Genomic DNA, 70,091 nt, shown 5'->3' with positions numbered 1-70,091 from the left:
ACTATCAGGGACGGACTTTGATTACTCTGATTTCCAGCAAACAAGCACCTCTACGTCCTTAGCACCATCCAGCCCTTCCAACTTTGTGACTGTTGATGCAGGGAGACCGGTTTTTGCTGCTGTTCAATCTTCCACGCAAGTTGGGTTGGTAGCCGAGGGTTTTAGTTATGAACCAGACAAGATCTGGCAGACTCAGCCTAATAATTCAATGTCTACTGTGAAACAAAGATTGAACTATGCTCTTAGGTACATCAAGGAGTCGCATAAAGACGGCGATGTTCTTGTTCAGGTTTGGGTCCCTGTCAAGAGAAGGGGAAAACAGGTCCTCACTACCTGTGGCCAGCCTTTCTTCTTAGATTCCAACTGCCAAAGGCTTATCAATTATCGGTCGGCCTCAACTAGGTACCAGTTCTTGGCCGATGAGGACTCTCATCAAGCCGTGGGGTTGCCCGGCCGGGTGTTTCTGTGGAAGTTGCCCGAGTGGTCACCGGACGTCCGATTCTTCAGCAGCTATGAGTACCCTCGTGTGAAGGATGCTCAGCAGTACGATGTTCGTGGCACGATAGCCCTGCCGGTTTTTGAGAAAGATAATCAATCTTGTTTAGGGGTTGTGGAGCTAGTGATGACCACACAAAAGGTCAATTACAGTTCTGATATTGAGAAGATTTGCAATGCTTTTCAGGCAAGTTCATAGTTTGATTCCTCCTGCTTTTTTTCCCCCACTTCTATTTTGCTCACCGTTCCTGTTTGTTATTGCAGGCAGTTGATCTTAGGACTTCTGAAGTTTTTAGCGTTCCACATTCAAAGGTGAGCTACAAAAACTCCTGAAAACAAATTGAATTTAGCATCGCATTAATACACATGTGTTCTTTGCCAGATGACTGGTGACTCTTACCGAGCTGCCTTATCGGAGATCCGGATGGTTTTGCAGACTGCTTGCAAGACCCACAGGTTGCCATTAGCTCAAACATGGATATCATGTCTCCAACAAGGCAAAAAGGGAAATTGGCATTCTGATGAAACCTTCATGGATTGTATTTCAACTGTTGATGATGCTTGCTATGTGCAAGATCCTAACATGAAGGAGTTTCAGCAAGCGTGCTCCGAGCACCACTTGTTTAGAGGCCAAGGCATCGTCGGTAAAGCATTTATGACAAATCAGCCTTGCTTCTCGCCGAATATAACAGACTTTAGCAAGATTGAATATCCATTATCGCACCATGCTAAGTTATTCAACTTGAGGGCTGCAGTTGCTATTCGGCTCCGATGTATTCATACTGGAGATGTAGACTTTGTGTTGGAGTTCTTTTTACCTGTCGATTGCATAGGAAGTGAAGTGCAGAAATTGATGCTTAGTTCTTTGTCCATCACAATACAACAAGTGAGCATAACGTTAAGGGTTGTGGCAACTAAAGAATTAGAGGAGGAGACTGTGTCCAAAAATAATGAGAAAAATGCCCCTTCAGTACTACTTTCTGATAAATCTGTTTCAGAGATTGATCCAAAACCACTTGTTGACGGGATGAAATCACAAGAAGGTTTGTCGAAATATCTTTTACCAACCTCAACACAAGGGAAGCCTGTGAAAAAGGAATTTGAGAGATTCAGAGTAACAACAACACACCCCTCAGATGCAATGATGCCTACTGAAAAAGTATTGCCGGAATTCACTCAGCTGTTTGATGATTCCCACAATGACTATACAGTTTCTTTTTCAGCTGAAACTAGTGTTCTGAATATGGAAAAGGCGACGGAGAAGAGGCGCACGAAGACTGAGAAAACTGTTAATCTGCAGGAGCTTCAGAAATATTTTGCTGGTAGCTTAAAGGATGCTGCCAAGAGCCTTGGAGGTAAGCATTATACCTTATGTGTTCTTCAATATGGGCATGTTGCATGTTATTCATATACTTGGATAAAGAAAAATTCTTGTGTTTGTTTTCAGTGTGTCCTACTACTCTGAAAAGAATATGTAGGCAGCATGGGATTAGTCGTTGGCCTTCGCGAAAGATCAAGAAAGTCGGTCATTCCTTGAAGAAACTACAAGTGGTGTTAGATTCTGTCCATGGTCCTGCAGGAGGCATTCAGTTCACTTCCCTGTATGAGAACTTCATTAAAACCACTTGGTCAGATAATAACCTAACAGTGGAGAACATATTTTCCCCCTCCAAGCAACATGATCACCCCGAGGCCTCGAACGTGAACGAAGTGGTAGAAGGTCGATTCACTTCACGCACCTCGGGGTCGAATTCTCTTTCCTCATCTTCGTGCAGTCAAAATTCTAGTTCAAGTCAGGGTTGTTCCATTGAACAAAAGCAGTGCACGCATGATGATCATGAACTTGCATTTGTAGAAGATACTTTAAGGGACAAGAATCAGAGTGGCATCCACAAGGAGGCTCAAAGCCACATAGAACTGCATCTCCCAACTGAACAAGCACCGGACTCTGTGGCTAGAACTGAAAGTCAGGAGTTACAAATTGATCATCATTCTTCAGGAAATAAGTCCCTTTGGCCATTTCATCGACGCGATTTGTTAAAGGTCAAAGCAATTTGTGGGGAAGAGAAAGTGATATTCAGATTACATCCTGCTTGGGGTTTCCTAGATTTAAAGCAAGAGATAATGCGGCGGTTCGGTATAGCTGATGCAACATCAGTGGATATCAAATACCTTGATGATGACTCTGAATGGATACTAATAACATGCGATGATGACCTTAAGGAGTGCATTGATGTGTACAAACTTACAAATGCTCATACCATCAAACTTTCTGCTCATCATGTCGCCCAATCAGCCACCAGATCATCATGGGGAAGCTCAGTGCTTTCTTGATCTTTGAAGGTTGGCCTCTCCGAACAGAAGAATAGGAGATGGTGTCTCTGAACCCTTCATTGGTTCCTCCAAAGAAAGGTGGAATATAAGATTCTTTCCATGAGCTAGCTTATGGTGGCTCTAAGCATTTCGTGGCTACGAAACTGGTTTCGGAAATGATTGTTCCTACTCCAGCCATCTTGAAACTAAACTTCGTGTAGTTTAGTTGTAAAGGTTTTTGATTATTCTTGTGTCTACCAGAATTGCTAATGCGCCAACACACTTCACACCAAATTTGGAGTTTGTAATCATGTATAGTTTTGCAAAGTTTGGTATATGCCACACTTTCTAGGCACGTCCAATGACTTTCTTCTGTTTTAACATTTGGATTTCTAGGTTTGTGTACAGAAGTACTTCCAGTTTGGCTTTATTTTGAAATTTCCAATATTTCAATTTACATGATCTTCTCTTGCTGTTCTTGAACATCTTCACGGCTCCAGTTCTTTGAGCTCTTTAAGTTCTTGGGATTCCAAAGTATCAAAATTTCGAACTTTTGTGAGTGTCTGAGCATTGAGTGTTGACTCGAGCTAGAGATATGGGGTCACCCTTAAATCGTGGTGAGTTGAGTTTAACCAAGATACTAACAATTCAATTGAGCTGGTTGATTCACTCGGACAAAATGGCTCCAAAAGTCGTCAGAAAAGATCCAGACAAAATGATAAAAGGATACCATTTAAGCTCTTGTATGGCAAGGTACAATTCCAAATAAACGAAGAAAATACAATGGAATCATGTTGAGAGCTAGGTTCATACTTAATCCTACAAATTCTTATAAACAATTGTATAGCAAAAAAATCCATTTATAACCTTCGCTTTGCAAATATCAAGGTCAACATGGATAGAAATTGAAGATTGATTCCAAGCTGCATTGACTAGAGCAAAATCTTTTCCAGTCGCCTTGCTCTTGTAGAATTGTAGCTACCTTGAGCACCATTCGGAGGTGTATGACTTGGAGTTCGCGGTGATCTCAGTTGCATCAGCCCAAGACATTGGTTTCAATCCCGGCTCAGTCACATTGGCTTAGACTTCTTTGGTTTTCTCTTTATCTCTGCAATTTGCTCAAGAATCTCGACCACTTCCTTCATGGATGGCCGGCCTTTTGGATCAACAGAAATGCAACTTAAGATAAGTTGCGCTGCCTGCTGAGCAGCTTTTAACGGATACTTCCGCCCCAACCTAGGATCCATCAGATCAATCAACTTGCGGCAATCCGCAAGCAATGGCCTAGCAAAATCTACCAAGATGTATTGAGCATTTGGGCGACTATCATCAAGTGCCCGCAAACCGGAGAGCAATTCTAGCAACACGACTCCAAATCCATAGACATCACTTTTAACATATAGATGTCCTGAACAATGAGATTTGTCTCATATACAAATTAATATAATATGACAAAGATTTGGGGTAAAAAAATCTATCAGCATCTAAATCATCATGAGTTTTGGAACCACAATACAAATTCTATTATATACTCAGAAAAGCTCGATTACTATTTCTCAAAATAATCCACACTAATGTAATGAACTGTGAAGAACCTGCAACAATGACAGAATGCCCCCAAATAATACAGTCATATGAATGCATTAGCAAGGTCACACACATTTTTAACAAATGTGAATGGCGGTTGGCATGATTTGTATAGAACCACATTCATTGATTTTAAAATAGTGCATTGAAATTGTCTCATTTAAGTGTAATAACCTACTTGACAAGTAGTTTAATTGACATGGCAAGAAAACAAAATGCTGGATACCTGTCGCGACATACTCCGGAGCTACATATCCCTGAGTGCCCATAACTCGCGTGGTAACATGTGATTGCCCTCCAATTGGCCCATTCTTTGCCAAACCAAAGTCAGAAAGCTTCGCATTGAAGTCCTGCACAAGTAAAAAACATTGGCCATTGGCATCTCTATTGAAGAGAATGCAGGCTCTGGATGATCAAACAAGCAGCCGGTGTACCGAGTCAAGAAGGATATTCGAGGCCTTAAAGTCTCTGTATATAACTTTTCTCTCAGATGCATGTAAAAATGCAAGACCACGAGCAGCACCAATTGCTATCTTCAGCCTGAGCTCCCATGGAAGTGGCTCAGAGGCTGTCCCTTCTGACAATTATCAAAGTATTCAATTCTTTTAAACTTGAGTCAATAATGAGATTAAACTTTAGAAAACAAATAACTGTCAAATGCAATATTTTTCAAATGAGGATATTTTTCAATTGGCACAGATTGACAAACAAATTTTACATTCTAAGTATCACTCTTGTGTCTAAAATTAAGATGATTTTCAATTATATCATAAGGCTTCTTTTCCAATCATCGCTAAAGTTAGTGCTAACAGATTTATAAGCTTACTCACTATATCATAATTTAGCGGCATCAAGTTGGTATAAACAATTTAAATTGGAGAGAGCAACAAATACAAACTTCGGAAAAGGTGATTCTCCAAGCTCCCTCTGGCCATGTACTCGTAAACAAGTAGAAGCTCCGTGTCCTCCCAACAATAGCCTAAGAGTTTAACAAGGTTGGGATGTGACAACCTTCCAAGAAAGTTCACTTCAGACTGCAATTTAAGAAGCATGACAGAGAAACCAAACTAAGTTCATCAGATGAACAAGAAACTTAGCAAAGTGAGCAGCAACCGAAAGAGATGGTATCAATCGACTACTTCAGATTGTTCATTTTAGCAATGAACAATATAAAGGATACTTAGTTTTCATTGACGAAGAGTTTATATTGAAAAACTTTCACATATTCCACAAATTAGCTTAATGTTTAAGACTTCTGGAAACATGCGACATATCATCATTTCCACTTGTTCAAAGGAATTAACAAAGTTAGAAGCGGCTTCTAGTTCACTTATTTTAGGAAGCAAAAAGGATCACACAGCTAACAAAGGTAATTTCCATTTCAGTTAGTGTTTATTTCAATGAAAAAAAAACTCACAAGAGAAGGAAGTCTATCATTTCTTTTAGTTTCTATTTCTAAATCCTCAAAAACTAACAAGATTTTAGTTAACCATATCTACAAAATGGATAAAGCAAGTGACCTGCCATTCCTCCAGCCCTTGTACACTCTCAGGATTCAGTTTCTTCACAGCTACAATGATCCCAACCCCACTCTTTGTTGGATTCAGTGTTTTCTTATCAACCCATCCCTTGTAGACCCGGCCAAATCCTCCTTCCCCGAGAACTGATTCGGGTTTGAAATTCCGAGTGGCACTCTTCAATTCAGCAAAGGTAAATATCCGGAGATTTGGAACCTCAAGGATCTGGCCTTCCAAACATACATCTTCAATATTCCTAATGCTGCTGCCTACCGACTGCCCCAAAGTAGTGCTAGACAATCTATCAGATACAGGAATGCTCTGGCTGCCGGTCTTCTCTGCAGATCGACCTGTGTTCCAAGAAAACAAGAAACAAAGATGAAACCATGATCATCGGTTAGCAAAAGGGCATTCTGATGTCTGAACATTCAACACTGTGAGCAAGAATAGATGAAGAAAATCGCACAAGTATCCAAGTCTTCTGTAACCTTTTTCACAGAAGATAACTTTCCATGTAGAATATATAATTTCTTGCTGATAAATCTTATTGTAACAAAACAAGAAAAAATAAACTGACATAAAGGTATAAAGCAGCTTTTGGGGATCAAGGAAAGTTTTCACCTTTCCAAGAAATAGACAACCCCTTAAACAAATTAGGGTTCCAAAGATGCAAACTTCAAAAGGTGGACATAGTTTACCTGCACCGGATGGTCTGGAATCATGAGGGCTCAAATGCTTGACAGGAGAACTAAGACAGCTGCCCATGATAAAAAAAGCAAAGAAGATCACCTTTGTCTATATTTGCTGTTCAACTGCCTGAATTTGTCTCTCCACTGACTTTCCTCTCTGCAAATGGAGATTACAGAAAACAAAGGAAGCAACAAGGTGAGGATAATGAAAGGGACGAACCAGACAAGTGTTTGTTTAACACTGACAACAACTAGAGATGTTCTTTGATTACCTTGTTTTTAGCTTCAGCTTTCACCTTCTCCTTCGCCTTCACCTTCACCCATTTTCACTTCCTCTCAATTTCACATCATTCAATGACTGTCAGACAGGTGAGACTCAGCTAGCTGGATGTCACAAAGCAAATGGCTGAGCACCTCAAGAATTTCTTAGTTCGTAGTTTATCATTTGGTCAACGGTCTTTTTTTTTCCGACTAAATCGTCAATATCAAAAGGACGTTGATCTCCTATAAAAATAACAAATTGTTATCCCCATTTATATTTTAAATTAGTTGGGTGTGTTATAATAATTATAAAATTATATTTATTATATAATTAAAATAACTGCAATTTCATAATTATTATAATATAAAAAAATAAGATAAATTATTCATAATCTCTGAAAAGAATTTAAATCATTTTTTATCTTAAACTATTATGAGTTTCATCCCATAATTAATTATAGACTACTGAACAAATTTCAATTTGATAAATTATATATCTTGTGATTCAATCTGAGTCAAATATTATGATATCAGGGTTTAGTATCCACGTTATAGTAACTACGAAACCACATTTACTATAACTGTGTAGCAACTAATAAATCATAACTTCTATAACTACGTGATAGCTCAATTGTAGCAGCTACGAAATCTTAACTACTACACAGTGATAGCAACTACGATTTCAAAAATTCTATAATGTGAATGTTAGATTCTAAATTTTGAAAGACTATAACTTTTATTTCGGGTTTAACGACTAGACATTCAATATATTTAATTGAAATCCGTTAAAAATTCTACAACTAGTTATAAGGTGGAACCTGTAATATCCCGATTTTATTTCAAAATTATCTCTTGATTTAGCGTTGTTGTAAAAGTTACTGGATAGCTTCTATAATGTGTAGCAGCTATCGAGTAATTTTTACATTGCTATACCATGTATATGTATGTAGATTGAGTTTAGGATTTAACTTAAGATTTAAAATTTATATGGTATAAAAATTACCAATATCTAATACAATATCTAAAAATTATCTAATAATTGCTACAACGTATATAGGGATATTTTATTTCATTTCTACTCTTAATTTTTTTCCCTTACTAAAAAATACTTTTTTTCTTTTTTTTTCTTTCCTTCTTAACAAAAAAAAAAAAAATCCTCCCTACTGCACTTAACTTTTTTTTTTGAAAGACTCTCTTTACTTATCTTTTAAAATCTCTTTACTTAAAATTTTTTAAATCTAAAAATCTCTTTACTTAAATATTTCTTTTAAAAAAAAACTCTACTAATCTCTTTACTTAAATTTTTTTTTAAAAAAAATCGCATTACTCTAAACTCACATTAAACACATCGTAACAGTTATTGATAGTGTCTATAGGTTATAACAATTATCAACTTGCTTCTACATATTGTACCAGCTATTAATAACTTCTATATGGTATAAATTTTAAATCGTAAACTTATCCTAAACATGCTATAACGGCTATTAAATAACTTCTACACTTTGTGATAGTTACCGAATAGTTTCTACGATAATATTAGTTCAAAGGATAATTTCAAAATAAAATTATAAGAGAGACACTCATTTAATTTTTTATTTTTGGGAAAAAAGAATGTCCAACTAATGTTTTTCTTAAGTTTAACTCAAATATTTTTCTACAAAATCATATTTTTTCAATGGAAGATGAGATGAAATTATTGGATAAGTAAGAGACAATATGATGTCTTTTTTTCCTTAAAATTTGATAAACTTAATATGTTTGTATAAATGATAAAAAATGCTTAAATTTATTTAACAGGGAAAAAGGAAACGACCCTAGGGTCGTTAAATTTATTTAACAGGGGAAAAGGAAATGACCCTAGGATCGTCTCATTCACCTAACGATATTTTTTTTTTAGAAAAAAGAAACTTAGAATTATCAGAAATTACTAAAGGTCACACATAAAATTCTAAAATTCCTAAAAGATGTACTAATATTTTATTATTTTCAAAATGCGTACCAAATTATAATTTTACCTCTCTACATGTATGGAACATTTCTTTATATGAAGTTATAGGCACATATCAATTTACACAAAATCTGAATTTTCTAAACATTTTAAGCAATGCTAAAAATCTTTTACGATAATAATAACAAAGGGCACATTTGGACTTCTAGGTATTATAGAAACCTACATGAGTTGAATGAGTCTGATCAGAGTTATCTAAGTCCATCAATAAGTTTTGACTAAAACCCATTAATGGACCTATACGACTTGGATTTATGAAATTTTATATTGATCAGATGGAAGTGTGGAGTGTGTAGAAGGTAGATATGGTGAGAAATCTTGATCCTAAGTTTTCTACACGAAGTTATTGTTGGATCGGGTCACACGTGGAGGGGGGGAGGGGGTGAATCACATAGTTTTCAAAAACTAGTTCTTTTTTATTTTAAAAACAAAATATACACAGCGGAGAATAAGCAAAACAAATGAAAATAGAAAATACCAGAGAAATACAATCAGTTTTACTTGGTTCGGAGCCTTCGGTGACTCCTACTCCGAGACCCAGGTCCCGCGGATCTATCGATGGATAATCCACTAAATACCTCTTCCGGGACCGCCGGAAGAGAGGATCGAGTACAATTAAAGAATAAGAAAGAGTGTAACATGTTACACTTTGCTTTATGCAACAATTAAGTACAGTATTAAAAATTTCGTTACCAGCACCCTCAAAGATGATCAAATCAAGCTCGGTGTTGGACAGCTTCTCAGCAGTAATCAGACGCAGCAGCATCGTAGTAAAGCAGCAGCAGGAAGCTGGAGCAATCGGAATGTAACGACCCGGCCTCTCGGCCCCTTGGGCGGCCCAACTGGCGACCCCATAGCGGTCCCTTTAGCGGCCTTTTCGCGGTCCCTTGGGTGCCTTCCCCAGGATTCGAATTCTACACTTCCAGGCTAAGTACTAGAGTTTATGAATCCTAGTAGCCAAGTGAGGCGCTCACTTGGCTACTAGGATTCATAAACTCTAGTACTTAGCCTGGAGCTCTAGAGTTCGAATCCTGGGGAATGCCGCTCACTTGGCTACCAGGATTCATAAATTCTAGTACTTAACATGGAGGTCTAGAATTCGAATCCTGGGAAAGGCAAAAATCCACTGGCCAGGGGTGGGAAGACCTAGTGAGTAACGGCACGGCCGAGGGTCGTCGGTCGACGACATAAGGGGTCGCCAATTTGGCCCGCCCAAGGGGCCGAGGGGCCGGGTCATTACACAGAACCTCAATTAGATGCGTAGAAGCTTGTATATGAGTTGTGTCTTGAATCATGCACAAACAGGGGTTATATAAGCTGTGGAAGGCGCCTTCAACCTCCTCCAAGCCGCCTCCACAAGCAAATATTGTTGATGCAATATCCCTTGGGTCAAGGTTGACCTGGTTGACTAAGCTTGAGCTGACTGAAGCTTGAGTCTTGATGTTTGGGTTTCAATGTTTGACAATACATGGAAACTGACAATACATGAAGATTGCAGGTATAATCGTTCATTTGGGGAGATTATTGGTACAATTCTCCTCTAATCAAGGTTGACCAGTTAGATGTGAAGAAGAGTCAAGTAGGTCAAGACTGACTGGATACTTGACTGAGAAGTCCTGGTGAGTGAAGCCAGGCAGTTGGAAAATCCTGGTGAGTGAAGTCAAGCAGATGGAAAGTCTTGGTGAGTAAAGCCAGGTAGATGGAAAGTCCTAATGAGTGAAGCTAGGTAGAAGTGAAATCCTGGTGAGTGAAGTCAGGTGAAAGACCTAGGGCTATAAATGAACCAAGCGTTCGTGAACAAGATTGGTGTTCGGCTTGGTAAGAGCTTGTTTATGTTCGTTCAATATACATAAGATTAATTAAACAAACAAGCTTGAACGGCTCGTTAAGCTAAATAAACAAGCTTGAACACATATGTGTTCAGCTCGTTAAAGTTCGTGAACAAAGTTCGTGAACAATGTTCGTGAACAACGTTCGTGAACAATGTTCATGAACCATATTTATTAATAAAACTCGTTTCAATATGCTAAATAAATAATAAAATAAATAAATAAATTTAAATTATCAATCTTAATAACCAATCAAACAATTAAAATTTCAAACAATCAAACAAGCTTGAATTGACAGCTTGATAACACCTAAACGAACCAAGGTTAAATCAAGCTCAACCCAAGCTTAAATTGAGAGCTTGATAACATTTAAACGAACCAAGATCAAGCTCATAAAAAATAAACCAAGTCAAGCTTGAACACTCATTTCAAAAGCTTGATTTAATTTAAGCTCGGCTCGGCTCGGCTTGTTTACAGCCCTAGAAAGACCTAGTGAATGAAGCTAGGCAGTATGAAAATCCTAGTGAGTGAAGCTAGGTGAAAGTCTTGGTGAGTGAAGCCAGGTAGATGGAAAGTCCTGGTGAGTGAAGTCAGACAGATGGGAAGTCCTAGTGAGTAAAGCTAGGCAGAAGGGAAGTCCTGGTGAGTGAAGCCAAGCACGTGGGAATCCAGGTGGGTCAAGGTTAACTAGACACCTGGTATTGAGAAGTCCAAGTAGGTCAAAGGGTTGACCGGATACTTGGCACGAGGAGAAAAGTCCAAGTGGGTCAAAGGGATTGACCAGACACTTGGTGAAAAAGTCCTAACAAGTCGAGGGTGACCGGATGCTAGGCATGATGTCCCAACATATCATGGTTGACCAGATGTTGGATTTTAGGAGATTGGGACTTGATTAGGGCAAATCAAGTTGGATCAATCAATCAACCGATCGATTGACTCATGCCCAATCGATCGGTTGATCGATTGGGTGAGGTGTCGCAACAAAATCTTCTCCCAATCGATCGTGGATCGATTGGGGAGAATTGGCGCGAGCACAGAGACCCTCCCAATCAATCACCCGATCGATTGGGAGCCTCCAATCGATCGAGTGATCGATTGAGAGACTGGAATCACGCGAGGGTTAGTGAATCAATCAGGAAATCGATTCAAACGAGTTTCAGAGAGCACAGAGGTGCTCTAGATCGATCAACCAATCAATCCAAAGCCTCCCCAATCGATTGAGAGCAATTCAATCGATTGGGATCCGACCGTTGACGTTGGATAAAGCCATTGCGAGTGTTTTCTTCAGCACTTCTTCACCCAATCCTTCTTTGATCTTCACAGCGCTTTCTTCACTACTCACCGCCAGTTCTTGAAGCTTTTTGGAGCAAGGTGTTTTTGCACTTCCAAGGTCAAGAGGCGTTCCAAACAAGAAGGGGAAGCTAGCTAGGGTTTACTGTGTAAAATCTTGTAAGGTTTACTTGTATTTTGCTTCTTCTTTTCTTCTTGTTGTTGTGTGAGTTTGTACGAGGTTTCTCCACCTCCGGGTGCGACCGAGAAGAAGTGTTTTATTAGTGGAGAGTGTGTCATGTGTGGATCCTTGGATTAGTCACCTCTTCTTGAGGTGGATACCAAGTAAATCCTTGTGTTAGCGTTGTATTTTTGTTTCTTGTACATTCCGCTACATATCATCACCATGAAACAAGCAACGACAAGCTATTCACACCCCCCCCCCTTTAGCTACATTTTGACCCTAACAAATATTATCCTCCTATCTTTGATGATGATAAAATCTATAAACTGCAAGTTTTATCCTCTAGAAGGCACCTTCAAAGCACTTCCAGGTGCCTTCCACTGCTTGAAGGCATCTCCAACTGCTGGTCTAATATAACAATCTTTCGAAGGTCATAACTTTTGAATCTGAACTTGGAATCAAGCTTTGTCAGTTGTCGCGCGTGCAGAATTCGAATGTCTACATTTTTCTCTACAATATAGAGTTAAAAAAAATATATTCATGAATATTTTATAAAGATTTATGAGTTAGATCCTGTCTTCCCAAGATCAAAATCTAGTCAAGGTCTCAATTTAGGTTTCTAAAATGAATCTAAATTGGACTGACGCCTACTATCCTCTCAAATGGGACACGTCCTCATCGAGTCACTCTCCTCCAATGACTTACCTTTACTTACCAGTTTGTCAATTGTCCGGTCTATAGACCCAACTAGACTTTCTGCCAGGTATCCGGTCAGCCCGTTGACCTATCTAGACTTTTTCCCAGATATCTGGTCGGTCCGTCGACTTATCTTGACTTCTTACCATATATTCGATCGGCCTGTCGATCTAGACTTCTTGCCAGATATCCGGTCGGCCCGTCGACCTATTTGGACTTCGCACCAGCTATCTTGTCCCACGGGCCTAGTTGGATTTTAGCCTGGTGTCTAATCCTTTGGGGTCGTTAATTTCTACACACTCGATAAAACAATTAGACAAACATCACATCTAACTTAAACATATTTGTCATACATTAAAACTAGATTATTAGTGCAACCAACACCAATAGTTATAAGTGTAGGTCCCTTACAGCCGACAAAAGGAGGGTGAATTGCCCTGCACGATAAAAACAAGAAATACCTTTCTCGATCTTATAGCTTGATTAAAATAAACACTATACAAAAAGAATTAAAAAGCTAATTAACAAAAAGAAAGAGACACGGAGATTTACTTGATTTGCAATCAGGGGATTGTTAATCCAAGACGTTGAAAACTCACTATCATATCTTCTTCTAGCGGAGAAGTCTCTTATAGCAGTTAAAGCACTAAATTATAAAGCTAAACAAAAAGAAGATCATTTACAAATGTTCTTTTAGCTACTGAGATCAAGGTTGTATTTATAGCCCTAATATGGGCGCCTAGAAGGGTTTCGGGCACTTGGGCATAGATAAAATTTTATCCACGTTGCAACGAATCACAACAGTTGGTGTTTCAATAAGATTTCTGGTCTAAGCGCTTGGACCAGGTCCGGGTACCTGAATCGAGCTAAACCAACCCTTAACCAGGGTGCGAGTCCGGGGCACCCTGGTTACCCCAGGGGTCCAGGCGCCTGAACCAAAGTCAACTCCGTGTTCACTTTCGGTTCGGGTCTTCTACTCTAGCTTCGCTCGCTTGGGTTATTTCGGTCATCTGAAATAAAGCTCATCCGAACTAATTTTCCGACCTCCTCGAGCAACCTTCCACTCTGGCTTCTTATCCCTCAGAAATGTTGCGCGCTTCCTTCTCGTCCGCCATCGTACTCTTCCACAGTGCCTCGTCCCTCTGACGCATCGAGCCAGTCGACTCTTTCTCTCGTGTCATCCTTCTCGCTAGTTGTGTGTTTCACTCGACTTCTTGTGCTTCTAAGTTACTGCACACTTAGACACAAGGATCAAATCACAACAGGACCTAACTTAACTTGGTTGATCATATCAAAACTACCACAGGGTACTTACAATAAGCCCTTGCTAATTTGTAAAAAGTCTGAAACTTATTAAACCTTTTAAGCAATGTTGGAAATCCTTTACGATGATAACGGAGGGCACATTTAGACTCCTGGGCTCTGCAGAAACCTATATGAGTTGGAATGAGCCTGATCGAACCCCATTGATGAACCTAGACGATATGAATTTCTAAAATTGTATAATGAGATGGAAGTGTGGAGTGTATAGAAGGGAGATATGGTGAGAAATCCTGGTCTCGAGTCTCCTTCATGAAGTTACAGACTTGTGCCAATTGGTACCAAGTTTGAAATTTTATAAATCTTCTAAACAATGCTAGGAATCTTTTATGATGATAACAGAGGGCACCCTTGAACTTTAGGGCATTGTAGAAACCTACAAGAGTTAGAATGAGTCTGATCAGAGCTCTCTAAATCCATCAATAGATTTTGGTCAGCCCTCTAAGTCCATCAAAGGATTTTGACCAAGACGGTGGCAAGACCCATTAATGGACCTAGATGACTTGGATTTATGAATTTTTGTAATGGATGGAAGTGTGAAGTGAGTAGAAGGTAGATTTAGTGAGAAATCTTGGTTCTAAGTCACCTTCATGAAGTTATAGGCCTATGTCAATTGACACAAAGTTTGAAATTTTCTAAACCTTCTGAACAATGCTGAGAATCTTTTACGATGATAACAAAGGACACTGTTGACTCCAAGGAACTATAGAAACCTACTTGGTGACCAGCACCATAGTGGTGTTGATCTTGGGAAACCAACACCACAGTGTGTGATCAGAACCAACACTGTGGTGTTGGTCTTCAAAAATCAGCACCATAGTTTGTGCTAATTGGAATGCGATCATAACTTTGGTTATGTATATTAGGATCAAGATTTGACACCATATATATCTTCTACATACTAACCTCTCCCATTTCATGGCAAAATTTTAAAAATCCAAATACCATAGATCCATCATTGGGTTTCGGTCAAAACTCATTGATGAACTTAGAGAGCTCTAATCAGACTCATTCCAACTCATGTAGGTTTCTACAGTGTTCATGAGATCAAATGTGCCTTTTGTTATCATCATAAAGGATTTTTAGCCTTGTTCAAAAAGTTAGAATTTTTCAAACTTTATGGAAATTGGCACATGTTTATAACTTTGTGTAGGAGACTCAAGATCAATATTTCTTACCATATCTATCTTCTACACACTCCACACTTCTATCTCATTATAAAATTTTAGAAATCTAAGTCGTCTAGGTTCATCAATGGATTTATGTCAAATCTCATTAATGGACTTAGAGACCTCTGATTAAGCTCATTCCAACTCATGTAGGTTTCTATAATACCTAGGAATCCAAATGTGTCCTCTATTATCATCGTAAAGTATTTCCAGCATTGCTCAAATGGTTTATAAAGTTTCAAACTTTATATAAATTGGCACAGGCCTATAATTTCGTGCAGGAAACACAGGATTAAGATTTCTCACCAAATCTACCTTCTACATATTTAACATTTTCATCTAATTATAAAATTTCAGAAATCCAAGTCGTCTAGGTCTATCAATGAGTTTCGATTAAAATCCATTAATGAACCTAGAGAGTTCCGATCAGGCTCATTCCAACTTCGATAGATTTATTAGGTGAACATGAGCCTAAATAAACTCTCTTTTACTATTTTAAAGTCTTCCTAATGGTGCTCAAAATGATTTAAAACTTTTAAAATATTGTGGTACTGATTTTTAGAGACCAGCACCACTGTAGTACTAGTCTTTAGAAACTAACATCATAGTGGTACTGTCAAATCAGTACCAAAATGATTTTTTTATTATTTTTAATTAATAAAATCAACTCTTGTTATTAATTTTATTTTTTTACTCTTTTATAATTACATATTTAAAAATTAAAGATATTAAAAAAATAGGGGGGAAAATATTTTTAATGTTTTATTAACCTTATTTTTATTTTTAAATTTTTATTAAAGTTTTAAAATAAAAAATAAAAAATAAATAAATTATTTAGAGAATTATTTATTAATGGTTAAATGTTGTTTAAATTAATTTAATTTAATTTAATTTAATTTAGGAGGAAAGGAAAAAGAAGAAAGATATGCATGCACAATAGGAAAAAAAAGTTCCATACAGAAGGATGAAATTATAATTTGATATGTCTTTTGGGAATAATAAAATCTTGATAGGTCTTTTAGAAATTCTACAATTTCACGTATGAATTTGCCGGAAGGTTAACGGTTGAATTGGTCAATTAACGAGGTAGCCTGCGTGGCGTGGAATCTTTTTTTGAAATTTAAAAAAAAAAGATTATTCTGAAAAAGTAAATAAATTTTTCTCGTTTTTTGAAATAATTTAGACAAATATTTTTATAAAAAAAATAAATTAATTAATAAAAAAAAAGAGACACAAATTTACGTAGTTTGTAATAAGAAAATCATTAGTTTAAGACTATGAAAAATTTAATAGAATTCTTTTGCAGACGAAGTAATTTCTTATAATGTTGATAACTCACAATTAAAGTAGTAAAATAGAAAATGAATTCGTGTACAAGTGATGATCTAAACTACTAAGACTAGGACTCTATTTATATAGTGCTGGTCGAATATGACAATTTGCTGACGTGGTAGCTCTGGGCACTTAGAAGGATTCCAGACGTCTGTGTTAGAGTGTATACTAAAAGCCTAGCTTTTGGTATAAATATTTATCTAGAAATAAGAATCACATTGGTCAAATGTCTACATTTATGATAAATATAGTTGTTCAATTAATTTATATTGTAGATAACATGGTGTGTGGTGTCACACACAGAAGATTATGTTATCGGTTTCCTTATAAATTATAAATAGTAGCTCACGACTAAGATGGAAAGGAACAAACCATTGGAAAGTCGTAGTGTAATTAGGTATTAGTTTATCTTAACTATATAATTACACTAATACACTTAGAGTGTATTGAGTAGGACCATTTGAGGTCGTTTCTTTTATACTGACTTTATAAAGAAACAAAGACCTCGGTTATTATGGAAGTGTGTGCTCTTAATCCTGATATAATAACAAGCATATATATTTGATATTTATTTCTTTAATTTATCAATGGGTGAGATTTAGTTCGATGAATCAATAAGCCCGATAAGTTGGGAAATGGTATCACTTATAGTGTGTGTTGTTGATTATAAAAGGAAACTGTGTCCTAGAGATACTAGGTTGATAATGTCCTCAAGAGGAGCTCATAAGGATTGTTATGTTAAACCCTGCAGGTGGACTTAGTCCGACATGATAATAAGGTTGAGTGGTACTACTCTTGGACTAAGATATTAATTAAATGAGTTGTCAGTAACTCACTTAATTAGTGGACATTCGATATCTTAAACACAGGGAGACTAACACACTCATAATAAGAAGGAGCCCAAAAATGTAATTTGGGATTGGTGCGATAGTTCAATAATAGTTCTCTAGTGGAATGAATTATTATTGATAAAATTAAGTTGTGTGTTCGGGGCGAGCACGGGATGCTTAATTTTATCGGGAGACCAAAACTAATTCCTCCTCTCGGTCCCTATCGTAGCCTCTTAATTATAGAGTACTATACCCACCTATACCCACCTTCTTACCCATCCTATAGGGGCCGGCCAAGCTAGCTTGGAGACCAAGCTAGGGCCGGCCATGGGTATGTTCATGGGTGAATTCATGTGGTCGACCCTATTAAATAAAAAGGAATTTTAATTTTAAAATTTTTCTTATGTGGATAATATAATTTAAAAGAGAGTTTAAAAATTTAAATCCTTCCTTTTATAAGATTCTACAAAAGATTAAGAGAAGAGTTAAAATCTCTTTCCTTATTTGTAGATTAAAAGGTTGATTTTAATTTTGGTAAAAACTTTCCTTTTAATTATATTCATGATTTAAAAGAAAGTTTAAAAATTAAAAATTCTCTTTTATTAGTTTCTACAAAAGATTAAGAAAAGATTTAATATCTTTCCTTATTTGTAGATTGAAAGGAGATTTTAATTTTTAGAGATAACTTTCCTTTTTGGAAATTATCCATATGTTTAAAAGAAAGATTTTAATTTATAAAATTTCTTTTTATTAACCAATCATGAAGGGATTAAAATTATTGGAGAAATTTTTATAAATTTCTATAAACAAATTAGGAAGTTTTAATTTTTGTTTTAATTAAAACTCTCCTTGTTTTGTGGAGAAGAGTGGCCAGCCATTATAATTTGAAAAGAAAAAATTATTTTAATTAAATAAATTTTCCTTTTCAATGGCAAAAGAATTAAGGAAGTTTTTATTAAATTTTCCTTATTTGCCAAGACCAAGGATTATAAAAGAGGGGGTAGAGGAGGCTTCAAGGCTAACGACTTTATTCTATTTTTCCTCTCTTTTCTCCTTGGGTGTGGCCGACCCTTTCTTTCCTCTCCTCTCCTTTGTGTGGCCGAAACCTTCTCATGGTGGAGATAACTTTGGTGGCCGGATCTAAGAAGGAGAAGAAGGAGAGAAAAGAAGCCTCTTTTCTAGCATCCCTTGGAGCATGGTGGTGGTGGCCGAACCTCTTCATCCTAGGAGAACTTTTGATGGCCGAAACTTGTAAGGAAGAAGAAGGTGCTTGGTGGTTCTCATCTCGGAAGATCGTTGCCCACACAACGTCCGAGGTTAGAAGAGGAATACGGTAGAAGATCAAGAGGTCTTTCTAAAAGGTATAACTAGTAATTTTTGTTTCCGCATCATACTAGTTATTTTTGGAAATAATACTAAATACAAGAGGCATACGATTCTAGAGTTTCGAATTTGTTTTCGATATAGTGTTCTTTTGTTTTTCTTTCCCTTGTGATTTGATTGTTCTTTTCGGTTAACCTAAAGTTATTTTAGGAAATTAAATATTAGCTTTCCATAAAAGGTTTTGTCTAGTCGGTGGTGGTTGCTCCCATATCCAAGAAGGCCATGTGCCTCGCCACGTCAGTACTGGGAACCAATTATGGAAATTAATATTTAATGGAATTAATAACTTAAGGTGATTTGGGTCGAACGTGTTAAGTTCCGCAGGAGACCCAAGTCAAAACCTAAAAGAACGAATAGATTAAGTTTTGGATCAAACGTGTTAAGTTCCGCAGGCGATCCAAAATTTAATTTAAAAGAACACATGGTAGCTAGGAAAAGGTTCAGACCTTTGTATAAAATTTTTGTACAGTGGAACCTCTAGATTTTCCGAGTAGCAACCAACAATTGGTATCAGAGCTAGGGTTTTGCCTCTGTGTATTTGGTATTAGTTTAATTATGCACATGTCATACATAATTTAGGCAGGATAATAGTAGGATGTGCTAACTTTGTGGATGCAGGATCCAACTATTATGGCTTTTAGTTATTATGTGTGTGATTGGACCCTTGGACATGTCAAGGGCATTTATATGTGTGCATGATTGTATTATAAAATACAACAGGAGCTGTATTTAGTTTTATTAGGATTTTATTTTTGATCTAGATACATGTACATTCCTTTTATGGAATATAGGATCAAAAATGTAAAATTCTATTTATGTCGTGGATCGAATCTTGCAAAGCGTGGAACCTTCTAAGGACCAGAGGCGCAGCGGAACTAGGAGCAAGATGGATGCGACAGCTAGACCCGGTGGCGGTGGCCAAATATGGCAGCAGCTTGGGATGACAATACACGGAGGATAACTAGAGATAAAAGCCATAATAGTTAAAAATTAGATTTTCTATTTATTGCTTTTATATTGTGTTGTGTGTGCATGTTGGTTTGCATAATTAGTAGGCTAGCATAGTTAAAATTCCTCATTTATAAATAACTAAGTGGGAGAGGGATTTTTAAGTAAATCCCATGGTCTCCATTACTGGTTTGTAAATGATGTAAACAAGCTTGCGCGTTGGCTCTGAGTGCCTTCCTCCATAACGGATGAGCTTGTTTGTGGATCACTAGAACAAACTTCCATTTTTGGATGACTATAGGAAGTTAATTAAGAGCGTGTGATCTTCCCCAACGGAAGGGGCATAATCTTATTAATGGACTTAGTGTCAAGTAATGGTATACACTTAGACATATTTAATAGTATCCTCCCCAACGGAGTCACTACTATCACTTGTGTGACTAAAGGGAAACCAACTATTGATTTGTCATAAAACTAGATTGGCAATATAATAAAATTAATAAACCCCTTTTACAAATGTTTGAATTTGTATACGTCCACACTAACGTGGCATACAAGATTCATGGTGTTTGAGGTAATTTTATTTGTCAAAAAGTTATATTGACAAGATAGTCAATGGGTAAAACCCTCCTCTTACAAATGATGAATTTGTATACGTCCACACTAACATGGCATGCAAAATTCACGGTGTTTGAGGTGTTGGTGAATTTAAATAATATTGTTTGAGGAATCAATGTTATTTTAAATTTAAAGAGTTTTGACCAAATATTTGATCAAAGACAGATCAATTATTAATTTTATTCGTCATAAAGAAAAGTTGACGAGATAATAAAATTAATGAATAAAATCTCCTCTTCGATTTTGTATACACAAAATTCATGGAGATTTTAAGGAGTTGATCTTGACCAAATATTTTTGTGATTCTTAGGATGTTTGTGAATCCCTAGTAGTCATACTATAGAAAAAGACTTAGTAGTCTCAATTGTAATGATTGGAAATAGGACTTGAACATTAAGGTAGACTGTCTTCTTAGAACTAAGAACAATTTAGGTGTATTTAATTCATTAGTTGAAACATGTCTAGTGGTGTTATCTACCAGAACCTGGAGTGTAGATACAAGATGTCATTAATCATGTCTGCAATTCATTGCAGGGTTGCATGAAACCCGACAACTAAATGAAAGGTAAATCACCGTCCACATGGGCACTACTATAAAAGTGGTAGCTGTTGCAGTGGGAGATGTTTATCCTTTGATAAGAATAAAATATGGATTTTAAGTAATTGTCTTTACGTACCAAGTTTAGAAAGAACCTGATTTCAGTTTCTAAACTATTATAGATATTGTGTCTATTTTGATAACAAAGTTGTTATCAAGAAAAATAGGAAAGTTATCTATTCTGGTATGATGGTTGACAATTTATAATCCAATAATTCCCACGATGCAACAAATGGAAATTAGTAACACATCTTCTAATTTTAAGAGAAAGCAACCTTCGGAAATGAACCAATTATATCTTTGGCATCTAAAGTTAGGTTATATTAACTTAAGTAGGATTCATTGGTAGCTGATGAACTTTTGTGTTCATTAGTAGTGAAAATCTTTCCAACCTACGAGTCTTACTGTAAAATACCGGAAAAATGACGAATATTAATAAGGGAATTTTTCGGAATTTTTGGACATTTTTCGGGAATTTTTCGGAGCTCGTACGGATGAGTTGACGGGGATAAAAACGGGGCCCGGAAAAACCTATTCGGGCTACCCCATTTAAGTGAGAAAAAGTTGATTTTTTTACTTTTTCTTTTTAAATTCCTTTTCTTTATTCTCCTCACCGAAAACTCTTCTCCCTACCCGAGCCTTCTCCTCTTCTTCTCTCACGCCCGACGCCGGCCCTAACCGCCGGCCGGCGGTCTCTTCCTCCCCGAAACCCGAAGCCATTGCCTCTTCCCTTCTTCTCTCCCGGCGCGTGCCTACCGAGCCTCACCTGACGACTCCACAGCCCGACGGCTGTGCCCTAATCGCCGACGCACCCCTCGGTGCCCTAGCCACCCGGCGCCGCCGATCGCCTTCTTCTCTTTTTCCCTCGCTGTGGAGATTCCGGAGCCACCACAGCCGACGGCCGAGCCTCTCTGCCGATTGGGTCGTGCCCTAGTACTGCCGGCCTCCCCTGTGATCTTGCGCCGCCGTTGTCACCCACAGCCGACTGGAACAGTGTGTCCACCCCGCCGAGCCTAGTTCTTCCTCTGTGTGCCACTGCCGAGAGCGAGCAGTATCGAGTCATGCCCTAGACTTGGTTCACCGCCGCTCTAGCGAGTTGGTCTTCAACCAAAGGCAAAACTCCAAGCTCTAGTGGCTTCACCGTGACCTATGCCTCACCATCGGATCTTCCTGCTTCACCACTAACTGTCGACAGAGAGAAAACAAGAAGGTATCGGGTAAGTAAGGTTTATTGGATTTGGATTTCAGATTTGGTACAGGATGTTGTGCTCACCGGGTGGATGTCTGTGGTTGTAGAATCAGTGTAGCTCCGGCCAAGAATTTGCGACAGTAGGTATTTTCAGCTAGCAATTTCCAGCAGCAACCTCCCTGCTGTGAGGATTGAGGTAAGGTGTAGCTTGGTTGGAAATTCTGTATGTTTAAGAATGTGGATTAATTACTGTTTTGGTTTGTTCGTTTTGTTCTAGCAGCAATTTATCTTTGCTGGCTGTAAACAATCATAATTGGGTAACAACTTTGTGACTTCTAGCGGTTGAATTGAGGTAAGGTTTATGGTTTTGATCTTTGTGTTAGATTATTGCTAGTTGTGTTAGCAATAATTATTGATTTAGGTTTAGAAGTTGTATAGCGGTGTAGTTGGGGTTAATGAAACTAACCCTAACTGGTCAGTGGATTAGAAATTAGTTTATCTATTTGTTTATAATTAAATTAGTTAAACTGTGGGATTTAACACAGGACTTTGACGCGAGACGAGTATCTCGGAGTCAGATTGGACCTTTCTATTTTCGGAGGCGGGTACTTTTGACTTATGTCATTTGATATGCTTAGTAATTAAATTAACATGTTGTATTAATTGTGTTTCTTATCTGTTTCGGTTAATCACTACCCAAATCTTACATGCTTGATTGATTGATTGGTTTTGCATCTCAGGTATATTTTACCTGTTTATACATGCTTATAGGGGTAGTGATATACCATGTTTCACCATGTTCAGGACCTAGGTTTTATACCTTCTGTATACCTTTGGATTGTTTTGGATTCGTTGACCTTTGATGCATTTTTATATATATGTGGATTAGGTCAGGATATTCTTGTGGTTAGTGCCATGCACCATTTGCATGATTGCATGCTGTGCGATAGTCCGCTCCATTATTGTTGAGCACATCGCCAGTTACATGGATCTGCACACACCACCACTCATGGGTTAGTGGTCGATTCAGGCTGAGTGTGTTGCAGCAGGGACTCTGTTAGGCACCGTTGGTCCGCTCATGGGTAGTGTGACACAACGTGTTATCCGGCAGGGATTCCTCCCGTCTTTGAGTACCGGGAGTTGAGAGCATTGCGCTCCCCCATCTATGATTTGGGGTAGGAGGATAGGTGTACTCCGACAGCATCCCGTCCACTCGGTCACTCATCAGGAGTAGTGACGACAGAGTGCACGGTTGTCACAACCCTACCCACTCGGCCTCACGTTTGTCGACATGGCGTCGGGGTGACCAGGGCGCATCATTGGCATCATATGCATGATGCATTTATTGCTTGTGTTTGTGTTTCTGCTTTATATGCTGCATATTGTTTGGATACCTATGTTTGACATGCATCCAGGATTTCCTTATCCCTCGGACTGTTTGACCTTATACTCAGGACTGGTTAGACAGTATTCTCCTGCTTATTTCAGATGCATTCTTATCTTTCTTATCAGGAGACTGTACGCATGATTAGTGCTAGGTGTTGTTTCTTTACTTTGCATATCAACTGTACCTGCTGAGTGTTGGACTCACCCCGCCTCCATTGTTGATATTTTCAGGTTGATGCTGTCAGGAGGGAGTTCCAGTCGCTAGTCCTCACTGCACGTAGTGCTGGTCCTGACCTCCAGGATATGTTTGGTTTTCTTTGGTTTCTTTCTGTTCTAGACTGTTTGAACTCGTTATATTCTGGATTTATTTGCTTATGGACATGATATAGATTTTATTATATCGATGGATTTGGATTTGGTTTTTATTCTACTACATGCCTGCCTGGATGGCAGAAGAGGTGAGTTCGTCGGTTTTGAGCTTTACGAGTGTAGTTGAGTAGGGTGGTTTTTGAGTCAGAGTATTATTACTACGTGGTTGTGTCAGCCAGAGGCTGAATATATATATAAACTGCGTGGTGATTGATTTTTATTATTGTTATGATTCCAGCCGCCTGTGGCTGAGTATTTAGTGCTTGTAGAAAATTTTTGATTGTCCGCCGTACAGGGGAGATGCTGCCGAAATTTTCTCGGACAGGGACTCTTCTGGGGGCGTGACACTTACTTGAAAGGAAAAATAACCAAGAAGCTTTTAAGTCTAAGGGGAATGAAGTCAAAGATATATTGGAATTGGTTCATTCTGATTTATGTGATCCTATGACAATCCAGACAAGAGGTAGTATCGAATATTTCGTCTATTTTATAGACAACTATTCAAGATACAAATACATTTACTTAATGTGCCGCAAGACTAAGTGCTTTGATTAGTTCAAAGAGTACAAGGCTGATGCGGAGAAATGTTAAAGTAAAAAGTCACTATGGAAGATCGTAGTGGCAAGTACCTCTTGAGAGATTTTAGGAGTCACTTATCAGAGGATGGATATCAATCCCAACTAACTGCATCTGGTACACCCCAACAGAATGGTGTAGTAGAAAGAAGATATAGGACTCTTATGGAATAATTAGATAGATGATGAGTTATTCAGAAAATTACCAAATTTGTTTTAAGGATATGCTCTGGAAACGGAAGTGAATGTAGTACCTTCCAAAGTCATAACTCTCTGCTCATATAGAATTGCTGAATAGGCGTAAGCCTATTTTGAAGCATATTCGGATTCGGGTAATCCAACACATATGTTAAAGAGAGATCATGATAAGTTGGATAAGAGTTCACTTGTTTGTAAGTTATCCTAGATAAACAAAAGTAGGTTTATAGTCTTAAAAATCAGAAGGTCATTGTTAGCATCAATGACTGATTTTTAGAAAATGACTATATAATGAACCACGTGCTCATAAGTAAATTTGTTCTTAAGGAAATAATAAAGGGCATGTCTAACCTAGTACCAACTGTACAAGATGAGATACCACAAGAAAACTGCAACACGTATCACAAATGATTCACAATTGCAGAAAATACCTTGTCATAGTGGGAGGGTTGTTAGGCAACCTAAATAGGTTCATGTTTTGGGAGAGTTTTTGGATTCGATCCCTGGAGGACATGAACCTGATCTCCGGTCATATGATGAAGTACTCCAAGATAAAAATGCAAGCATCTTGGCAAAGAGTAATGAATAATAGAATTAGAATATATGTATTCTAATAAAATCTGGAAGCTTGTAGAATCACCAAATGGTGTAAAAGCCATTGGGTGTAAAAAGGTCTATAATAGGAAAAGAGGGATAGATAGGAAGGTAGAAACTTTCAAAGCAAGGAAAACATCCATCCGAATTCTTTTATCTATTTGGTAAGTGGATATCAAGACAGCATTCCTTAATGGAAGTCTTGAAGAAAACATCCATATAAAGCAACCAGAAGTGTTCATTGCAAAGGGCTAAGAGCATCTTGTGTGCAAGCTCAATCAGTCTATGGAATGATACAAAGCTTCAAGGTCTTGGAACATCCAGTTTATCAAAGTAATCCAGACCTATGGATTTATTGAGTAAACGGATAAGTCTTGTGTATACAAAAGATGTGATGGAAACGTGGTGGTATTTCTTGTACTATACGTAGATAACATTTTTGGTAGTTGGAAACAATATCAAAATGTTGTCAGAAGTAAGGGTATGGTTGTCCAAATAATTCGATATAAAGGACTTGGGAGAATGTATATATTCTTGAGATCAAAGTAATAAGGGATCGCAAGAAAAGAATATTTTACTTATCCCAAGCTTCATACATCGGAAAAATCCTTGCTCGTTTTAAAGCATGCAAAACTCCAAGAAAGGTTTCTTACCTTTTCAGGATGGAGTAACTTTATCTAAAGATATGTCTCTGTAGACATCAAAGGAGATAAAGGAAAGGTAGTTCTTTATGCTTCGGCTGTCGGAAGCCTAATGAATGCTATGCACGAGATAAGAAATCTGTTTTGCCAAGGGCATAGTTGGCAGATATCAAAGTAACTCTGGACAAGGACAGTGGACTGCAGTAAAGCATATATTGAAGTACCTTAGAGGCACTAGAGATTATATGCTAGCTTACAAGGCAGTTAATTTGGTCCTTGTGAGTTGCATGGATTTTGACTTCCAATCAGATAGGGACAATAATAAGACCTCGGGGTTTTGTGTTTACTTTAGGAGGTAAAGTCATAACTATGGAAGAGTGATAAGCATAGGTATTTTTCTGGACTCCACCATAGAAGCTTAGTATATGGCAAGCCTCTGAGGTAGTCATAAAAGCTGAATGACTCAATAACCTCAAGATAGACTTAGATATGATTTCTGTTTTATCCAAAGATTATTACAATTTATTGTAATAATGTTGGTGCAGTAGCAAACTCGAAGAAACCATAAGTCTATAAGGCAAGTAAACACAATAGAGCGTAAGTACCACCCAATATGAGAAATCGTATAAACGAGGAGAAGTTGTTGCCGCCTAGATTGCATCAGGTGATGACCTATAGATCCTTTCACTAAGGTCCTTAAGGCAAGAGCTTTTGATGGGCATGTTGAAGGGTTGGGAATCAGATGTATGGCAGCAGATATGACAGCTTAGTCTTTTAGCATAAGTGGGAGATTGTTAGAGTGTATACTAAAAGCCTAGCTTTTGGTATAAACATTTATCTAGAAATAAGAATCACATTGGTCAAATGTCTACATTTATGATAAATGTAGTTGTTCAATTAATTTATATTGTAGATAACATGGTGTGTGGTGTCACACACAGAAGATTATGTTATCGGTTTCCTTATAAATTATAAATAGTAGCTCACGACTAAGATGGAAAGGAACAAACCATTGGAAAGTCGTAGTGTAATTAGGTATTAGTTTATCTTAACTATATAATTACACTAATACACTTAGAGTGTATTGAGTAGGACCATTTGAGGTCGTTTCTTTTATACTGACTTTATAAAGAAACAAAGACCTCGGTTATTATGGAAGTGTGTGCTCTTAATCCTGATATAATAACAAGCATATATATTTGATATTTATTTCTTTAATTTATCAATGGGTGAGATTTAGTTCGATGAATCAATAAGCCCGATAAGTTGGGAAATGGTATCACTTATAGTGTGTGTTGTTGATTATAAAAGGAAACTGTGTCCTAGAGATACTAGGTTGATAATGTCCTCAAGAGGAGCTCATAAGGATTGTTATGTTAAACCCTGCAGGTGGACTTAGTCCGACATGATAATAAGGTTGAGTGGTACTACTCTTGGACTAAGATATTAATTAAATGAGTTGTCAGTAACTCACTTAATTAGTGGACATTCGATATCTTAAACACAGGGAGACTAACACACTCATAATAAGAAGGAGCCCAAAATGTAATTTGGGATTGGTGCGGTAGTTCAATAATAGTTCTCTAGTGGAATGAATTATTATTGATAAAATTAAGTTGTGTGTTCGGGGCGAGCACGGGATGCTTAATTTTATCGGGAGACCAAAACTAATTCCTCCTCTCGGTCCCTATCGTAGCCTCTTAATTATAGAGTACTATACCCACCTATACCCACCTTCTTACCCATCCTATAGGGGCCGGCCAAGCTAGCTTGGAGACCAAGCTAGGGCCGGCCATGGGTATGTTCATGGGTGAATTCATGTGGTCGACCCTATTAAATAAAAAGGAATTTTAATTTTAAAATTTTTCTTATGTGGATAATATAATTTAAAAGAGAGTTTAAAAATTTAAATCCTTCCTTTTATAAGATTCTACAAAGATTAAGAGAAGAGTTAAAATCTCTTTCCTTATTTGTAGATTAAAAGGTTGATTTTAATTTTGGTAAAAACTTTCCTTTTAATTATATTCATGATTTAAAAGAAAGTTTAAAAATTAAAAATTCTCTTTTATTAGTTTCTACAAAAGATTAAGAAAAGATTTAATATCTTTCCTTATTTGTAGATTGAAAGGAGATTTTAATTTTTAGAGATAACTTTCCTTTTTGGAAATTATCCATATGTTTAAAAGAAAGATTTTAATTTATAAAATTTCTTTTTATTAACCAATCATGAAGGGATTAAAATTATTGGAGAAATTTTTATAAATTTCTATAAACAAATTAGGAAGTTTTAATTTTTGTTTTAATTAAAACTTTGTTTTATGGAGTGGCCGGCCATTATAATTTGAAAAGAAAAATTATTTTTAATTAAATAAATTTTCCTTTTCAATGGCAAAAGAATTAAGGAAGTTTTTATTAAATTTTCCTTATTTGCCAAGACCAAGGATTATAAAAGAGGAGGTAGAGGAGGCTTCAAGGCTAACGACTCTATTCTATTTTTCCTCTCTTTTCTCCTTGGGTGTGGCCGACCCTTTCTTTCCTCTCCTCTCCTTTGTGTGGCCGAAACCTTCTCATGGTGGAGATAACTTTGGTGGCCGGATCTAAGAAGGAGAAGAAGGAGAGAAAAGAAGCCTCTTTTCTAGCATCCCTTGGAGCATGGTGGTGGTGGCCGAACCTCTTCATCCTAGGAGAACTTTTGATGGCCGAAACTTGTAAGGAAGAAGAAGGTGCTTGGTGGTTCTCATCTCGGAAGATCGTTGCCCACACAACGTCCGAGGTTAGAAGAGGAATACGGTAGAAGATCAAGAGGTCTTTCTAAAAGGTATAACTAGTAATTTTTGTTTCCGCATCATACTAGTTATTTTTGGAAATAATACTAAATACAAGAGGCATACGATTCTAGAGTTTCGAATTTGTTTTCGATATAGTGTTCTTTTGTTTTTCTTTCCCTTGTGATTTGATTGTTCTTTTCGGTTAACCTAAAGTTATTTTAGGAAATTAAATATTAGCTTTCCATAAAAGGTTTTGTCTAGTCGGTGGTGGTTGCTCCCATATCCAAGAAGGTCATGTGCCTCGCCACGTCAGTACTGGGAACCAATTATGGAAATTAATATTTAATGGAATTAATAACTTAAGGTGATTTGGGTCGAACGTGTTAAGTTCCGCAGGAGACCCAAGTCAAAACCTAAAAGAACGAATAGATTAAGTTTTGGATCAAACGTGTTAAGTTCCGCAGGCGATCCAAATTTAATTTAAAAGAACACATGGTAGCTAGGAAAAGGTTCAGACCTTTGTATAAAATTTTTGTACAGTGGAACCTCTAGATTTTTCGAGTAGCAACCAACAGTCTGGGCGTGGATAAAATTTTATCTACGTCCCAACAGTTCGCAACGGTTCGATCTGGATAGATCTTATATGGTCCGGGCGCCAAGAGCACCTCCGGATGCCCGGACCATGCTGATGCGGCCCGTTCGAAACCCTGGAGCAGTCAATCTTTGTTGACTACTTGTTTCTCTTCCATTCCAGCTCCATTCGCTTGAGTGATTTTGTCATCCGGAATAGGGCTTACCCGAATCCATTTTTCGGCCTTCTCTTGAAGCAAGTTTTAGCTCCGGCTTCTTATCCCTCTGAAATGCAGTGTGCTTCCTTCTCGTCCGCCAGCGTACTCTTTGTTGGGACCGAAAAGTAGCTAGAGGGAGGGGTGAATAGCTCGTTGCGTGCTAGGTGCTCGTCGTTGCTTGTTTCTTCAAAGATGCGCAGCGGAAATACAAGAAACAAACCACACAACGCTAACAAGGTTGGTTTACTTGGTATCCACCTCACAAGAGGTGACTAGTCCAAGGATCCACACCTACTCACACACCCTCCACTAATAAAACCCTCCTTTTTGGTAACTACCGAAGGCGGAGAAGCCCTACAAGTTCACACTACAAGAAGAAGGGGAAAGGATACAAAATACAAGCACAAAGCTTACAATGAGTACAAGAAAACCCTAACCCTAGCTTTCTTCCTCTTGCAATAGATCCGCCTCTTGACTTGGAAGAACCTCCAAGAACTGGCGTGGAGAGCTATGTGGAGTCGCTGGTGAAGATCTGAGCTTTGTCGTGGAAACAATGCCGAAGGAAATGAACGCCTGCGGCTTAAATCGACGCTAACGGTCGAATCCCGATCGATTGGAATGCTCCCAATCGATCGGGGAGGCTTTGGATCGATCCACGGATCGATCCAGAGCACCTCTGTGCTCTGGAAAAATGCCTGGATCGATCCACGGATCGATCCAGTGCTTATCGCGCGAAGCAGCAGCGTCCCAATCGATCCACTGATCGATTGGGACCTCTGGATCGATCCACCGATCGATCCAGAGGGGTTATGTTCGCAGGGACTCACCGGATCGATCGACCGATCGATCCAGATCTTCTGGATCGATCCACTGATCGATCCAAATCTGCTGGATTGATCCACTGATCGATCCAGATCTGCTGGATCAATCGGCTGATCAATTCAGATCTGCTGGATCAATCGACTGATCAATCCAGATCTTGGTTTTTGCCCAAAACCAAGTCCAAAGCCCCCTAAACCAACATCTAGTCAACCATGACTTGTTGGTACATAAGACCTAGCATCCGGTCATCCTTGACCAGCTAGGACTCTCTCACCAAGTGTCTGGTCAATCCCTTTGACCCACTTGAACTTTTCTCTTCTTGCTAAGTATCCGGTCAATCCCTCTGACCTACTTGGACTTTTCTTCCTCGTGCCAAGTATCCGGTCAATCCCTTTGACCTATTTGGACTCTCACCAGATGTCTGGTCAACCTTGACCCATCTGGATTTCTCTTGCCTGGCTTCACTCACCAGGACTTTCCCAATTGCCTAGCTTCACTCACTAGGTCTTTCACCTGGCTTCACTCACCAGGATTTTCCTCCTACCTAGCTTCACTCACTAGGACTTCCCAATTGCCTAGCTTCACTCACTAGGTCTTTCACCTGGCTTCACTCACCAGGATTTTCCTCCTGCCTAGCTTCACTCACTAGGACTTCCCAATTGCCTAACTTCACTCACTAGGTCTTTCACCTGGCTTCACTCACCAGGATTTTCCTCCTGCCTAGCTTCACTCACTAGGTCTTTCACCTGGCTTCACTCACCAGGATTTTCCTCCTGCCTAGCTTCACTCACTAGGACTTCCCAGTCAAGTATCCGGTCATCCTTGACCTACTTGACTCTTCTTCAATCAACCTTGCATTGTCAAACATCGAAACCCAAACCAAGACTCAAGTTTGGTCAACCAGGTCAACCTTGACCTGAGGGATGTTGCACCAACACTCTTCAGTAGCATCTTGTCTCTCGAATGTATCGAGTCCGTCAACTCTCTTTCGTGTTATTCTTCTTCTCGCTAATTGTATTTTTCGCTATACTTCTTATGCTCCTAAGTTCATGCACACTTAGACATAAGACACAAACACACACAATACCTAATTTAACTCGGTTGACCACATCAAAAATATCTCAAATTACCTATAATCTCTCTCTTTTTGATACACATCAATTCGAGTTAATGTTAAGGTAAAAATATAGAATTAATAAAATGTAAATTAAAACTAAAATTTTGCAAACTATAAAATTACAAACATAACTTCCCCCTAAACTTAAAGCTCTCATTTCCATTCTTCCTTTTTATCATAGCAAAATAAAGTCGGGGAAATAACAAAGTTATATATAAAAAAAAAATTAAACTTATTCTAAAGGTTAAGGGTTAAGGAAACAGAATTCAAAATAAAAAAAATTACAAAATATTTTTCTAAAAATATGAATTTCCAAGATTTAATAATCACACTTGCAAATTTAATTTAAAACTAAGTTTAATATTTTGAATTTTTTTTAAAATTTATCATAAAGATCAACAGAAGTATATGAATATGTAAAAAAAAATCTTGAAAATTGTTGAAGTATTTTAGTATAAATAAAAAATTTTATATAGAAACATAATTTTTGTAAGATAAATTTTAAAAATTTATTTTTATTTAAATAAATCTCTCAAGTTTTTCTAAGTATTGAGAACAAAATGCATAACTAATGAAAAATTAAAATTTTCAAAAAAAAATTTAAAGACTTTTTAGTTTTAAAAATAAGGTTTTCGGTAAATAATCCATAAAAAATTTATTATTTATCAAAAATTTACAAAAAAATATTTTCAAATAGAGATTCAATGATTCTATCATTATAAAAAATTTTAGATAAGAATTTCGAATAGAAAGATGGTACAAAGAATGCTTAAAACAGACATAATTTTTTCAAAAAAAATATTTTAAAAATAATTTTATTAATCTAAAAAGCAGGTTAATTTTTATTTTTATTCAAATATAACGGTAATTCTATAAAAAAATTAGGTTTATAAAAATATTTATTCGATGAATTTTAAATTTTAAATTATGATATTTTAATTAAAAATTTATAAAAAAAATTTAATCGAAAAAAATTCTAAAAATTTAATACTAAAAGATTTTTCATTCAAGAACAGAAGAAAAAATTTCAACAATAAATGTTAATAGTAAGCATACGAACTTAATTTTGCAAGTAAAATTAATATTCCTAAACATAAAACATGCTTAATCATTTATTTATATTAAGCAAGATTTTGGGATTTAAAATAAACTTTTACCTACAGGATTGATAAGAAATTTCTTTGAAATATATTTTTACGATATTTTTCTAATTTGAATCTTATGATATTTAAGATATCAATTTAAGCTTCTATAATCTCGCCAGGTATTTTGATTAACACATGCAGAATTCCTTAATTTTTCAATTTGGTCCTTCAATATCATTTTTATTCTTTAATTTATCATACATTTCTAAATGACATGTATTTATTAAAATTATTTTCAATTCTAAAATTTTCTTTTTCAAATTATTATTTTTAGACTTAAGTTTATATAATGATCTAGTCATTGATTTAATACCTGAATATAATTAGTCAAAAGGTAGTAAATATACCTCACTTACCAGATTCGCTCTTAAGTTTGTTTCTTCCTCCAAGCTGTAACTTTTTTCTGAGGAGCCTCCTCCTTAGTCTATGCTCTCCTCTTGGTGACTCGCCATCAGTGCAAGTTCAGCATACTCCAAATCAGATTCTGATGATGACTCGTTCCAAGTCACCTTAAGAGTCTTGTGCTTAGTCCTTTCTTGTTGTCCTTCTTCTTCATCTTTGAGCAATTCTTTTTGATGTACCCCTCTTCATTACAGTTATAGCATCTTATCTTCCTTGCTCTTCTTTTCTTTGTCTGCACTTGATTAAATTTATTAGATCTAAAAAATTTCTTAAATTTCCTTACCATATATGTTGATTCGTCATCGTCGAGAGAAATGTCGGCATCTGATTCGTCCTTATTGGCTTTTAGAGCAATATTATTTTATTTTTCTATTTCTTAAGTATCTACACAACGAGACTCGTGAAGTTCAAATGTAGAAATCAACTTTTAAGCGTACTTGCTTCGAGGTCATTAGAAATATAGTAAGCATCTACTAAGGTTGACCACTCTTGAGTTCTTGAAAAGGTGTTAAGTGTGTACCTTAAAGAGTCATGATTTGTTACATTTTCTCTGAGGTTGTTGAGTTGGGTGATTAGATCTTCGATCCTTGCATGGAGTTGGTCTACCATTTCTCCCTTGCTCATTCGAAGGTTCGTCAGTTAGTTTCAGAGGATATCTCGCTTTGTTAGTTTAGCTTCCGAAGTATCCTTGTGAAACTCCAAGAATTTTTCCCAGAGATCTTTGTCGGAGTCATAGCTTCCGATCTGGCTAACCTCCTGGGGTGGAAGAACACTAAGCAAATGAAACTCTATTTTTCCGTTAGCCATGAAGTCGGTTTGTTCCTTCTTCATCCATGTGTACTCTTCTTTCTTAACTCCGTGTTAATCCTTAGGTGCTATAAAATCATATTTTATAATTAATAAGATTTCAAAATCGATCTTGAAAAACACCTCCATGCACTTTTTCCATGTTGCTAAGTTTCCCTCAAATTTTGACGGGTAAATGTTGGATCTAGCCATTTCTTTTGCTTCGACTGGCAGCTAGTCCTTTTGAAACAAGCCTGGCTCTGATACCAATTGATGGTCCTCGGTTGGCTGGCAAGAGGGGTGAATTGCCCTAAAAAAACCAAACAGACCTTTCTCATTTTTTTGAAATAATTTAGACAAACACTTGTATAAAAAGAAATAATAAACTAATTAATAAAAGAAAGAGACACAGAAATTTACTTGGTTTGTAATTAGAAGATTGCTAATCCAAGCCTATAAAAAGCTTACTAGAATTCTCCTTCAAACGGAGTAACCTCTTATAACATTGATAGCTCACAATTAATGTAGTAGAACTGAAAATGAATTCATGTACAAGTGATGATCTGAACTACTGAGACTAGTGTTGGTGCAACCTTAGGTCAAGGTTGACTTGGTTGACCTGACTCGAGTTGACCTGACTCAAGTTGTATTTTGATGTTTGACTTAGGAAGATTGTTGGTGCAACCTTAGGTCAAGGTTGACCTAGTTGAGTTGTATTTTGATGTTTGACACTCGTGGAAGAGTTGTATTCTTGATATGGGACAAGAATAGATGTTTGGGAGATTATTGGTGCAACCGTAGGTCTAGGTTGACCTGGTTGACCTGATTTGGGAAAGAGTCCGAGTATGGAGACTTGGCAACGGAAAAAGTCCAAGCAGGGAACTTGGCACTGGAAAAGTCCAAGCAGGGAGCTTGGCACGCGAAAAATCCAAGTGTGGAGACTTGGCATGGGAAAAGTCCAAGTATAGAGACTTGGCACTGGAAAAGTCCAAGTATGGAGACTTGGCACGGAGAAGTCCAAGCAGGGAGCTTGACACGAGGGAAAGTCCTAACTGGGATGTTAGGCAGGTGGAAAGTCCTGGTGAGTGAAGCCAGGCAGTGGGAAAGTCCTAACTGGGATGTTAGGCAGTGTGGAAAGTCCTGGTGAGTGAAGCCAGGCAGTGGGAAAGTCCTAACTGGGATGTTAGGCAGTTGGAAAGTCCTGGTGAGTGAAGCCAGGCAGTGAGAAAGTCCTAACTGGGATGTTAGGCAGTGTGGAAATCCTGGTGAGTGAAGCCAGGTGAAAGTCCTGGTGAGTGAAGCCAGGCAAGGGAAAATCCAGATGGATCAGGGATGATCGGACATCTGGTGTTGAGGAAAGTCCAAGTAGGTCAAAGGGATTGACCGGACACTTGGCGGGGAATTCTAGCAGGTCAAGGGAGTGACCAGATGCTAGGAATGAAGTACCAACAGGTCGAGGTTGACCGAATGTTGGTTTGGAAGGCTTGGGACTTGGTTTGGGCAATATCAAAGTGACTAGTTATCTGATCGGTCTGCAGGCCGATCAGAAGGTGATCAGTAGCGAGAAACGCGATCGGTGCGTGGACCGATCGAGGAACTCGATCGGTCGTGGCGGCCGATCAGGAGACGATGTCGCGGAAGGAAGAGCTTCAAAGAGGTTGGGATCGGTCGTGGACCGATCATCGGATCGGTCCACGCATCGACGTAGTACGCCTGAGTTTACGTGCCTCGATCGATCGATGCGGGGACCGATCAGGCGCCGATCGGTCCACGCACCGATCGGTTCTAGCTGCTGCAACGCAACGCCAGTTTCTTCGGCTTTTCTTCTTGGTATAAAGGACGAGGGCATCTTCGGTGCTCGCTTTCTCTTCTTTCCTGCTCTGGTGCTTGAGCTTTGTTGAGCTCTTCTTCGCAAGCTTCGCGTGAGCTTCTTCCTTCGGCTGGGACTCCGACTGAGCTGCTGCTGTGGTTGGCGTCTGAGAAGCTGTTGCTTCTTCAACAGTCGACAAGAAGGCAAGGGTTGTTTACATTTGCTGTGTATTTACTTCTTGCTTCTCTTGTATTTGTACTCCTTATCTTGCTGTTGCAAGAAGTAGTTGTAGCGAGGTTTCTCCACCCATAAGGAGTTCATATTAGCCGGTTTTCCGGGGACTCATCCACCGACGGATTGACTGGACTCGTCCACCTTACGGACACGCCGAGGAGTAGGAGCCCTAATCTCCGAACCTCGTTACATCGGTTTGTTTGAGGTTTGTCTTCTTTTCCTTCGTTTTTACGTGTCATTTTCCGCTGCGCTAACCCTAGTTTGTAGAAACGCGACGATTTGGGGTCGGCTATTCACACCCCCCCTCTCTAGCCTCCGTACGAAGGATCCTAACAACTAGGACTCTATTTATAGCCTGTTGGTCGAATCTAACCGTTTGCTGATGTGGTGCCTAGAAGGGCTTCGGGCGCTTGGGCATGGATAAAACTTTATCCACGTTGCAACTGCTTAATTTGGATAAACCTTATATGGTCTGGGCGCCCGGAGCACCTCTGGGCACCTGGACCGTGCTAGTGCGGCCTGTTTGAAGCTCGCCAAGGGAGGCGCCCTTGGCTGCCCCAAGGGGTTTGGGTGCTCGGAGCACCTCCGGGCGCTTGGAGCATCCAGGCGCCTGGAGTTGCTCCAGGTGCTTGGAGCAGTAAACCTTTGTTGACTGCTCATATCTCTTCCATTCAGGCTTCGTTCGCTTGAGTGATTTTGGTCATCCGAAATAGAATTCACCCGAACTCATTTTTCAGCCTTTCCTCGAGCAAGTTTCCACTCTAGTTTCTCGTCTCTCGGAAATATTGTGAGTTTCCTTCTCGTATGCCAGCGTACTCTTTCGCAGCACCTCGTCTCTTGGACGCACCTAGCTCGTGGCTCTCTCCCATGTCATCTTTCTCGCTAGCTGCGTCTTTCGCTCGACTTCTTGTGCTCCTAAGTTCTTGCACACTTAGATACAAAGCATCAAACACATAGGACCTAACTTAACTCAGTTGACAACATCAAAACCATCTTGGGGTACCTACACCATCAAATAATTAATCAAGCATCTAAGAGTTGAGTCCTAACTACTGTAGAATTTTTTTTTCAATGGGATAACAACTCTAAGAATATTGACTATTTAAATAAGCCTTCCTGAATATTTCTCAATTTATCTTGATAGTTGATAAAAAAAAAACTTTCATAAAACCGGATGAATTATCTTCAAAAATAATAATACCTAAATTTAAAAAAAAACATAATTTTCGAGACAGAGTGTGGAAAAAATATAGGATGAAGACCGACACTAAGAGCATCTCCAATGCAATGTTTTTAAAGAGGTTTGTAAAATGAAAAAGCTAAATAAAAAAATTCTAATTATTGTGGATGTAAGGTTTAAAGTTTGTTGTTAAAGGGCAGTAGTAAAATTTCAAAACTATTTTTTTGTGTTAAAATTAATGTAATATGCAAGTAGTCATGAATTACATATTATAAAATGTAGCACACAAAATTCATTTAAAGCTCTAACTATTGGAGATGCTTCAATAAGTTTTTAGAATATTGGTGTAATATGATGTGATATATTGAGATCATAAAAAAAAGTTTTTGTAAAATTCTAACTATTGAAGATGCCCTAATTATCTTATCTTGCTTTGGTTTTTGACGAGAATCAATGAATATTTGCATCATGTGTATTATGACTGATTTTTCTAGGAAATAGTACCATCATGCTACATTATGATCCTATCACAAAGTATTTATATAATAGAGTTTTCCAAAATATATGTAGCTCAATATTTTAAATAATAATAAAATAAATCTCCATTTTATTTTTTGGTCGAAAATAAAGTTTCTGTCTATCTCACATTAAACACGGTAATTATTTAATGTTTTTTTTTAATTCTAACTTTCTAACCCTTCTCAATTTATTTGTTTAGTCTTCTTCTATAAAGATGTTGAAAGGCATTTAAATATATTGAAAATTCCCATTTTAAAATTTGGTTTTCCAAAAATAAAATTTAAATTTAAAGATAAAGCAAATACTTACTATTAACAGTCTAACATTTTTTTTTTAAATCCAGGTAAAATCGGGTTAAAACTCTACAAGAAATGTATTTAAACCATGCTCCGTGGGACATTTTAACATCTTGAATTTGGTAGAGGTGAATACTGCCAGTAATTTAATGATAAATATTTGTTTTATTTCATTGTCCAATCTACAAACAATTCTTCTATATGGAATCATCCTTTTTTACCTCGTGATTGGTCTTTGTTAGCCCTTTTGTCTTAGATTCAAAGATGGAGCTCTGTCTGTGAACATGAAGGCAGGTTCCGGAGCATAAGGCTGGGATGCTACAACGTCTAGGGTAGCCACAACATCGGTCATGGTCGGCCGAGCATGAGCCTGCTCCTTCAGACACATTGAGCTTATGTAAACCAACTGTTGGAATGCCTGTGGAGGAAAGCAGTGTCGGAGATATGGATCAGTCAGCCGCAAAATTGTCTTCCGGTGGTTGAGAAAGGGATGCACCTTACAGAAAGACAATAGACAAACTAAAGCATCAGTAAAGCTTGAGAAGGGACAAGGAAAGCAAAATATTTTTTTACCAAGGCTACCATACGATATGATAGCTTTCTAACATGAACTGATGAGATTGCCCTTGATCTCTGAAACTTCAAACGAATGCATAGTTATGTTTCAAGAAATGGATTTACAATGCAGTTTTGCTTCATCAAAGGAGAACTAAAGATAAATCCAATGAGAACAAGGATTTTTTGAAAGTAACAGTTTGCGCTATCACATATTGATACCGATGCAAAAAAACTTAACATACTGATTACTGAACCTGAAGAGTTATGTCTAGCTCAGTAAGTATTACCATCATTGTTGAAGATCCTAACATTCCCCACTTCCAACCTTTGCTATAGAATTAACTTACTAAGAATCATAATGATTTCGATCAAAATAAGCAATTAACGGGACATGATAAAACTTGCACTGACTCACCCAAAGTGTCAAGTTCCGCTGTGCATAAGGCCTCAAAGGGTCAAAAGCTCGTCGTCCTGTTATCAGCTCCAGAAGCAGCACACCGAAACTGTAAACATCAGATTTCAGAGTGAGCTTACCAGTCATGGCATAGTCAGGGGCACAGTAGCCGTATGTTCCCATTACTCTTGTCGAAACATGTGTATCGTCGCCAACGGGTCCTAGTTTTGCAAGCCCAAAATCAGAGAGCTTCGGGTTGAAGTCGTTATCCAACAATATATTTGCAGCCTTCATGTCTCGGTAAATAACAGGTGGGTTTGCAACATTATGCAAGTATGTGAGCCCTTTTGCAACTCCAAGAGCAATCTTCATTCGCGCATTCCAGTCGAGAGGTGGTCTCTCTGGTGATACATCTGCCAAAACGACAGTAATAGATTGATAAACATTTGATTAGCAAAGCTAAAACATGATGCAATTCTTGATGTATTATTACAAACATCTGTCAATAACCAGAGAATTATAATCTTCTGGGTTATTCAAAATAACTTCAAGCCAATCTAAATATCATAATGATTCTCCTAATTTCTGTCAATAAACTTGATATTGCAACATCTGATTGAAAGTAAAGATCCCTAACGGACCCAAAAGCATTTCTCTGAAGATCAAATTGATTGATTGAAGCCATAAAACAAAGATCATAAGTTTGGATCGACAATGTAACAAGGGAAACAACAAAGCTTACTGAATAAGTGATCCTCCAAGCTTCCTTTGGGCATGTACTCGTAAACTAACAGTCGCTCACCTCCCTCGGCACAATACCCTACCAAACTCACAAGGTTCGGATGCCGCAACACCACCAGCATCAGAACCTCCACCAGGAATTCTTTACTTCCCTGCGCACCGTCATGGTCAAGCTGCTTGATGGCCACCATCTGCTCCCCGAGATGCATCAAAAGGCTCAGTTTTGTTCAGTAGGAAGACAAGGAAAGAAGAAGAAGAAGAAGAAGAAGGGGGAGGGAAATCACTTGCCTGGCCTGTATCAAGTCGCGCTTTGTAAACCCTACCGAAACCCCCTTCACCGATTACACTGGTCTTTTGAAAGTTCTGGCAGGCCATGGCGAGATCCTTAAAGGCGAACTTTTTCGCGGATTCTCTCCTCCCGCTCTCTTGATATGACGCATTCGTCTCATTCCCTATCGCGCGTCCAAAAAAGAGCTAACTTTTGAACCAAGCAAGCATGAGGAGGTAGTTTAGGGTTTGAGACGCCCACCTGAAGAAGCATCGACCGCTACTCTCGAAGTGGAATCGGAGCGAGGGGCGTGTTCAATCCTACCGTCGATTCCCCTCCGGCGAGGGCTGAAACAGGGAAAACACCTCATTTATAGCAGCAACCGAAATCTTCTCTTCGCCAAAACCATTTCACTTCTCGCCGATGCAATGACGAAGGTAACGCATTTACATAAGGAGATTGGTATTAGACCGCCCGACGGGCATTTCAAACTGGAAAGCTCTGAGTTATAATTTAGCCGGAAATCGAGACGAGAATGGAGTAATTTTGGATGAAAATTTTCCTTAAATGACATCGAGATCAACAAGGAAGCTTTCAGCACCTTACTTTTCTTTCATTTTAGTAAGAACTCGAAGGCCTTTGCTGCGAAGCAGTTGCGTACATATGAACAACAGCCCTTTCTTTTCTTTTTCGTAAAAAAATTAAATATATATATTTTTCTTCAAAGATATCAACCATCTTGATCCTTAGAACACATGTTTTTTATTATGTAAAAAACCAGTACAAATTCAGCACAAGATTCTTGCGGCCACGCTGCAAGGAAATTAAAGAGATCGTGTTGTATCTTGTTTTTTTTTTAACTTTCAAAGACTTTGCATTCGTCGGTCGACGGATTGGTCTGACAGAAGTCCTCGAGAGGATCTCCACTCGCCTGTGCAGGGGCTCCAGGCCACTGGCTCGCCACCAGATGAGCCAGATCGACAACTCTTTGGCTGCATCATCGAAGAATCATGAAATCATCACGTCGAACAATTCTGTTCTGATTCATGGTCTACGATCGACTATGCGAAAGCAATGCGATGATATATATACCTGTATCCCCATTCGTTGTCGTACCAAGCCACCACCTTGACCATGTCCTCCCCCATCACCATTGTCAACGAGGAATCTATCGTGGAGGAGACGTCGGTGCATCGGAAGTCAACGGAAACCAGGGGAATGTCGCACACGGCCAGGACGCCCTTCAGCGGCCTGTCAGCGGCCTTTCGGAACGCGGCGTTGACGTCTTCCGCCGAAATTCCCTTCTTCTCGACGTTGATGACCAGGTCGACGACCGACACGTTGGGCGTCGGCACGCGAAGCGCGATCCCGTTGAGCTTCCCCTTGAGCTGCGGCAGCACCAGCGACACCGCTTTCGCTGCGCCGGTGCTCGTCGGCACAATGTTCAGCGCCGCCGCTCGCGCGCGCCTCAAGTCCCTGTGCGACGCATCTAGCAACCTCTGCAAAGTGCTAACCACTTTGATAGATATCAGTCAATCAAACCATGCGTAAGAGAAGACATCAGACCTGATCTCCTGTGTAAGAGTGAGTAGTCGTCATGGTTCCCTTCACAATGCCTACAAAAGTAACAAGAAACACAAACAAGAATTACAAGAGTACGTAGCTTTCGTTTAGCTTGAAGTTCAAGAAGCACAAGCAATGGATGTATTACCGAATTCTTCGTCCAAGATCTTGACGAAAGGAGCGAGGCAATTGGTTGTGCAAGATGCATTGCTATGCGAAGATCAAATGACAGACATCAAGAGGTAGAAGAAATATTGTGTTCGATCGGGAGCAAAATAAAGGCTGCATACCTAACTATATTTGAAACCTCGTGACTGTAATCTCCCTCATTCACCCCCACAACGTACGTCGGAATGTCTGCTCCTTTTGCTGGCGCTGTGATGATCACCTTCTTTGCACCGGCCTGTATGTGTTTCCCAGCTCCCGGACCATCGACAAAGACTCCCGTCCCCTGTTCTTGTAAGGGATTAGCAAATTTGTTGTAGTAAGTTCACAATTGCTTGTGAAATTTAAATGGGAATCATGTACCTCAATGACGATATCGATTCCTAGCTCGGCCCAAGGTAACTTGAGAGGGTCGCGATTGGCTACGACCTTGATGGGCTTGCCGTCGACGCTGATAGTCTCATTGTCTACAATCTTCACATCAGCTTTGAAGGTCCCAAGCATTGAGTCATATTTGAGAAGGTGAGATGCCTGTTACAGAATAACTTGTTCTAACATTGTTTTGTTTCCTAGGAAAGGCTTAAACATCAGATGTGCCATACATTCTTGACACCGCCACTGTCGTTGACGACGATGACCTCCAGCGGTGAGTCCTTCCGGCCGTGCCAACAGCGGAGGAAGTTTCGACCTATTCTCCCGAAACCATTGATTGCAACCTTCAACTTTGCAACGGTCACCCCTTTTGGAGGAACAGCTCTAGCTGCCTGGAAGGGATACACAGAAGCATAACTACAAGCATGGTTTCTACATTTCATGCTGAAAATTGTGGAAGAACTTGCCTTGGTAGATAACTGGTAGGCCAACACATCCGAGAAGGATGCTTCTCTGCTGTGCCCTGCAAAAGTGATGCTCGAGCATGATTTTAGTCCGGAGAATTCAGCAAACTCTAGCCTCTGCAATCATGAAATTGGATTCAGATCCTTGGACATGGCACTCACACACCTGCAAATTACTGTTAAAATCACTTGTAGAATGAAAGAGAGAGAGAGAGACCTTGGTGAAGCAGGGTGAGTTGGTCTTGGAGTGGAACCCCATGCTGCAAGGGATTCTGGAGGAGGCAAGAGTTGCATGGCTCGCCATGGCTGCAACTGAAGAGCACCAGGGTTGCTGATAAGAGATTTATATGCCAAGTGAGGTACTCAAGAAAAAAAGAAGAAAAGAGAAGCCATTGGAAATGGCATCATCACTCATTTTTTGTATGGTGATGGTGGAATGAAGTGCATGGGGAAGGCCTCAGCTTTCTCATTGTGGAAGAAACAATCTTGTTCAGATAAGGTGGTTGTGTCTGATATCAATCTTCAAAGGCAGCCACACATTTTATTTCCCAACCACCGCAAATTCAATTCAGGATTATATATTGAGATAATTTTCTAATTGTAACAGAAGATGATTACTACGTTCATTTCTGAAGTTCTGCATAGCTCATTTTCAGATTATATGACTAGATATAAATCACGGACTATAAGTAGACTGTCAAGTTGTTAGGGATAAGTGCACCCCTTGCAGAGATAATTTCCCAACAAGTTTCAAACTGAGGTTAAATTTGTTTAAAATGACCCTAGATGGGTACCCACATGAAGAAGTTAATCTTCCACTAACAGACCTCAAAGGCCCTCAAGAAATGGCGCCAAGCTGTACAGAGACAAAAAGTCCCTTCTACTCAAAATGAGATGCAAATCACATCAAAAGCCGATAAACAAGAGCCTATAATAACTCAATGATGCAGCCTAGGTAAACCCAGTCAGGTCACCAATCTTTCAGGATCAGATACACTCAACCAATCTCCTTTCCCAACTGGAGAAACCCAGTTAGCTTTGGGCTAAATGGCCCCGTTAGGGGCCTGCTATAGAGGAGCCTGACTGAGCGATCTAGGATTTTAAATTTAGAGTGATTTAGGATGGTGGTGGTGGGATCTCCCAGCTGTGGGATGACTTGTTCCATGAAAGCGTCGTCATAGGATAGTGTGATCGGTCGTTCGACAATCCAAACTCTTAGCCTTCTGGGGAGGGGAGGGGTGTGGCCCCTAGTCCTACAGTAGATCCACCCCTAACTGACTCTTTTGGATGTTTACCCTCTAACCATCTATGATGCAGGATCAGTATCCACCAATTGGTCCCCTTATGGATTCTCTTTGGCCGAGGCTTTTTAAATCTTTACAAAGGTGGGTAAGGTAGGTAAAGGTATGATCTTTTTAGATATTTGCAAAGGCTATTTCGTTCCATCTTTTTCTTTCGAGCTCCTTACGGTCCTTTGTCCATCCATTGACTTGATTGTTAGACGGGCAATGTCAGCCCCCGACTAACGTTCGCTGATCCTCAGGCTGCACTTCTTGAAGGACATCCCTTGCGATCATGACCCTAAGAGAAGGAAGGAAAAAAGAAATCGAAATGGATGAAAAGAGACACTATAACTGAAGATGACTTAAGCACAGCAGAACATAAACACAAAAGATGAACTCACAGCTTAAACAGTTTCTGTAAGTTCTGAAGTCAGATTGCCTCAGAAGGATGCTCAATCATGCGGACGGGCTTGGCATGATTTGTTACAAGCATTCTATGGAACTAAGGAATACTGATGTTCAAGTTCGACAAGAACACTGGAAGTGGAGTATCATTCAACAAGGCGATCCCTGCCATTTTGTCAAATCTCTTTCTATAGATTCAACACCAAATAATGTGGTTAAAAGACAACTTGTACTGGTGATTGGTAGTCCTAACAAAACATCAGGTGCTACTGATGCGGTGATAATGAGAGTTCCACCCCGCTGTCACGGTAAAAGTTAAAGGAGGGCAAAGTCAAGGTGGTCAATGTGTAGATGACATCGTCCGGTCGAGCAAAGCATGCTCCGACTGGGGAGAAGGCTCCGACCCGCCGTCGCCTTCACTACAAAGAGAAGTCAAATAACCAACGCTCAAGGGAGACGACGTGCAGAAGCCGAGCGGCCGAGCCGAGCGGCTACCCTGCTCGGCCAGGCAGCAGAACCTGATATCGACAGAATTCAACTTCGGCTACCCCGCTCAGTCTAGCAGCAGGTCTCGACAGTGGCAGAGTGGAGCTTCAGTCGAGCATACACGCAAAGGAGTATCGAGGTTCTAACCGATCGGACGGGGCACCAGAGCGATGAATCACCGGCCGAGCGGCCAGCCCACTCGACCTAGCGGTACAGTACATTGATATCCATCAACATCCTTTTGAGAGTTGATGCCGCTGACACCGGGCATGGACTGCTAGAAGATCGTACGGCGGAAGCTTCCACTGTCACTTCAGAGATATGTTCGACCTGTTAAGGTACTGTGTCAGGGACACTTTACTGACAAATCTTTTCAGAGAAGTTTTGAGAAGTGTGCTTGCCTTGGGAAGCATGCACACGCACTACCGGAGCTCTATATAAAGGGAGGTCCAAGCATCGGCGGAGATATGCGATATTCATTATTTGTGCTACAGTCTTCTTGTTACTCCACTTTATTCTTCATCGCCGGTGAATGACTTGAGCGTCGAAGGGCCAACACCGGGGATCCCTTCCCTAACTCGGCACTAATGTAGTCTATGTTGCAGATCCGAACGAAGTCCACAAGAGATCAGCGTGAGCGTCACATCCCCAGCTTTCCGTCTCTTCGACTTTCGGACAAGATCATATTTGATGTCGTCTGTGGGAACGTAGCCTGCATCCGAGCCGAGAAGATGGAGGACGCTGAACGACTCACCACCGTGATGCTCACCCAGGAAGAGCTTGAGATGCTCGTTCAAGCATGAGTGGCAAAAATGATTGTGCAGCAACAACAACAGGCGTTAGCCGATCGGCAAGCGCCGCAACATACAACACCGACGGTCGACAGACGAGCAGGGTAAGAAGAACGAGCGGAGCAAATCTCCGTATGGGGGCAAAACTGAAGGCCGACCAACACACAGGGGGAAGCACCACCCGTGCTGATCCCCTTCCATCGCGCTTTGTTCCAAACCCCCTTGGAAATAGCCTAAGCAAATCAAGAGCGGGGATCGTCTTCGGATGATGCTCCCATTTGGAACACACGAAAGGGCAAGGCACCCCGAGGCAACGCATCGCCCGAACGGATCAACTAGCAGTTCTCCGAGGAGATCTTACAAGACCACCCTTTGCCTAGACATTATACCCCGCTGACGATCGGGACTTACAACGAATCGACTAATCCAGATGATCATCTGGATAGGTTCGATAATGAAGCCACGATGCACCAGTATATAGATGGAGTGAAGTGCTGAGTCTTCCTCACTACCCTCTCCGGATTGGTGCAGCGCTGGTTCAGAAGATTGCCGGACGACTCAATACGCAGCTTCAAGGACTTTCGAGCTGCCTTCTTACATTACTTCGCCAGCAGTTGACGCTATCAAAAGACGAGCGCCAGCCTCTTCTCCTTGAAGCAAGGATCAAAAGAAACGCTCCGAGCCTACATACAGTGTTTCAATCAAGTAGCCATGGACATCCCTTCAGTCTCATCCGAGACGATGATGTACGCCTTCACTTATGGGCTCGTCGAGGGAGATTTCTTCTGATCGCTCATCCAGAAGCCGCCTAAGGACTTCGATCACTTGCTCAAGAAAGCCAATGAATATATAAATATGGAAGAAGCCCAAGCAGCAAGGAAGAAGGAAACACCGATCGAGGTCGCGCTGGCGCCTGAGTGGTTATCTGCAAGCAGCCACCAACCGTCCAAAGGGTCGAGAGTGGAGGGAGTGCGGCCATACCAGGAGGCTAGGACACATGCCGCGCAGCATTTGGCCTCCGGTCGGCCAAAGATGACAAGAGGCAAGGTGTGGATGCCCATGTTTTGTTCCTTTCACTAGTTGTCGACTTACAACACACGTGATTGTCGCAGTATAACGCCAATCGTTAGTCAACCAGCTCCCAGAGGATACCGCTGTTGATCTCCAATTCCCAATCGGCGACAGAGGCAACGGTCTGTCGGACGACGAGAGTACGAAAGAGGAACGCTCGAGCGGTCCGATCGGCACCAAGGGAGGGATAACGTCGATCCTTCCCGAGTCTCTGCCGAGCGAAATAGACCCTCCACTCGGGAAGAAGAAAATAGAATCAATACTGCCCGAGGAGAAATAGGCATGATCGTCGGAGGGCCGACCGGTGGCGACTCTAATAGAATCAGGAAGTCATACGTTCGGCGATTGGAGATCCACGCAGTGGGATGCAGCAAAGAGAAGGTCAAAGGGCTCGAGATTAGCTTGGACCCCAGCGACTTGGAGGGAGTGGAGATCCCTCACGACGACGTGCTGATCATTCGAGCGGTAATTGCTAATTATACTATTCATCGAACTTTTGTTGATACAGGGAGTTCGGTGAACATCATATTCAAGAAGGCGTTCAATCAATTACAAATTGATCGAAGTGAGCTACTGCCCATGACGACCCCACTTTACGGCTTCACGGGCAACGAGGTACTGCAGCTCGGACAGGCCCGACTGACCGTCTCGCTCTGGAAAGAGCCATTGAGGAGAACTAGGACTATAAACTTCATCATGGTGGACGCACTATTGGCCTACAATGTTATCTTGGGTCGACCAGCCCTGAATGAGTTTCGGGCGGTGGTGTCTACTTATTGCCAAAAAATTAAGTTCTTGGTAGACGACCGGGTGGGTGAGGTCAAAGGCGATCAATTGGTCACTCAGTGATGCTATGTTGAGATGGTCAAGTCTGAAGCTAGGAGCGCTCGGAAGAATCCACGCTTGGAGGTAAATGTCGTCACCAGAAAGCTTTAGGGGTTGGTCTACGAAGAAAAGTCCAGAGTCACCCAAGCCGAATGAAGGCCGCCATATTAATTATGACCGATCGGAAACCCGAGAAGAGGGCAGAGCGGTCGGAGAGCGAGAATCATCTCCAACCCTACAGGGCCAGGATGAGAGGTGCGCGAATGAATTTATATTTTTGTATGATTCCTAAACGCAGGGCAAAATATGAATAAAAAGCGAAGGTCTCTTGAAATATGTCTCCATCGACGGTCTAGCGACGACCTTAAACCCTTGTCTCCATCAATGGTCGAGCAGTGACCTTAAATCTTTGTCTCCATTGACGATCGAGTAGCGACCTTAAACTCTTGTCTCCATCGACGGTCGAGCGGCGACCTTAAGCCCTTGTCTCCATCAACGGTCGAGTGATGACTTTAAACTCTTGTCTCCACCAGGGATCGAGCGACGACCTTAAACTCAAGTCATCATCAACGGTCGAGCGGCGACCTTAAACTCTTGTCTCCATTAACGGTCGATCGACGACCTTAAACTCGGGTGTATGTCAACAGTCGAGCGGCGACCTTAAACTCGAGTCGTCATCAACGGTCGAGCACGACCTTAAACCCGGGTCTACATCAATGGTCGAGCGGTGACCTTAAACCCCAGTGTTCGCATAATCTTCCTCGACGGTCGAGCGACGACCTTAAACTCTTGGCTAAGTAAGGGCAAGCATCGATGAATAGTTGACCATGAACCCGGGCTACTCAGCTCGAAGTCTTCAAAGTATAGTGAACGTTCGGCACTATTTTTAGAAATGCTCTGACGATCGATCGAAGTTACGAGGCCACAAGTTCTTGCAATGCTCAAAAGAGTTGAAAAATGTACAAGGAGATAAACCTTGTCCAAACGGACAAGTATTCATTAAGACTTCAAAATTTTACGAAACTCAAAATTAAAAGAGTTCTCGGCCTCACTCAAGGTAGTCCAGGACGTCATCAGGTAGTGACGAGGTAAGCTTGTCCCGGCTTATGATGTTACTGGTCAGAGCTGCCGACAAGTAACCTCCCTCGCAAAGCTGGTCGATCGTCCCATCGATGGCTAGATCAAAAAGGCGCAGAGCTCGATCGACGACATTCTCGTTGAAAGCATTCGAGCGAAGGTAATTCTTTTCATAGCCTCGAAACGGCTAGGCTCGGTATCTTGGCAGGTCTTCAGGACCGCTCGGGAGGCTTCCAACTCATCCTTGGAGGTGACCAGCTCATTGTTTTTGGCTGCAAAGAACAACCTCTTCAGCCAACCGCCTGTTTCGCTTAGCGACCAAAAAATCTTCAGCTTTCTTGAGTTTTGGGGTGAGGGTCCGGGCCTCCTTATTCTTCAGCTCGAGGTCTTTGATGACCCGATTCTTTCTCGCATTGGCCGACTCGATTTATTGTCGAAGGTGGTGACTTGCTTATTGAGCCGAGCAAGAAGAGTGGCATGCCCTGAACTCTTTTCCCGTTCGACCTCGAGCAGTTTGTTGCTCTTCTCCAGATCGGGCTGCAGTTTGGCTACCTCGGCGTTTGTTTGCTCTTGAGCGGTGGAGGATTGGCCACCTAACGCCTTCATCTTCTTCATTTCCTCCTCCAAAAATGTGAGCCTTTGGCACATGGCCAGACTCTCCACCTAGTACTGCAAGCAACACGAAGCGAATATTAGCGCCAATTGGGAATAAACTATGAAGATGCAAAACTTACCCCAATAGACATCTGGGTTGTCCGCGAGCACCCCTGGAGGTATCATCGCCGCACGACCCCGGGTATCGGCCCATATTTGGACGAGCGGCCCCTGAATAATAATTTGGTGCTCCGGAGCTCATTACTCGACGCTGGATTCGTGCCATTCTTCTGTCGGCAGGTGAAGAACTGTCGTAATGTGGCGTTGGTCGCTCAGGGCCGATTGTGCAAAAGTAGCTCGTCCGAACGATCGTGATAAAGACGCTGGTTAGATGCCCGACTTCTTGGCCTTCGGTTTTGGTGGCATAAAGGCCACGGGCGGCGCGCAGACGGTTCCTTGCGGCGGACTAGATAGGGAGGGAGTCCGGTCAGATGATGTAGGAGTTGTTGTCTCTTGAACTGGAGTGTGGGTCGAAGTCCCATCCTGCTTGACGGATCGCATCGCTGAGGTAGCAGAACGCGATGACGTCTTCGCCCGGTGCCTCTTGCGCCTAATCAAGGGTTTTGCTGAAGAGGCTGAGCCTGATGCTACCTCAACTTGAACGACCGGATGCCGTTCGGGGGAGCCACCGATCGCTCCACCACTTGCCAAGGTGGGAGCCGCTTCGCTCTCGTTTTGCGGCTCCTCTTGTGAGCTGACCAGCTGCAGCCCGCGACTCCCTAGTTCTTCCACAACGACCACATTGATCGTGGCATCCGTGAGCTTTGCCTTGTCGGTCAGACGTGCCCGAAGCATGACTTCGGCTGCAAAAATAAGGAAGAAAAAACAGTTAAAATCAAAGGAAGGAGTAAATATGTCGCATACCTAGGCTGAACGGAAACTGGGTGCAGATTAGACTCAAGCCGAAGATATAAAGGACACCCTCCAGCAGCAGCTTGTGGATGTCATACTTCTAACCAGCCAACATCGAAGCTACGTTGAGGTAGTCCGATCAGCTCTTGTACTTTTTTAATGGAGGCTGAGCCATCACATCGAGTTGCCAGGAGGTGGGAAAATCCGATCGCTCGGGAAAGCACACAAAAAAAAAGTACTCGTTCCAGTGTTTGTTGGAAGTTGACATTTTATTAAAGAAAAATCAAACTCACTCGAGCTTGGAAAAGGAAAGTCCCCGGCTCGGAAGATTTGGGATAATAAAAGTAATGAAAGACGAGTCGGGGAGTAAGTGGAATGTCGTGCAGGCGAAAAAGAACTACCACGCCGCACAACAGTCGAAAGGAGTTCAGCACTAGTTGATGAAGGAAGAGTCGAAAATATTTACACACGGAAGAAAAAAAGGGGTGGATGGGAAACCACAAACAGGTGATAAAATGATCCCTAAAGAAGAAAATACAGCCGGGCGACGGAGAATTCGGTTGATCGAAGGGAGAAGGAAGGACAACTTCGTATTCAGGAGGAAACTCAAAAGCAGCTTTCAGACTCTCAGCATCGTCGGCGTCAAACCGAGACTCGGTAGAGGTGTACCAGAGCCTCTGGATGCCAACGGGAGGCTGCGAGAAACTTGTCATTGCAAAACAAGAAAGAAAGAGAAGGAATGAAGTGGCAGAATTGTCGTCAGAACACTGAGACGTCGAAAAACTCGAGGACGAGGAAGAATAGACGTCGGAAGACGTGAAAATAAGGGGAGATGGGGAGAAAGCTTACTGGAAAGGTCGTCGGAGGAGTGAAAAAGAAGGATGTCGCCGGAGCACAGGAGCATCGTCGAAGAATTCACTTCAAGTGCGCAAATGTGGCGACATGCACGGGCTTATAAGCCTGGGGGACGGCCGACCGAAGCCGTCCGATTTAGGTCACAGAAACCTGGGCCAAGATCTCACCGTTGAATTTGAACTGCCAAAAGTCACATCATAGCGGATATCCGCCTATCACATCAGGCGTGCGACGACAGAGAGCAGGACACGTGGCGCATCACCACAGGTCGGCATTTAATGAGGGCATGGGGGCGTGCTCGATCTTAATGCGAAGAGATTTGTACGCTTTCCCAGAAATCTGGTTGACGTAAACTTGGCTCACGTTCGCCCAAGACAGTCCTAGCAAAGACTTCATAAGTACAAACCTTCGTTGTGCCGATCGAATTGAGGGAGCATATCTGCGGCCGAACGACAAACTTCAATGGACCGATCGACAAGGAGCGGTCGCATCCCAAACATAAACCACATAGGGTCGAAGGCCGATCAGGTGGAAGACTGCTCAGACAATTGTCCAGTCAGTCGGACTTATAACCTCCTTCGACTAGATTTGAGGGAGAGGCATGTGATGCGGTGATAATGAGGGGTCCCACCTCTGCTACCACGATGGAGGTCAAAGGAGGGCAAATTCAAGGCGGTCAATGCGTAGATGGCATCGTCCGGTCGGGAGAAGCATGCCTCGACCGGGGAGAAGGCTCCAACCCGTTGTCACCTGCGCTATGAAGAGAAGTCAAACAACCGACACTCAAGGGAGATGACAAGCAGAAGTCGAGCCGAGCGACTACCCCGCTTGGCAAAACAGCAGAACCTGACATCGACATAGTTCAATTTCGGCAGAGCGGCTACCCTCGCTTGGCCTAGCAACAGGTCTCGATAGTGGCAGAGTGGAGCTTCGGTCGAACAGACACACAAAGGAATATCGAGGTTCTGGTCGATAGGACGGGGCACTAGAGCGGCAAATCACAGGCCGAGCGGCCAGCCCACTCGGCCTAGCGATACAGTATATTGATATTCATCAACATCTTTTTGGGAGTTGGTATCGCCGACACTGAGCATGGACTGCTAGAAGATCATGCATACGACGAAAACTTCCATTGTCACTTCAGATATATGCTCGGCCTGTTAAGGTATCGTGTCAGGGACACTTTATTGATAAGTCTTTTTAGAGAAATTTTGAGAAACGTGCTCGTCTTCGGAAGCGTACATGCGTACTACCGGAGCTCTATATAAAAGGGGGTCCAAGCATTGACGGAGGTATGTGATATTCACTGTTTGTGTTACAGTCTTCGTATTACTCTGCTTTATTCTTCTTGTTGCTCTGTTTTATTTTTCATCGTCAATGACTGACTTGAACGTCAGAAAATAAACGTCAGGAATCCCTTTCCTGACTGACTCGATACTAATATAATCTATGTATAGATCCAAACGGAGTCCGTAAAAGATCAACATGAACGTCAAATTCTTAACTTTCCGTGTATTCAACTTTCGCACAACATCAACTGCTTTATTTTTCACAGGTTCAGAATCTGCAATCGCAGATTCATTCAATGCCATGGATGTGTCACGTTGAGCTGCAGTATTCCTTGTCAGGGATTGTAAAGCGATGCAGAAGGTGCATTGAGATACTCAACCTCTTTGATGCAAGTGAGGCCTGTCATTCGACATAGTGGCTGCAGTTTGTGGTGGTGCTACCGCAAGTTCTAGGAAGACTCCATACATAGATCTCTTAAAAAGGTAAATAAAGTCGATTAGGGATGCCAAATTTTCTATATGCATTCTATTCCATCCGAATGAGAAAGGAAATGAAAGAATTTTTTTTAATCCGATTAAATAATTGAGTATAAAGAATTAAAGACGGTTCTGTAGAATACTATCAAAATAACTGATTATATATATATATATATATAGGAAAAAAAAATTATAAGTGTAATATGATATTTGAGTATAGTATGGATATCAGATCTTCTGATAGACATGAGGAGAAAAATAAAAATTGAATATTCGATAAAGAAATAATATTAATTAATCATCGTACATGTGCATTACATGTGCCTCAAGCCTTGGTGACGCTCAAGGATTCCCAAGCCCGGCGATACTTGAGAATCCTAATAAAAAGTTATTATTAAAAAATATATATAAAAAATTAATTTAATTTTTTATATTAAATATAAAATTGATAAAAATAGATATTATATTTGATCTTAGTCAAAATGTCAAGAAAATTATATTTTCTAATGTTGTCTGACCAAAATTTAGATAGAAGATTCTCTCATGGTACTCCGTACTAAAAAGAAACATGACAATATATGTTTTTATATAAAAATGACTAAAAAATTTATTAATAAATCTTAAAATTACTTTTAAATAGTAAAGAAAAAAATAAGTAATTTAATCAAAATTAATTATTAAAGATTATATTTTAAATTAAAAAAATAAGTTATAATAAATAAGGAGGAAGAAAGGATATACCTTTATTATAGTTGTAATAGCAATCCTGAACATTTTAGAGGTATTCTGTAAAGTTTTGAGAGATCGTTTTAGAAAGATGGTAAATTATAGATAGCAAAATGGAAATTTTACTTTATTATTTATTTCAAGGTAATTAATATCGAATCCCAACAGCTGTGAGCTCACTCCACAGGCGCACGCCCTTCTCTTCGCTACGCCAATGCCCCGGGCGGCGAGAATCCTGCAGGCGAACTCCGATGTGCTACCGGCGACCCAGCCATCGGATCCGTTCGCAGTAGACTCCGACGTGGTGGTGATCCTCGCGGCGCTTCTCTGCGCGCTGATCTGCGTTGTCGGGCTCGCGCTCGTGGCCCGTTGCTCCTGGCTCCGCCGGGGAGCCTCCGCCGCGCCGCCGTGCAAGGGGCTCAAGAAGAAGGCGCTCGGGGATCTTCCCAAGGTCGCTTACGCCGCCTCGGCGGACGCGAAGCCCGCCGAGTGCCCAATTTGCCTCGCGGAGTTCGTGGGTGGCGACGAGATCCGCATCTTGCCACAGTGCGGACACGGATTCCACGTCGGGTGCGTCGACACCTGGCTCATGTCCCGTTCCAGCTGCCCCTTCTGCCGCCGGGTCCTCGTCGTCGCGGCCCCCGCTGCCCAGCCGTCGCCGCGGCACGGAGCGAGCTCCGAGAATTCATGCGCTTCCACCTCCGCCGCCTCTGCGACGGAGGCTACAGAGGACGGCAGCGCCGGTACGTTCCTCCCCTAGCTTTTACCTTTTCATTAAAAATACCTGTAAAATTCATCTCTCTGGTTAGGGTTTGTTCTTGTAATGGATTACAAGGCCATTGTTCTGTAAATTGGTGCCTTTGTATTGTTCAATACCGCAAAAATCGAGCAAAACTTTGACTTGAAACATCCGGAATATGTAAGCACCTTTAGATGCCGATTAAAGCTTTAAAAGAACTTTTTCATCAGTTCAAGAAACCTAAAGCCATTATTTTCTAGTCCTTTGTTGACATCTTAAGTTTGATCGAGAAAGACAACTCTTCCTCCACCGTACTGTATTTTACTCCACCAATTGTCTTGGATGTAGTAGTAAGAGTAAAAGAATGATAATTTGATGTTCTTTCAGTGCACCGTAGTTCTGGAGGCATATTCTCCTAAGAAGCTGAACAGATGGGAGTGTTTGATTGATATTTTTCCTCGAGATTTTCTTCTCCCACTAACTTATGTCGACTTGGGAAACAAGGTCATTTATTGGCAAATTGATGTCTTAGGATTGTAAAATACCATAGAAATCAAACGAAAAGCTTGTGGAAAACAACCTAAGCTGAAGCATCTGAATATGAACTGAAGTTGGCCATTTCTAGTCTCCTTTGTAGTCATCTTTAAGTTTGATTGAGAGAGGCAACTCTTCCTCCACCTCTGGATTAATTTACTCCACCAAGGGTCTTGGGTGGTGGATTTTTAAAGAAGCGAGATAGCATGACACTAAAAAGAAAGTGGAATTTTCCTCAAGAAGTTCAAACAAATGGAAGTGTTTGTTCTGGTGATGGATTACATAATCACCATTGGACTATATCTTAACATCTTTTAAGTTTGAATGAGAAAGGCAACTCTTCCTCCACCATTGGACTATATTTTACTCCACCACGGTTCTTGGCTGGTGGATTTTTAAAGAACAGAATGCACTGAAAAAGAAAATGGAATTTTCTCCAAGAAGCTAAACAAAAGGAAGTATGATTATTTGATTTTAAATTCTCCTTGGATCAAAATGAGAAGTGGGAGCAGGAAAATAAAGGGGAAGAATCATCCCTATGTAGTTTGGCAAGTTTGGTGGGAGTAATTATTGGAGTGGGTTTGTGCTTGGGGCCTACATGCCTGCCTTCAAACTAGAAACCATGCTGTAAAGTTTGCAGTTTGAGAATTCAAAAGTGGCGGCTATAAAATACAATAATTCTGTTGATGGACAAAGTTTTGAAGCATGATCTCCATTCATTGTTTTTTTTAATGTGCTTTTGCAGCTGCACCATGCCAGGGGCACATTCATTGGATCCTCTATAGATGATTACGTTACATCCAATTCCTATGCATATAAAGCAGGAGAAGATTCTGCTTTTCTTCTAGTGTTTGGCTGGTTGTCAGTTGAATATGGATGAAAAATCTAAGTGGTTGACTGCTGAATAAGAAATTGCTCGTGCTTCCGGATTTACCTAATGGACGAATTGGGAGAAGACCGTCCACCTCCATAATTAGTTGAGTCGGTAAAGATGATACCTGGATTATCAAGCAAAAATAATAATAATAATAACAGCTGCAGGACTAAAGTACGGCCCATTAAAAAAACTTACATCTTTAATATCTCCAATGAAATCCATGATATACTGATCTATCTGTTAAGCATGCTTGATAGGTAGGCAGCAAACCATGTTTTCACAGTAAAAAACACAGCTTTGAAGAATCTTCTTATAGGCCACCCTCCATTCAATGGCCAATTTCCATCTCTCCAGATACCTCCTAACTTTCAGCAGTTGAATATGATCATACCCTTCCTCTTTGATGCCATGTGCTTGAAAAAAGTCCCTAATTTCATTGTCCTGATAGAGAGTCTCTGTCGATCCTAGACAAGAATACTGGTCTATCATTCTGTCAATCTTGCTAAGTAGCCTGTTATCTTCACCAATTGTAGTGTTCAACCTTCCTAATATACATGTGCAGCATTTAGCTAACCATTTCATGATCAAACGCTCATTTTCCACCGACACTAAAGATCCACTATAAATTCGACTCCCAATTGTCTTACGTAGTTTTGCCGGAGTAGCCCACAAGCGTAAAGCACATAACAAGGCAAATGAAGGAGTTCCATCCGGTTGGATGTAAAGAGAATCTTTAGGCCAACTAGTTGATGTGCACATTCCTCCATTTAAGTCAATGAACACCTTGTCATTTGGATTTTCTTTCAATAGAAAACCATAATGTTCTAGAAGCTCTAAGTTAGTATAGGTCCCATACCCAAGAAGTACCTGAAAGGAAAATTTCAGGTACAACAGCCAAGTTAATCACAGTTGCGAAAAAATTAAGTGTAAAACATAGAAGTTCAACAATCTATTAGTCATTTATGATTCAAAACTTCTAATGACATAACAGTTGTAATCACAACATCTCCAGCTTCAACCTAAGAGCAGAGTGATAATAGAGGTGTACAACAGGCAACAATATTCAAATTAATTAAATTATTTTTATTACATTAACTCTTTTTGATCTCTCTATCCCTTACACCTTCAAATCTAATCAATTCAACCCTTCTGATCGTCTGGCTTTGAGCATGTGCATAGTATCTCAACCTATTTTCTCTCATTTTACTAACCAAACAAAAAGCTCAAAAAAAAAAGAAGAGTATACTATGAAGGAAAATATCTATGGAGAGAACCAAAACTTAGAAGACGTTACACTATGGTGGCTCTAAGAGTATATGATTCAAACATGTCAGCAAAGTACCTGCTCTCCTTGCTTGTAATTTTTTCTTGCATAAAAGCAGTATGAACTTTTACTTTCCTCGTATCCACCATCAGTTAACCTCAGTACTGAGACATCAGGATGTGTATCTTCTGAGTTTTCAGGAGAATGTTCTTCATCAGGTGCAGCATAATTAAACAAATCGCCGATGGGGCATAAGCAACCAGCACTGTCCCAGGGTATGTGCAATGTCCGAGAGGATACCTGCAAGCAGAAAACAGATAAAATTACTAATAATTAAGTGATTGGAAGAAACAATAAGCAAAAATGGTTTAGGATCCATGACCTACAGTTGCTGAAGCCCAACGCCAGGAACTAAAAGTTAAAAATTGAGGCTTAAGGTCCAATTCCTTCAAGACGCCAACAGCCTCTTTCCAGTCTGACTTTGCCAGAGCAATGGCTTTCTCAGAAGCTCCAATAGCATCTTCAACCTGACAATAATAAGAATAGTCTTTTTGGTGGCACATAAGTATGCTAGACAATCATAAACTACAAGAAAACAAGGGAAACAACTATACCAAACATTACTTGAAAAGCTTTAACTTCAAAATTGGTGAAGTTAGCTAATGTATCATAACTACGAGGTAAATTCTCCAAGTAAGGGTACCACTGAGAACTTCTTCCTTTTCCCACTTCAGCCAACAGGGATACTGCTAGCATCTGAAAATGAACCATTAGTTGGTCATAAAAATAAGAGGAATTTCGGAAGGAGAGAGAAGTTTTATGAAACGGTCTAACTTCTCATAAGATGTAGATCCGCTACATTAACAGCCACCCTAGTGCCGGCCCCACGAATATGGAGGGAGGTACATGCAGGTTCAAGCGCATGGTGGGGTAAACCCCAGGTCGTCAATTTTTGAGAATCAACCTCTGGCCATTACGCCAGAGATGTCATGCGCCCACCGTCTGTACTACGCCCTAGGGGCCTCATAAGATACAATTATATAGAATGGCTATGTGGCTAGTTTACAAGATATGTTATGAAAAGTCTTGTATATATAACTAAAAAATTTACAGCATAAATCCAAATAGATATACAATCCACAAAAGTATGTATTTGAGATTTCTGATTCAACACCACAAATGATGAAACTACAATTTATTTTATATTATAGAACTTGATTTAGTAAACTTGTCAAGTTGAAATGCTAAATAAACTGTATTGTAAAAGGATAGACATAGTTGATTGACCATGAAACCTGCTCTCAGGGATTTTCTGATGCAGTTAGATTTAATGGGGCAAAGAATAGATTAGTTTGATGACAAATGATTTCAGTTGTACGATTTTTCTTTGTTATCCAACATAGTGCCAATATAAAGGGAAAACCCACATAAGATACAGAAATTTAAGTTTAGATGGCATTTCCATTTGCACATTTAGGCAAACACAATAACTCGAGTACTCGACAGGTATTTAGAAGGTCTTAGATGAGATTTAAAACTACTTGGTCAGTCAGATGTACTCAGACCAATAGAAGCAGAAGCTAACAAGCAGGAATTGTTTTATTTTTATATACTTCAAAATAATATAACAAGAGATAGCCATTTTTTTAACCAATAAAGTTCTCTTGCGCATAAGACATTAACCTGATGACCAATATGATTGGCTATTCTTAGGTTGTTTCACCAAACTCTATTGTGATAAATATATTTTATTTTATCGGGGTATGCCCTAAATCAACTCTCCAATAATCTACCCCCAAACACACACACATACACACACACACAAAGGAAAAAGAAAAAGCAAAGCTATATAGCTATCATATAACCAAGAGAGCTTATAATAAGATACAAAAGGTCTGTGCTTGTAGAATTGGGCATTTCCAGAGGTCCTGGACAATTCATGGTCCACAACTCTCACATGCAAAACTAGTGATCCAATTTGTTATTGCGTGCATATGTGCCTCTCATACACACATGATTAATCTGTATCCTTCAAAAGATTTCAGAAACTGGGTTACATATTGCCTTCTTTACAAAAGATCTCAACCATCAGATTTACTCTATTCTCCTTCACATTTCATTAAACAGTGTTTAATACCCAAGAGGATGAATACTTCAAAAGTTCAAATGTCTAATACAATGCTAGAGTGCTTTTGCAACAATATATCAACTGAGTGTCCATAGAATTGTCAGATATCCTACATAAGCATAACATGCAAGGAGCGTTTAATTATCATGGATTCAGACAGTTTTCCACATTCAACTTGTATTACTCCATAACAACACCAAATAAATTACTATTTTTTTCCCTGCTCTTTTATCCAGCATCATTTACATATGTGCTTTCTCAAAATACAAGCATAGGGCAAAATTTTAGATCCAGTTTCAGGTTGAGAAGGATTAGTTTGTCTATGCAGTTAGCTGGATCAAGGATGACCAACAAAGATTCAACCTTGAGAAGAAATTGCAGTGGTTGATAGTCGGGCTATCTCTCAACTTATTCATCCATTAAATTCGAACATCTTCATCTGCATACTTATGTCTAATAATTCCATCTTATGCAAACAACACTAGAACATAGAAATGAAATGGAACAAAATCTAAATTAATGAAACGAGCCGACCTGAACGGGGGAGAGGCGATGTCGATGCCTCTCAAGGCAAGACGCCAATTTGGCATCAGCCATCGCGCTATCCGTTGTAAAAAGAGCAGCCTTTGGTACTCTTAGAATCAGCTCGCCCTTCTCGAGGTCTCGGGCAGCGGCCAGTCCTCGGCTGCAGACCAAAAGGAAGATTATGAAAATTCAAGAGCAATAGAAAATAGCAGCAAGTAAAGAACGAAACACTTACCCGCCGGCATCGGGGAAGTAGAAGACGAAAAGGGAATGACCCAAACAAGGAAACGAGGAGGTAAAAGAAGAAGCATGGCCAGAGTTAGTGGAGAGAGTAAGCGATGGAGAGGGCGGCGAATCGGATATGCCCAGCTGCGCCGCCAAACGGAGGAGGGCGGCGATGCAATCCTGTTCGGCGGATTTAGCCATCTTGAGACTTGAGTCGCCCTTCCGCCTATCCCTTCCCCTTCGTAGCTTAACTAGGTAACAAAATGTTTAAATAGTAATTTTAAAAAGAAAAAAAAACATTTTAACATTAATGAAGTCCCAAAATATTTTTAAAAATTACCTTTTGATTTTCTTTTTTTTTCATTTGGTTCACAAAAAGAGCCTGAAATCGAGGAAAATGTAAGATACAGAGAAAGTAAAGTGTGAAAAATATTTAATAATTTGAAACTCTCAACAAACTAATCTTAAACATCATGAGTAGTAGATATTAATAACAAATCTCAATATAGATTTAATTGTTTATTTTTTTCAATTTTGAACATCCTTAATTTAAATGTAAGAACTCTAATATTAACATTAATATTTCTATTATGAACAAGCAAAGTGGGCTACTAAACTAACTCTAAGCATCACTTGATTTGGCTCTCTTTCCCTCAAGTTCATCAAACTCTTTGATATGAGGTTTGTTCTTGGGTTCCTCCATCTCCACTTGATTTGGTGTTCTAACTTCGAATTCATTTCCACTCAAATCGTGCTACCAACCTTAGCGTGAGCTTCAAAGTTATCATTATTAACTTAACATATATTTTTATGAATGTGAATCTGCAAATTCATGCATATGTAATTTAAGTTATTGTATACTCCTTATTAATACCCAAGGTTTGAACTAAATGATTTTTATAATATGATACTTAAAAGTAAAATATACTCATGATGACCTTCAAGTATGAAGAAATTAGAATTTCTTAAATAATTATATTTCTCCATCTTGACTTCTCTTCTTATTTACCTTTTTTTTAATGGAGTAAAGATCTATATACTGGATAGAGAGAGGATCATTTTGTCACTTTTCATTTACACATTCCATTAGCATGTCTGAGCATATCTTCCTCCATATTTTGATCATTGCACTAATGGCTAGTAGTCACTCATGATTTATCTCATCCGTGTTGGCCTAGGAATGAGTTGGTAAAGGCGTTAGGACAAGCGAATCATCTTTTGCTATATTTATACGTTCCATCAATGTATATATTCAATTATCTCTTAATGCAATACATTAATTCTCATATTACATGAATATGAGAATGATATTTTCATTTTCCTTTAAATTTATTTGCATGAATACGAAGAGAATTGTCTCTTCATTGGTCAATATAAATATAGTCATTAATAATAATTATGGCTATTTAATCATAATAAAATCATATGAATGAATAGAGAAATAAATGTATGGGTATTAATTAAAAAAGGAATTATTTCTAACATTTTCCCATTTAACTATATAACTTTATTCACTTCAAACATAATGCATAATATGTAAAATAAATCCTTTCTTAAATTGGTCAATTATAAACCATCATTAAGTAAAAACTAATAAGGATCATGGCAGTTGTACATCATTAGTTTGACATACTTCCTTCTATGTATCACAATATTAGTTATATACTTGAACTAAAATGAGACACAACATAATGGTCCATCTATAATATTTTTATTAGAAACAAATCTTGCTAATAACGACATAATTCATACTAACATAGAAAAACATGATGCATTAATGTATCAGAAACAACATTCAAAGAGCTCTGAGAATCATACAAATGAGCATAAACTTAATTATGGAGTCATTAACAATTTTTCATAATGTCTATCCTTATGGCATGTTCATTAAATGTCGTTGGTGGTAGTCCTTTAGTTAATGGATCTGCAATCATAATTTGGGTGCTAATATGTTCAATTTGTTGGAATCTCAAGGTTATTTTGATGTGATCAACAAGTTAAGTTAGGTCCTACGGTGTTTTAATCTTATGTCTAATTGTGCAGGAGCTTAAGAACATAGGGAGTCGAGCAAAAGACGCAGCTAGCGAAAAGGATGACACGGGAGAAAGCCGACGGGAATGGTACGTCTGAGGTATGAGGTGCTGCGGAAGAGTACGCGGACGAACGAGAAGGAGGCGCGCGACGTTTCCGAGGGACGAGAAACCGAAGCAGAAGGTTGCTCGAGAAGGTCGAAATTAGGTTCGGGTGAGCCTTATTTCGATTGGCTGAAATCACCCAAGCAAGCGAAGCCGGAGCGGAAGATTCGGACCGAGGCGAGAAGCACTGGAGCAAAGGGCTCGGACCAAAAGTCAACTGGTTGACTTTAGTGGTCTGGGCGCTCGGACCCATTCCGGGCGCTCGGACCCATTCCGGGCGCTCGGACTAGTCCGGGCGCCCGGAGCAATTCCGGGCGCTCGGAACTGGATTTTAACTGGATCATAGTCAAACGCGATTCGTTGCTAAGGGGATAAAATTTTATTCCCCTCCCAGGCGCCTGGAACCATCTAGGCGACCCGACCAAGGCTATAAATACAACCTTGGTCCAGAAGCTATTCATTCATTCAAGCAATTAGCAAACCAACACTTGTGCACTTCCATTTTTAGTTTAGCTTCTATTTTTTTTGTACGTCATTGCTGTAAGAGGCTTCTCCGCCTGAAGGAGATACTAGTGCGGTTCATTCCTTGGATTACCAATCTCCCCGGTTGTAACAAAGTAAAAATTTCTATGCCTTTACCTTTTTAGTTCTTTCTTTAATTAATGCAAGTATTCTTTTGAAAGTCCGAGAAGGGTAGTTTTGTTTTTTATTTGGGCAGGTTATTCAACCCCCCTTCTAGTCGGCCAACGCGATCCAACAAGTGGTATCAGAGCTAGGACGCTTCAGGAGGACTAACTGCCGATCGAAGCACCGAACAAATGGTCGAACCAAACATATATCCACTGAAGTTCGAGGGGGAGTTCGCCAGCTGGAAAAAGTGAATGCAGGTATTTTTAAAATTGACTTTGATTTACTTTTAATTATAGAATTTGATTTTGTAGTACTAGAGGGCAAAGAAAAATACGAGTGGACGAAAAAGGAGCAGGTCGATTACGTGGCAAACGACAAAGTGGAATTTCATCTACTGAGCATCCTTCCGCCATAAGAAGTCAACCGGATTGACAACTACGACTCAGCAAAGGAACTGTGGGAAAAGTTCCTTAAGCTGCATGAAGGGATGTCCGAAGACAAGCTCGCAAGACGGGATTTACTTCGCAACCAGCTCACCAGCTTGAGACATGAAGAAGACGGAACAGTGGCGCATCTGCACTCAAGAATTAACGAGCTTATCACCGGACTTTCGAATCTCATAGAAAAGGTAAGTAACCGAGATTCACTAAGGTACGCACTCAATTCATTTCTTAGAAATACTAAATAGGCATCAATAGTAGATGTTTGTTTATATATCCAAGGACTTAGAAACTATTTCCTTAGAAGAAGTATTTTCCACATTTGAAGTGCATGAATCGAGATGTGTAGGTACGAAGGAGCCAAAGCACAACATCGCCCTAAAGGCATCGAGAGACGAACAAGAGTCAGAATCCTCTCTCGACGATGAAGAAATGGTAATGATGGTAAGACGATTTAAGAAATTATGTAAATCTAGAAAAACTAACCATTCGCAGGGTAGAAAGAAAAGGATGATCCGATGCTACCATTGCAACGAAGAAGGGCAAGTCAAGGACAACTGTCCTAAGCTAAGAAACAAGGACAAAGGAAAGAAGCCTGTCCAATCGAACAAATTCAAGACACTAAAAGCAACGTGGGACGATACGTCGTCCAAATCGGAAGTCGAGGCCTTCTCCAGACTTGCATTAATGGCAAGTTATCAAGATGAGGACTACGATTCAAGCTCGTCTGAAATGAGCATCGAGAGCATCAATGAAGGGGGAGCTACGTCAGAAGAAAGCAGCAATTCAGGAGGATACACGGATAACGAGATCGACAAGGTAAGTCAGGTAGGATCCCTTTCTCCCGATAAATTATTTAAGTTTGTTAAATTGTTAACTAAGGATTGCTGTAAGTTAGAAAAAGAGATTAAAAATTTAAAAATAATTCTAGCTAAATCTCGCCCATTAGAAGAATTAGACAAATTAAAATTAGAAAATGAAAATTTGAAAAGACAAGTAGATAACTTAAAAAATCATACATGTTCATCAAATACAAGCTTTAGAAAATTCACTAATCTAAACTGGTATTTTAGATATCACAAGGGATAAATTAGAAATATTTCAAACAAGTATGTCCCTAAGAAATTCTTAGTTAATCAGTTGGCTGGAACCTATATTGGGTTCCAAAGTCTTGTTTAAAATAAACTCTAAATTAGACTTAGCACTTTCAGCGAGAAAATTAAACATTAAATTTCTTTATGAGGCTTTGTCTAAGAAAGTGGTTGTTGCTCCAATAACCAAGAAGGTTTAGTGTCTTGTCACTGCCTGAAAGTCAAAATATTGAAATAAAATGTTTAATTAACTTACTGATAAAGCATTAAAATTGAAAATAAATAATGCTTTAAAAAGTTGTTTTTCAAACATTTTTTTCTAAAATTTTCTTAAAATTCCTTTTAATCGTAGAATTTTTAACTTAGAAAATTTTCTTGCTTTAAATTTTTTTTACTTAGAAAAGTTCTCAAAAATATTTTAATTTTTTTTGCTAAAGTTATTGCAAATTTGTGATGATATTAATAATTTTAAAATTTTTATAACCCTTAGATTTTTCTTGGAATCTCATTTTTTTTATGTGATCAAAGGGGGAAAAGGAAAAGGTTAAGTCTATGGGGAGGTAGATGATCAATTTTTTATTTTTTATTTTTTTATACTTTATTGCAATATTATTTGTTTTACTTTTATATCTATTTACCCTAACTTAACTTAGGGTTGCTCACATCAAAAAGGGGGAGATTGTTGGAATCCCAAGGTTGTTTTGATGTGATAACAAGTTAAGTTAGGTCCTGTTGTGTTTTAACCTTGTGTCTAAGTGTGCATGAGCTTAGGAGCATAGGGAGTCGAGCAAAAGACGTAGCTAGTGAGAATGACGACACGGGAGAGAGCCAACGGGCTCGGTGCGTCTGAGGTACGAGGTGCTACAGAAGAGTACGCGGAAGGACGAGAAGGAGGCGGCGGTGTTTCCGAGGGACGAGAAGCCGGAGCGGAAGGTTCGAGAATGTCGAAATTGGGTTCGGGTGAGCCTTATTTCGGTTGGCTGAAATCACCCAAGTAAGCGGAGCCGGAGCGGAAGAGTCGGATTGAGGCGAGCAGCACCGGAGCAGAGGGCCCAGACCAAAAGTCAACTAGGTTGACTTTAGTGGTCCGGGTGCCCGGACCTGGACCCATTCTGGGCGCCCAAAACTGGATTTTGACTATATCACGATCAAACGAGATCCATTGCGAAGGGGATAAAATTTTATCCCCCTCTCAGGTGCCTAGAACCATCCAGGCGTCCCGACCAAGGCTATAAATACAGCCTTATCCAAAGGCTATTCATTCATTCAAGCAATTAGCAAACCAGCACTTGTGTTCTTCCATTTTTAGTTTAGCTTCTATTTTTTGTATATCATTGTTGTAAGATGCTTTTCCGCCTGAAGGAGATACTAGTGCGGTTCATTCCTTGAATTACCAACCTCCTCGATTGTAACTAAGTAAAAATTCATGTGCCTCTACCTTTTTAGTTCGTTCTTTAATTAATGCAAGTGTTCTTTTGAAAGTCCGAGAATGGTAGTTTTGTTTTTTATTTGGGCAGGCTATTCAACCTCCCTTCTAGTCGGCCAACGCGGTCCAACACAATTGAATACTTGGCACATTTTGTTTGGGTAGTTCTGAATTTCTTTTTTAACGATAAAGTATTTTATTTCCATGTGTTTAACACATTTTGAATACTTGGCATTCTAAAAAAAGAAGATTGTTGTAGTATTATCATAAAAAAAATTTAACGGCTTAGAAATATTGTCGACTATTCTAAGTCCTGAAATGAAGTTCTGTACCTATAATCCATGAATGTTGGCCTCAAAGCAAGCCACAAACTCAACTTCCATAATTGAAGCATCAATGATTGATTGCTTCACAATTTTCTATAAAATTGTTCCTCCAACTAAGAGGAACAAATAGCCAAATATGGATTTTCTAGAATCCAAGCATCCAACAAAATCTGAATACGAGTATCCTATCACCTCAAGATGATCACATCTCCTATAAGTAAGCATGTATTCTTTAGTCCCTTATAAATATTGCAAAACTTTCTTTGCAACTTTCTAATGATCCAATCTTAGATTCCTTTGATACCTACCCAACATTCCAACAATAAAATTGATGTCTAGTCTGGTACAAGTTTGGGCATACATTAAGCTTCCAACAAGAGACGCATAAGGAATTTGTTTCATTTGTTTGCATTCAAATTCATTTTTTAGGCATTGCATAAGACTCAATTTATCACCTTTCAGAATTGGTACAATACTTGCAAAATATTTTTCTATTCTAAATCTTTCTAGAACTTTAGTAATATATGATTTTTGAGACAACTTTAACATTTCTTATGATCTATCATGAAATATTTCAATTCCTATCACATAGGATGCTTCACCCATATCTTTCATTTCAAAGTTTTCTGAGAGAAATTTCTTAGTCTCATGTAATAAACTAAGATCATTAGTAGCAAGCAAGATATCTGATCCTGTCCTAATGCTGAATCAACGGACGCTGGGCACATGACGCTCTCCGAACTGCTGACGTGGACCTACAACCGGTCGTACGGACCTCCGGCGAACCTGCAAGGAAGTCGAGCCGGGAATGGGTTCCTGGCGACGACCCTCGGACGCTCAAGTCAGGCAAGTGGACAACAAAGAGGTGGCTTCGAATATGCGAGAATGCGTACCTCCGGTGAAGAATGAGGACCCTTATATAGAGCCAGGAAGAGGCTTATACACACGTACCAAGGCAAATACGTGTCTTCTCACCATACCTCAGTATGGGCTTGCCAGAAGAGCTTACCTGACACCATACCGCTACAGTCCGAGCACATCTCTGATGGGACAGTGGAACCCTCTGTCGTAAGATCCTGCGTATGGCCTGGTCGTTGAGCATATCTGCTGTCAGAAGTTGTTCCCTTGTCCTTTTGTCTCTTCTTACCCTATGCCGAGCGTCCGGCCGGTCGGCAGTCCCCTCACGTCCGGCCGGTCGTATGTGCTGGTTCGCTCGGGAGATTCCCGGTCGTGTGCTCTACTGACTGTTCACTGTAATGACGACCCCGTTCCCCATGAGCGTCAGAGACCCGACTCCCCGTCGGGTTGTTTCTGATTCCGCTGTAACCCCGTTCGGCCGACCGGTCTCCCCTTCTCCGGTCGGCCATTTGACCCTTTGACTTCCACGTGGCGTTGACTTCCCTGAGAGGGGGGTCCCTGTTCTGACCACCGGATCACTTGCCTCCCCTTCAAGTCTAGTCGAAGGAGGCGATTAGTCCGACTGACTGGACGATTGTTTAGCCGAGTGGCTCATCCAAGAAACCACCCTCCGCTCAGCTGATGTGGTGCTAACTACGGCCTCAGTCAACGCCCCTATCCCTCGGATCTCCTCGAAATTCGTGCCAATCTCCGTCATTAAGGCCAAGCACGCACTCTGTGCCTCGATAAGGCGCTTATTAAATGCTCTCCCGTGGTGGAATGTCACATGGCATTGCTGCCGTCATCGTACAGCGGCGGCGTCGCAGGCGACGAGACCGAGGCGATTTGAAATGGACGGGCCGATGCGTGCTTCGGTTCTCGCGACCTGAATCCGACGGTGGAGGCCGCTCGGGCTCATCCCTATAAAGTCTTCGCTTTCTCCGCCTTCGCCGCATTTCTGCTCTCGCGTGCCCAGAAGCTTCAGCGTTTTCAGTGCTCCGGCGACTCCGATTCTCCCTTTCCGGTGATCCGGCGTTCTTCATCGATCCCCCTTCTTTTCTATAAGGTTTTCCTTCTTTCTCTCTTTGTTTCTTGTGTTTCCTCTGCATTTCTTTCCCGAGTTTCGATCCTCGGGGCATCGTTTCGTTTGCTGTCTTCTTTCTCCTATCCTCTACCTTTCTTCGCCATTTTTGATTTCATCCGCTCGGACAATGGCTAGCTCTTCCTAGCCACAAGACCAAGCCCTCGGCTCATGGTATACCACCATGGAGTCGCGATTCGATCGGCGCGACGCCGACATTCTGATAGATAGTTTTGACATCCCTTCTGACCTCGAAATTATCTTACCCACTCCCTCCGCTCGGCCACACAAACCGCCGCACGGAGCCTTTTGTGTTTTCCGCGACCAGTTCACTGCCGGTCTGTGACTCCCCATTCATCCCTTCATCATTGAAGTTTGCAACTTTTTCGGCATTCCGCTCGGAAGCTTAGTCCCCAACACTTTCCGCCTTCTATGCGGCGTTGTCGTCTTATTCAAAATCCATAGCATTCCCCTCCGACCGGAGGTCTTCTACTATTTCTACTACCCTAAACAGTCCGAGCTGGGCACCTACATGTTCCAGGCTCGGCCCGGTTTAGTTTTCTTCAATAAGCTACCCTCTTCCAATAAGCATTGGAAAGAATTTTACTTTTATATTCACCTTCCCGAGCGGGCCCCCTTCCTAACGAAGTGGCAAATCGGACCACCAACCTCACCAGAGCTCAAAAGGTTCAAAACCCGACCGGACTATCTTCATGCCGCCAACATCTTTACAATCTACACAAATATCTAGATCAGTAAAACCCAAATCATGAAGGATTCATTCTTTACTAATCTTTGTAATCGTTCTTTGGATATATGACCCAAATATTTATGCCACAAGTAAGTTGAACTTTCATCCATTAAACTATGTTTTATTTCGACATTATGATGCAAGGTTAATAGAGTCTCAGCAAACAACTTATTAAGCTTTAATTTGTATAAGTCATCACAAAGAACACCAGAATTAATAGAGTGATTATTCTTAAATAAACTAAAATATCTATTTTTAAACTTAAATGAGTATCCAACAACTATATCAAGTTTTGATAAAGAAGTTAAATTTGTACTAACAGAAGAAACATAAAGAGTTTGAAAAAGATTTAAATGATATCAAACAATAAGTTCCAATAGCTTTACCGGAGCCTTGACTCGATTTCCCATAAAAATAAACTTTTCATTTGGTTTTATGGTTTGGATTCTAAGGAATCCCTGCATTATATTTGAAACATGAGTAGTACAACTAAAATTAATCCATTGTGTATTATAAGGAACTTCTACTAAATTTGATTCAAAACATACAAAAGTACTAGGCTTACCTTTTTTTTTTCAAACCAAGCTTTTCATTTTTTGGCAATCTTTTTGAAAGTGTCCATGCTTGTGATAAAAATGATATTTATCATTCTTTTGTCCCTTCTTTTAATTTTAGACAGATGACACATTTAACTTTAAGTGTTTATTATTGTCCTTTGTATTTTTGTTTCTTAGTTTCTTTCTGGTATTAGGATGACTTATAAAATTAATTGAGTGAACTCTTTATTTTTTACGTCTCGCTTCCTCTTGAATAATCATACTTTGCAATTCCGTCACATTCCATTTATCTTTTATGTATTATAATTGATTTGGAATGAACCATACTTAGGAGACAAGGTGTTTATAATAAATTGCACAAGAAAGCTTTTGCTCAATTTCATTCCCATGGAATTCAATTTTGTTGTAGTATTCGTCATCTGAGTAATATGATCATGCATGGTATAAGAACCATCAAATTTCATGGTGATCAACATACTCATTAATTTCCCACAAAGTGACTTATCAACAAATTCAGATTGAGATATATATTCTACAAACTTCATAAATTCATTAGCATCATGAATTTTAAGGATTGTTAACTTAATGATGTCTGCTTTGCATAAATATCAAGCTAAGTATATTTGATCTTTCCCAAACCTTATGGAAAGATACTTGTTCAGTGCTGTTAGTATCAGTAAGTGCAGCAAGTTTATCTATAAAAAGTGTCAAATCAAGATCCAAAACACTTAAATGTAACTGGATTTGTTCACTCCATTTAGAAAAATTAAGTCTATTAAACATTGTAATTGACGAAGTTTGCAAATGAAAAGCAGCAATTGTTGATGCTGCAAAATATGTAGAATGTTCACACTTCAATGCTTTGATTCATAAGTTATAATACAAAATTTAGATAACATTCATATGAACTTTAAATGCATATTGAAGTTCTCCATTAGATGATATTACAATATACACACATAATTGATGCTTAAATAACATTTTATATAATAGATAATTAAATATGCTCTAATTAAATATGTTTGTTATCTTTGGATATACTAAACATATCTAATAAACTATATAAATTAACCATAATTATATTTATGATCATAAAATAAAGTAATCAACCTTTGGATGATTCTTAATTATTTTATAATCACTGAACTTTAAATTATTCATGATAAGACTTAAGTATTTTCATCATATCATCTCATAGCATCACATACTCATGAATAATTTAATAGTATTTAATTAATATCTTAACTTTTAAATTTGGTCACTTTAGCGACTAATAAATTATGC

At 39.8% G+C, this 70,091-nt stretch overlaps 6 protein-coding genes and 1 long non-coding RNA gene across 9 annotated transcripts in view; 3 read left to right on the top strand and 4 right to left on the bottom strand.

Annotated features, from left to right (window-relative positions):
• Positions 1-3,270, top strand: part of LOC121980911 (protein NLP1-like) — a 3,876-nt gene extending 606 nt beyond the window's left edge. For both annotated transcript variants that reach the window (XM_042533185.1, XM_042533186.1), the window contains 4 exons: positions 1-682; positions 760-807; positions 878-1,850; positions 1,943-3,270. The exon at positions 1-682 is cut by the window's left edge. In XM_042533185.1, the coding sequence (XP_042389119.1) occupies positions 1-682; positions 760-807; positions 878-1,850; positions 1,943-2,829 (2,590 nt within the window). In that variant the 3' untranslated portion in view covers positions 2,830-3,270. The remainder of the gene's footprint in view (positions 683-759; positions 808-877; positions 1,851-1,942) is intronic.
• Positions 3,271-3,508: 238 nt separating this feature from the next.
• Positions 3,509-7,041, bottom strand: LOC121980912 (probable serine/threonine-protein kinase PIX13). Its single transcript, XM_042533187.1, has 7 exons — positions 6,874-7,041; positions 6,611-6,758; positions 5,916-6,262; positions 5,294-5,429; positions 4,830-4,972; positions 4,622-4,745; positions 3,509-4,216 (listed from the first exon to the last, which is right to left on the bottom strand). The coding sequence occupies exons 2-7, from the start codon at positions 6,675-6,677 to the stop codon at positions 3,879-3,881; spliced, it is 1,155 nt and encodes a 384-aa protein (XP_042389121.1). The 5' UTR covers positions 6,678-6,758; positions 6,874-7,041; the 3' UTR covers positions 3,509-3,878.
• Positions 7,042-21,830: 14,789 nt separating this feature from the next.
• Positions 21,831-22,576, top strand: LOC121982998. The gene is made up of 3 exons (XR_006112353.1): positions 21,831-22,263; positions 22,343-22,431; positions 22,516-22,576. It is a non-coding gene; the product is annotated as an uncharacterized LOC121982998 (long non-coding RNA).
• Positions 22,577-37,974: 15,398 nt separating this feature from the next.
• On the bottom strand, positions 37,975-40,512 carry LOC121980910 (probable serine/threonine-protein kinase PBL7). Its single transcript, XM_042533184.1, has 4 exons — positions 40,088-40,512; positions 39,560-40,010; positions 38,839-39,230; positions 37,975-38,361 (listed from the first exon to the last, which is right to left on the bottom strand). The coding sequence occupies exons 2-4, from the start codon at positions 39,765-39,767 to the stop codon at positions 38,104-38,106; spliced, it is 858 nt and encodes a 285-aa protein (XP_042389118.1). The 5' UTR covers positions 39,768-40,010; positions 40,088-40,512; the 3' UTR covers positions 37,975-38,103.
• A 53-nt stretch (positions 40,513-40,565) lies between these two features.
• LOC121980909 (glyceraldehyde-3-phosphate dehydrogenase B, chloroplastic-like) lies at positions 40,566-42,852 on the bottom strand. The gene is made up of 9 exons (XM_042533183.1): positions 42,608-42,852; positions 42,394-42,507; positions 42,157-42,318; positions 41,918-42,085; positions 41,680-41,840; positions 41,538-41,599; positions 41,393-41,442; positions 40,919-41,325; positions 40,566-40,818 (listed from the first exon to the last, which is right to left on the bottom strand). The coding sequence occupies exons 1-9, from the start codon at positions 42,692-42,694 to the stop codon at positions 40,683-40,685; spliced, it is 1,347 nt and encodes a 448-aa protein (XP_042389117.1). The 5' UTR covers positions 42,695-42,852; the 3' UTR covers positions 40,566-40,682.
• Positions 42,853-53,351: 10,499 nt separating this feature from the next.
• On the top strand, positions 53,352-54,065 carry LOC121980908 (probable E3 ubiquitin-protein ligase ATL44). The gene has a single exon (XM_042533182.1). The coding sequence runs from the start codon at positions 53,396-53,398 to the stop codon at positions 53,939-53,941; it is 546 nt and encodes a 181-aa protein (XP_042389116.1). The 5' UTR covers positions 53,352-53,395; the 3' UTR covers positions 53,942-54,065.
• LOC121980907 (protein SET DOMAIN GROUP 40-like) lies at positions 53,840-59,720 on the bottom strand. 2 transcript variants are annotated; one of them, XR_006111676.1, is made up of 8 exons: positions 59,484-59,720; positions 59,258-59,408; positions 57,220-57,351; positions 56,982-57,122; positions 56,674-56,895; positions 55,527-56,198; positions 55,389-55,452; positions 53,840-53,965 (listed from the first exon to the last, which is right to left on the bottom strand). XR_006111676.1 is itself a non-coding variant. In XM_042533180.1 (7 exons), the coding sequence occupies exons 1-6, from the start codon at positions 59,672-59,674 to the stop codon at positions 55,572-55,574; spliced, it is 1,464 nt and encodes a 487-aa protein (XP_042389114.1). In that variant the 5' UTR covers positions 59,675-59,720; the 3' UTR covers positions 55,078-55,452; positions 55,527-55,571. The 2 variants fall into 2 exon arrangements, 1 of the variants encoding a protein (XP_042389114.1); XM_042533180.1 differs by lacking the exon at positions 53,840-53,965 and having other exon boundaries at positions 55,078-55,452.
• Positions 59,721-70,091: the final 10,371 nt, after the last annotated feature.

Source organism: Zingiber officinale, chromosome 5A, assembly GCF_018446385.1.
Source record: "Zingiber officinale cultivar Zhangliang chromosome 5A, Zo_v1.1, whole genome shotgun sequence".
Classification (NCBI taxonomy): Eukaryota; Viridiplantae; Streptophyta; class Magnoliopsida; order Zingiberales; family Zingiberaceae; genus Zingiber; species Zingiber officinale.
The sequence above is the reverse complement of the archived record's forward strand: the minus strand, read 5'-3'. Positions and strand labels throughout refer to the sequence as shown.

Excerpts from the sequence above, each read along its gene's own strand:
- LOC121980909 (XM_042533183.1), bottom strand. The coding sequence starts at position 42,694 with ATGGCGAGCCATGCAACTCTTGCCTCCTCCAGAATCCCTTGCAGCATG. Across the intron at positions 42,508-42,607 it reads ACTCACCCTGCTTCACCAAG|AGGCTAGAGTTTGCTGAATT; the intron begins GTCTCTCTCTCT and ends TCATGATTGCAG. Across the intron at positions 41,443-41,537 it reads GATCTTGGACGAAGAATTCG|GCATTGTGAAGGGAACCATG; the intron begins GTAATACATCCA and ends TTACTTTTGTAG.
- LOC121980907 (XM_042533180.1), bottom strand. The coding sequence starts at position 59,674 with ATGGCTAAATCCGCCGAACAGGATTGCATCGCCGCCCTCCTCCGTTTG. Across the intron at positions 57,123-57,219 it reads TTGAAGTTAAAGCTTTTCAA|GTTGAAGATGCTATTGGAGC; the intron begins GTAATGTTTGGT and ends TATTATTGTCAG. Across the intron at positions 56,896-56,981 it reads GGCGTTGGGCTTCAGCAACT|GTATCCTCTCGGACATTGCA; the intron begins GTAGGTCATGGA and ends TTCTGCTTGCAG.
- LOC121980912 (XM_042533187.1), bottom strand. The coding sequence starts at position 6,677 with ATGGGCAGCTGTCTTAGTTCTCCTGTCAAGCATTTGAGCCCTCATGAT. Across the intron at positions 6,263-6,610 it reads TTCCAGACCATCCGGTGCAG|GTCGATCTGCAGAGAAGACC; the intron begins GTAAACTATGTC and ends CTTGGAACACAG. Across the intron at positions 5,430-5,915 it reads AAGGGCTGGAGGAATGGCAG|TCTGAAGTGAACTTTCTTGG; the intron begins GTCACTTGCTTT and ends CTTAAATTGCAG.
- LOC121980908 (XM_042533182.1), top strand. The coding sequence starts at position 53,396 with ATGCCCCGGGCGGCGAGAATCCTGCAGGCGAACTCCGATGTGCTACCG.
- LOC121980910 (XM_042533184.1), bottom strand. The coding sequence starts at position 39,767 with ATGCATCTCGGGGAGCAGATGGTGGCCATCAAGCAGCTTGACCATGAC. Across the intron at positions 39,231-39,559 it reads CTTGGAGGATCACTTATTCA|ATGTATCACCAGAGAGACCA; the intron begins GTAAGCTTTGTT and ends TCGTTTTGGCAG. Across the intron at positions 38,362-38,838 it reads AGCGGAACTTGACACTTTGG|GTGCATCCCTTTCTCAACCA; the intron begins GTGAGTCAGTGC and ends TCTTTCTGTAAG.